At 42.4% G+C, this 72089-nt stretch overlaps 3 protein-coding genes across 3 annotated transcripts; 1 reads left to right on the forward strand and 2 right to left on the reverse strand.

Annotated features, from left to right (window-relative positions):
- Positions 1-5594: 5594 nt before the first annotated feature.
- TOPORS (TOP1 binding arginine/serine rich protein, E3 ubiquitin ligase) lies at positions 5595-14719 on the reverse strand. Its single transcript, XM_075279970.1, has 2 exons — positions 14579-14719; positions 5595-8917 (listed from the first exon to the last, which is right to left on the reverse strand). The coding sequence occupies exons 1-2, from the start codon at positions 14636-14638 to the stop codon at positions 5945-5947; spliced, it is 3033 nt and encodes a 1010-aa protein (XP_075136071.1). The 5' UTR covers positions 14639-14719; the 3' UTR covers positions 5595-5944.
- Positions 14720-14875: 156 nt separating this feature from the next.
- SMIM27 (small integral membrane protein 27) lies at positions 14876-17872 on the forward strand. Its single transcript, XM_075263820.1, has 2 exons — positions 14876-14982; positions 17424-17872. The coding sequence occupies exons 1-2, from the start codon at positions 14938-14940 to the stop codon at positions 17529-17531; spliced, it is 153 nt and encodes a 50-aa protein (XP_075119921.1). The 5' UTR covers positions 14876-14937; the 3' UTR covers positions 17532-17872.
- Positions 17873-25752: 7880 nt separating this feature from the next.
- NDUFB6 (NADH:ubiquinone oxidoreductase subunit B6) lies at positions 25753-30750 on the reverse strand. Its single transcript, XM_075263833.1, has 4 exons — positions 30474-30750; positions 30151-30243; positions 27919-27963; positions 25753-25911 (listed from the first exon to the last, which is right to left on the reverse strand). The coding sequence occupies exons 1-4, from the start codon at positions 30651-30653 to the stop codon at positions 25843-25845; spliced, it is 387 nt and encodes a 128-aa protein (XP_075119934.1). The 5' UTR covers positions 30654-30750; the 3' UTR covers positions 25753-25842.
- Positions 30751-72089: the final 41339 nt, after the last annotated feature.

Here is a 72089-nt window from a genome sequence, read left to right on the forward strand (position 1 = left end):
AAGAAAAAAAAATTATTTTACATACATTCCCCAGGAACCAACAGAGGATAAAACAGCGGCTTCTATAGACAGGGCAAGAATTTTTGGATGTGGATCAGATGGCAGCTAAGGGCTCGTTCACATCTGCGCCCGGTGTCTGTTTTGCAGGTTTCTGTTTCCTGCATAAAACAGAGCAGGAGACGGAAACCTGCAGGACTCTTTCTCACCCATTCATTTGAATGGGTGAGAAAGATGTCCGGCCGTGAGCGGCGGTGAGCGTTTTATGCTCTCCGCCGTGAAACCAGGTTTTTAAATCCGGACACAGAGTCGGACATGCAGTACTCTGTATCCGGATAAAAAAATCTGGTTTCACGGCGGAGAGCATAAAACGCTCACGGCCGGACCCGATCTGTGTTTTCCATCTTCTGGCATGCAGAAGACGGAAAGCACAGAACGGAAAGTAGAACGCAGGTGTGAACCTAGCGTCAGATTCTGAAGGAGAACACTAGCAACAATTTCCATTTGAGTAATCTATACTTCATACCTGATTGATATGGGAAGATAAAAAAGGTAATCCTCCTTCTATCCGATGCCATAACCTTGATTTTAACACCACCTGCCCGAGCAGAGCTGTTATTCGTCTTTGAAGAAAGAAAAGGAAGAGAACAACAGCCCGTCTGTGCTCAAATTCCAACAGCACACCATAGTAATCAAAGCCGAGCATTGAATATGCGTTTGACAAACAGGACTGCATTGGGAGACCCCGGAGCACCGGGGACACAAGAGTATGGAGAGCATTATACAGCAGCCATTCACAACAGTGGCCATATATGTAGGACAGGAATGGCTTAATATAGGCAGAGCTCTCCATTTTTGTCTCAGTCAAGGATCTCACCTGGGATCTACTTTCTAAGATATAATGTAGCTTATGTAGACCAAAGACAATTTGTTGATCATAGAAATTTATTTCTTAAGTCTCATAATGGAAGAAGAAAAAAAATAAAACAGAAAGATCATCTTTCAATGTTGTTTTACTGAACAATAGCTGAAAGACAAAGATGCTGTCAGTTGTGATAATATACATCTCAGGTAATGTAATCACAGTAGAAAAGTTACAGAAAAAACACAATTAAAAAGAAAAGTCATATGTAACATATATATACACTGAATGGTGGAATTGAAATATTTACATCTTGCAAGAATACTGAAAGTCAGATAGCTTTTTCAATTGAAAAAAAAAAACAAAAAAAGAACTACCATGAAAACTAGGGCCAAAGTGAGCAGCTGTTTGAAGTGACCTCTTCACTGTTTATGTTGCATTCCATTGGTTTTATAAAGACCATGCTTTATTACAGCCTTGTCTTATTCACCTCTATAAGACGAAGCTGGAATTCTATTGCACGGCCACTATGAAACAAACAGCGAGCAAAGTAAATAGTTAAGGGGTCACAGCGCTTGTAGGAGTGCCTGATCCCCTTCATACAGCTGGGTGCTCACTAATATCTTATTGATAACCTTTTCCTGAGGGTTGATAAAAATTAGTTGAACAACCCCTTTCAGAGAAGTCTACTTCAAATTGTAAACTGTAATTTAGCATTACTTTAAAAAAAATCTGTAAATTTTGTTACGTAGATTATACATAAACTGCAAAATGGTGCAGGACAGGTGAAAATCACTTAATGTTCACAAAGTTAAACATATTTCTTTATATATTTGTGGTTACCCAATCTAATTCTACGCATTGTATTTTCATGGTGGTGCTTTTTCTGCTTTGAAAGCCCTGAGTATCAAAATAGACATTCAACAAAAAAATTACACTATAGTAATAGTGGTACTAAAAAAAACATTCCATAAGCAAGTTTTTGAACTATTCTCAGTTACGATTTATGTGAGCATTCTATACTCACGCTTAGGTGCAACTACAGTCTGGGATTAAAGTGACATAAAACTACAATGCATCTTTTATTGGACATATCCTATAAAAGAGCAAGGAAGAGAGCAGCCATATATCTGCTCCAATAAACTATTTTCTATGGTTGTGCTCAATTTTCTTATCAGTACAGAGACATTCTTAAGACATCCAATAAGATGCTCCGGGATGACTCCCCTCCCTCCTTTTTCCCCCCCTTGTGTTGTTTATAAAAAATTTTGGAAAAATCTTCAATAAACTTTAATGATAAAAAAAAAAAAAGTTGCTCCGGGATACCCATCAATCAAGAGAACGGGTCTTCCCCTACTTGAATGGGGGAGTATGTGCACTGTCACTCTAGTCACTTCTATGGGGCCATCAAAGAGAAGCTAAGTAGATAACCTGTTGATCGAGGCATTATTTGCTGTCCCCACCTACCAACTGCTTGAGTTTCTACCTTATGATGATAATTGTAAGATCACAGAACATACAGAAGGATAACTTCCTAAGTGAGAGCCCAATTTTCCCTTCAAAATGAGTTCCATATTTGGGAGTAACCTAATGTTCGTCTATACAGGCTTCTTAAGAACTGGGTGGAAATAGAACTTTCCATGGAGAGCATATTCCCCCCAAAAGGATTCAATAAAATGTGCAGTGTGCGTGTAAAAAAATAAAAAATTGGCCCATGTCACATATAAAGAAACATCCCTTATCCTGCTAAGCCATTACACCCCCCATCCTTGTTGGACAACACGTACTAAAAAGAGTCTAAAGTCATGCTAGAATTCTGAACTTTCTCAGTAGCCCTGTTACATACAGGTTTGAACAATTTCAGGAGCCAATACAGAGAATTTATCAGCTGAGCAGATTGTTATATAGTTATGTGGCAGAATTCAGCAGAAACCTATTTATTTTTCTGTTCCTTTTATGTTTAGAAGTAATGGAGTCCAATGTGCAGTCCAGACAGTGATTATCAGCTACCTCTGTGTGCATAGTCAGAAGGGAGGTGGTCATTCACTGTTAGGACCACCCACTGGACTCAATTACTCCTCCTTAACATACAATAAACCTCTCCAAAAGAACACAACTTTTACAAGATCACCTCCTTACTCAGACCACATTTTCTGTGATGAATTTGACAAGACCACACCCCACTTTCTAATGCAATGAGTGGTTGTCTCCAAGAGATTTCAGTTAATGGATAAAAGACAAAGCAATACTGAGTATTCTTCCAGAAAACAATATATCACTCTACTCACCACCTCTATAAGATGATGGCTGCAGGCTGCACTGCAATTTCATGGTGATAAATCCCCTTTAAGCATTGAATTTGAAAACCAACCATTTATAATAAAAACAAGTAAAACGGATGACAACTTTGTATCAAAATAACTCGGCAACAAATTATGTTCCATCCATGTGAATGGGGTCATTTCTGCAGCATGTGCATGTCTACCACAGACGTCCATACAATAAAGCTGACTATACCCAAAGATATCGCTAGCTGAAAATCTGCCAAAGGCCTACAGATAAATATCTTGGATCATATGGCAAGCCTGAGACCGCACAGGTTCTTTAGAATAAACTGCACTGCAAAAATAACTAGTGGCTGCAGGAAAGATTACACGCAAGCCAATAATACCTTTCATAGACCTCCCAATGTACGTGAGAATCTAGTGGTGCTTTCTATACAAACAGTGGGGGAGATTACAAAGCTCTGTGCAGGATCCTGACATACAGAAGTAAATAGGGATTCACAATAGTTTCCTAGTTTACACAACTCACTCCACTTTTGAATACCGAGAATGTGGATATTTGTTGGCTTGTCTGGCTGTCCGTATTCCAGATTTATCACACATGAATTTTTTTTAAAGTAAAAAAAGTTGCACTCTCACTCCAAGAAGTGGATCATCATCTTAAGACAGAAATTGTGGAATTATTGTGTGACATTTGTTAAACTTGGAGCAAATCAGACTTCAGCAAGCCTGGCTTTAAAGAATCCACTCATGATAAAGGGCAAGGGCAACATGTGGGGCCATAGCCTAAAGAGGATTTCTCATCTCAAGAGTTTTACCCAATTATTACATTGTCTATTTTGCTCCATTTGCTAGAAACAGCTGGTTGTCTCAGGTTAGGCTGATAACTCAGGCCCTGTTCTCTGCCATCTGTATTCTCTCATCTCCTCTTTCTCTGCATGCTGCTTTCAGTTGCAGAGACATGATAGTCTAGTTTCTTGATCAGTTCTTCTGTTATCTCGGGATATACATGAGTCCCCCTGCGAACTTCCGGTTGGCACATGCGCAATGGAAGGGCGGCAAGAAGACTTCCTGTTCCTTAGTGAATTAACCAGGGCTGGGTATGTACTTCAGGGTATGGTCCTCGGGTTACGACGAGCCTGCTGCAGAACCTCATTTTCTGAATGCTATACAGTGTATAGCATTCGGCAAATGAAGGCTGATTGTGTAGCAGGCTCGTCCTTGCTACAAGCAGGTAAGTATGCTGTTACCAGTTGACTTTTTCTCATTGAAATGAATAGACCAGCGTTGATTGGCCAGTTGCCAGTGATTTGGCCAATCAACGCTGGTTCTGCCAGAGGCTCGTCTGAGGAGGCGGAGTCTAACATCGGACTATTCATTCCAATGAGAAAAACTCTTGCCTGCCCGTGGCAAGGACGTGCCTGCTGCAGAATCAGTGTTCATTTGCCGAATGCTATACATATATATAGCATTCGGCAAATAAATATATATACTGTATAGCATTTAGCAAATGAGGTTCTGCAGCAGGCTCGTCGTAACCACGAAACAGTATGCCTATACCCCTGCTAGACATGGCAAACTCTCAAAACCGGAAAGAGATCTTCGACCGGAAATAGGAAGGGCGGGACTTAATCCTTTGTTATTGTTGTCAAAGGGGGACTCATGTATAAATCCAAAGATGACTGCAACTTAGAAACAAGCAGGGAGTAGAGGGGAGAGGAGACAGGAGGGCAGGTTAAAGCCTGAAATGAGAAACCCTATTGAAGAGTGACTCTAACTTCTATCATATCAGCTAATGTAGAGTTATAATCCTCTGAGAATTAATTTCACAATATATCTTCAATAAGGGTTGATGATTTTCTGATAACTATATAGGGGATATGGCCCCATTTACTTTTTCTTAGTTAATAAAATTTCAGTTGTCCCGTCTAGGGAGTGTTCTTTATTATAGAATTATGTTTACCATTAAAGGGACTGTCCAGTGGACAATTAAGAACAAGAAAAAAAAAAAAAATACTCACTAAACCCGTACCCATACTGCTCTTGACACACAAGAAATGCCACACAGCCAGCCAATGTCTGAGGCGGGTCACTGCCGAGTTTAGTGATTGACTGACTGGTCATTTTCTGTGTGTTGAGAAGGACCAAGAAACCAAAGACTCTTAGGACCCATTCACATCTGCGTTCAGGCCATTCCGTTCCTCTCGCTGTATGAAAAAAAGCAGAGATAAAAGTCCTGCAAGTAGCACTTTTATCTCTGCATTTTTCGTGCGGAAACCGAGTGGAAGCCACACAGTCCCCATTATAGTTTATGGAGCCCATGTGTTTCCTTAGGTAACCACTTTTTTTAAAAAAATTTGCATTAGGTTTCCGTTTGGGGGAAAGGGGGGTGTCCCCCAAGCGGACTCACCTAACGGAAACCCATGTGCAGATGTGAACCAGTCCTTAAGCATACAGGCAGCGATGGAATGAGAGCAACAGGGTTAATGTATGTCTCTGTACCAGAAAAAACAGAGCTGCAATCCCTTAAAACATCCAATATTAAAATAATTAAAATGACTTCTGGACCTAAAGTAAAATGAAGGTGATAACTGAAGGTACATCTTAAGGGCAAAATTAGGCATAACATATAAAATAACCTCACCCACCAAGCAGTACTCTATGACTAAGGTGCACCTAAATATGAACTTCATGCTATGGTCAAACCAGTAGCCAAGTATCCTTACTAAAAAGTTAGGTATCCGCAAAACTGTTCTGAGGTGAACGTGTTTAATTGAAAAAGACAAGAGCCAATACAAGTTCATAAAACTGTTGGTGCAGCCATACTTTCCAGTAAATCACTGATGGTGTCAGCAAATAATTCTTGAGAGTTGTCAATAAGATTTTCTTGGGAGTCCATTAAAAAAGTAGGTGCGGGAGACATTGCATCCTGTTCTGGCTTGGAGTCTGGCAGATGCAATTCAGCCATGGCCACTTCCTCACAATGTGCTGGCTCGATTTTAGCTGGGCTACTGGTAGTTGGAAGAGTTGGCTCATTGGAGCTATCATCAAAATGTAAACCATCCAGTATGCCCGTGGCAGCATCCAAATGTCCATTGCTTGAAAATAAATCATAGTCTTTGGATGATGGGCCTGCAGGTTCTTCGCTTACTGGCTCAGTGATGTTTGCTGTGGTGGAGGTAGATGGGGACTGGCTGGGTGCTGACTGCACAGAGTCTTGATCATGATGTTTCTCAGACAAAGCAGTATTTGTGCCATTGGAAGAGGTTTCTGCTACAGCTGGCAGATCACTGTCACTATCAATTGTAATTATAATGGGAGAAGTGGCTGAAGAGTTGGCAGACTGTTCACGTCGGTGCTTCTTCTTGTGCTTCTTCTTCTTTTTCTTCTTGTGGCACCTTGAGCCTTCTAAGGCTTTCCCTTCATATACTATTTCAACACTAGGGCTTCGCGTTTTCTTCCTCCGCTTTGGTTCATTTGAAGATGTTTCAGTCAGATCATCCTTGTAGTGACCAGCATTTCCTTGCATAGCTTCCATTTCCCGGTTGCGGTCTTTTTCCTCTTGCCTCTCCAAATGGCGAGTTTTGTACTTCCTCTTCCCACTAGGTTTATCAGGTTGAAGACTTGCCCCAGATGTATTTGTTCGACTACACGAACGACTTCTTGAGCGATATCGATCACGGTGATGTGGTTTTGCAGAAGTGCTACCTTTTTTTCTTTTCAAATCTCTTCTTGTAGAGTAGGACTGTATGCGGTACTCTGGACTAGGAGAAGGTCTAGCATAATGACCCTTACCTCGCGCATGTTTTCTAAAGGATTGCTCATAGCCATCTCGGTCTCTGTTCCTGCTGTAGTAAGTGTATTCCCATTGATAAGTACTCCGATAGTTGTCTGCAATATAGTCATTGTCACTATCACGGCTCCTTGAACGTCCTCTGCTGAGGTTTCTACTTGTAGAGCGAGAACCGCCTCTTTCTCTTGAGCTTTCACTAGTCAATGATACAGTTTGACTTCGCCATGATGAGCTCCGGTCTCTAGACCTGGATCTCCGTTTTTCTCTCCAACTTCTGTGGCGTCTCTTGTCTGGAGATTTTTTATTCCTAGGGCTGTTTTTGCGGTGCTTTCGATTGTGACTCTCATAAGACCTATTTTGAGATGACCGGGAATAACAATCTGAGCTTTGCGACCGTGCCCTACGTCTTGAAGAGTCACTATTGCATGAACGCCCTTTATCTTTTCTAGAGCTATGGACATTTCTAGAAGAGGCTTCCTTTGGCTTGTGTTCTTTCTTTTTTTTTGAGTGAGATTTTTCTTTAGCTATATTAGGCTTACGGCTAAATTTCCAGGTATCTTTATTACTTGAGTGTGAAGACAAAGGAGATGATGACCTACTTGATCCACTACTGTCAATTAAAGTAAATGGCTTAATTTGAGGCTTTTTAGCTTCCTCAATCTTTACTTCACAAAGTGACCCTTCTGAATCAGAAGACAGTTCAACAAGTTCTGGGGTTCTTTCTGCCAGAGGTTTAACAAAGCCTACTATGACACAGTCATCTGAACACACAGTCTTGTCCGGTACATCTTCAGTAGCACTTTTGGCATCACTGGCAGTCTGTCTACTACTTGATGGCTGTTCATCTGAGAGGTTTGCAGTCCAAGATGCTGTCCTATCCACAGCGGTGTAAGAAGGTCCTGGCGTTTCATCATCCCAAGGAGCTTGTCCAACATCTAGAGAAGATGAAGGTACATCTGGCTCTCTAGTATTTACTTCATCAGGTGATATTGTAATTACAGAAGACTCCGATCGGCTCCCTTCCTCATATGAAGGAGCAGGACAATCATAGTTAGCATGATGATCATAAGCTTCAATATTGTAAGGACAACGTGCAAAATTGATGAATTCATGAATGAAATGATCAGTACGGTGAAGAAGGAAAGGTTGCAAATCCTCTGCAAACGCCTGGCTCTCCATGTCATACAATGTCACATTCCTCATGATGATGTGTTGTACAATGTTCACAAGAGAGCCATGGGAGCCAAACAATACAGTCAACTCCCGCTTCAACCAGGGCACTAACCGGTGAAGGCAGGCAGGATTTCTGCGGAAAAATTCAGCAGATATATCACGGTAGCGACCTCCATCTTGGATGTTTCGGACACGTAATCCAGCACGATAAAGTGCTCTCCTGAAGTTTATGAGTTCTTGCTCTTGAATCTGTCTCATAGTCCGTCCCTCAGCACTAGCTTGCCGTCTAGAGGCCAGCCTTCGCATCATCTGATTAATGTCACTACCCCTCTGGTGCGATGAAACATTTGAAATCCCCTCAAAAAGAACACCATTGTCTGGAGGTGAAAATGTCCTTCGAGAAGATGACCTTAATGATCGTAAGGATAAGTAATTGTCTCGTGTCATAGTGGTGCGATATCGAAACCTATGTCCATCAGGGCTGCCAAAAGAGCCATTTAATGTGGGCCTCAAGACATACTCTTTAAAATCATCTTCTGCCCGAACACTATGAAAAATAGAATTGAAAGGTTGTTTGCATAGCGGACATTCTGCTTTGTTCTTTGCCCATTCTTGGATGCAGCGAAAGCAAAATCTGTGCAGACATCGGTCCAGGTGGGAAACGTTATCAAACCGGTCCAAACATATTGGGCACTTTGAGTCAGGAGAGGCATCAGCTGGAGCTCCTTGGCTTTGCAATTTACTTGTACCCGCCTTTGGTGAAATGCCGCTGTCCACTGCAAAGTCCTCCGCTGATGTTGAAAGCATCTGTAAAAAAATATATATAAGTATAAAGTTTCTAATGAAGGTCTAACATAACTTTGCAATAGTGTTAGCTGTTTAATTAGGGGTACAATTTATTAAAAAATGTATTTAATATTCAAGATAGAGCGTTTGAAAATAAATCTATATCTTCTTCGCATCTGTTTAAACATTGTACTAAAACAGGTTCCACAAATTACAAAATGATCATGTGAAAAAGTATGCATATATCTATATATACCCATATTACATCAATCTATCTTACCACTAGGTGGCAGCAGCGTCCAAACACCTACAGCCAATGACTCATGCCCTTCAAGCCAAAACTGTCAACGTTTTCCTGATGACGTGAATGTAGTATCCGATTAAGGAATTCATTTATTCTACACTTCTAGGACAATATAAAGTTCTTAACTTACAACACTGAGTGAAATATTGCATTGTCATCATGACAAGTGCTGTAAAAGAGGGATGGTCATGCAAGCTTTAAAAGGGTGATGAACATATTGGTAATATACATAATTAATCTAACCTAATTTTAATAGGAAGCAGGCAGTAAAATTCTCCCTAGTAACCCTGTAAGGGGAAATCCGTACACATTTGTATTGCTACTGCGTACAGTTGTAGTATTTGCCAAAGGGGATTTTACACAATCTAGAAAAATGGTTTCACATTCTGAGCTTTCATATGCAGCCAAGATTGCCGTACTACATAGACAGTGAAATATCCGGAGATATCACTAGTAAAAAAAAAAGGTTTGGGAATTTGAGCCGGATATGCAACAGGTCTTGCTGGATATAAAACTAATTCCTGACTTTGTTTTTAACTAGGGATCTCTCAGTTTTAATTTTAGTTAGTAGGTCAATGGGACAGTGCTGCAGTACTAACACTCACAGCTAAAGTGTATGGTGAGTGAGAAGAGTGGCTCGCAGTACGGAAATAATGCCAGGAACTGCGCTCTCTAGGTACAGGTACATAACCAAACATCAACCAGCAGAACCAATGTGATTTTGTTCAATTACAATATCTGTGATGTCCTACCTGCCGCTTTGTTCTGATGAAACATGTCCAAATCAAAGCTATTATTATACCCTGGGGTCTCCTCATTTACACAAGAAAAAACACAGTCCACAGCTCACCATAAATCTTAAAGAGAATCAGCTAGACCAAGAGTGCACGAAAAAATACACCCCCGGCTGGGGTGGAACAATGCAAGAACCCAGTAGAAAAATATTCCTTCAGCACAAGAGGTCTATAGTAAAACTTGACTTATTGGAAAAATATAAAAAATAGGTACCAGACATAGGAAAAAAGATGTAGAAAAACTTACATGGAAGTTTTTCTACATCTTTTTTCCTATGTCTGGTACCTATTTTTTATATTTTTCCAATAAAAGTCAAGTTTTACTATAGACCTCTTGTGCTGAAGGAATATTTTTCTACTGGGTTCTCCTCATTTAGGTTATAACTAGCCAGATTGTATATGTCTCTAGAAAAAGCCCAATAAAATCCCCCTTTCCCTGCCCCTGGATACATCATGTAGTACATCTTCATACAGGTTATGTATACTCAGTTTCCCGTTTTCTTCACCAAAGCCATTTATTATATCTGTCCTACATAAACATGCCCGTGCCATGTAGTGCATGAATCATTTCCTTTAGGCTGCAGTCACACCAGCACTGGGTGAACATTTAGGTACGGACCCCATTATAGTCTATGATGTCTGCAGTTAACCACTTTTTAAGTGGATGAGGTCTCTGTTTTTTTCGGGTCTCCAAGCAGACGCAAAGCATGGAAACCCGAAAGCTAGTGTGAACCAAGTGTTAGGAGGAATGGCCAGGAAACACAGTTAAGTAAATGTAGTTGTCACTAGTGAAGCAGTCACATGCTCCTTAGTATGAACTACCCACTCTGGTAAAACTGCTTTCACTACAACCCTAAAATAATTATTAGAGTACTGAAAAGGGGTCCCACATCAAAGACCCTCCTGCCAGACCACCCTGTGAAGTTTCTCTATTTTAATTTCAAAATGTAAGTATGCTTTAAAAGTTAGCAGGTGGGGGACCCAGTGGGTATGCCAGTATGAACAGAGCCTAAGCTACACACCTATAAGAGCAGAAAGCATTTCTCATACTAAATGTGAGAAGATGGCATAAACAGGGGTCTTAGTGCTTTATAGGGTTATTCCCATCTCAGTAAATAGCTGCAGAGATGTCAACAACTGCTCCTTATCCAGATCTATATGGCCGGAACAAACAGCTGAGCCATGCAACTCTTTACTGTTCCTAGAGAGAAGAATAGGAGCTACACTGTTTCTGTAGCGTCACAGTTCCAGAAACAGTATAGCTAGATATGCTACGATACTTCTGTAGCTCCCATTCTCCTGTATGAAAGTTATGCCAATAGCCTAGAGAAGTGTTTTGTCCTTCCACTAGCAACTTGACCACTCATATAATACACTGTTAATTATTATTTATTATTATTATTTATTTATATAGCACCATTAATTCCATGGTGCTTTACATTTGGGGGTTACATACGATACACAGAATATACAGGTAGATATAATGCTAACAATGACCGACTGGCACAGTGGGGTAGAGGGGCCTGCCCACGAGGGCTTACAATCTATGAGGGAAGGGGGTAGAGACAGAAGGAGAGGGGGAGACTGTACAGATGGCAGTGCAATGATAGTGTTATTGGAGGTTGTAGGCCTTCCTGAATAGGTGAGTCTTCAGGGCCTTCTTGAAGCCTGTGATTGATCAGTCTTATGTGTCTTGGTAAGGAGTTCCAGAGTATGGGGGATGCACGGGAGAAATCTTGGAGACGGTTGTGTGAGGAGCGGATGAGGGCAGAGCGGAGTAGGAGGTCATTGGAGGATCTGAGGTCACGTGTGGGCAGGTAGCGGGAGATGAGGTCAGAGATATATGGAGGGGACAGGTTGTGGATGGCTTTGTATGTTAGCGTTAGTAGCTTGAACTCAATTCGCTGTGCTATAGGTAGCCAGTGGAGGGACTGGCAGAGGGGAGCAGCCGATGAAGATCGGGGTGTGAGGTGGATTAAGCGAGCAGCACAGTTTAAGGTGGACTGGAGGGGGGCGAGGGTGTTTGCTGGGAGTCCATGCAGAAGGGTGTTGCAGTAGTCTAGGCGGGAGATTATGAGGGCCTGGACAAGCATCTTGGTAGTTTCCTGGGTGAGGAAGGGGCGAATTCGGTGGATGTTCTTGAGCTGGAGGCGGCAGGAGGTGTTGAGGGCTTGAATATGTGGCTTGAAGGATAAGTCAGAGTCCAGGGTTACCCCAAGGCATCGGGCCTGTGGGACAGGGGTAAGAGGGGTTCCATTAACTTTGATAGATGGGTCAGGTGGAGGGGCCATACAGGAAGGGCTGAAGATGATAAACTCTGTTTTCTCCATGTTGAGTTTGAGAAAGCGGGAGGAGAGAAAGGAGGCTACGGCCGCTAAACAATCTGGAACTCTGGCCAGCAGGGAGGTAATGTCTGGTCCAGAGATGTAGATTTGGGTGTCATCGGCATAGCAGTGGTACTGAAAGCCATGAGATTCTATGAGTTGGCCCCGGCCAAGGGTGTAGATGGAGAACAGGAGGGGTCCTAGGACGGAGCCCTGGGGGACACCTGTTAATTTGTTCACATTAGCACTCTGTCTATTGATCTGCTCCAATATAAAAGCAGAACAACAGAGAAAAAAAAATACTTTTAATATGATGGATAACAAGGGGACCCAAAAGATCCTACTTATTATAATAGAATCCGCTGAGCTTCTACTCCAGTGTCGATCAATTTGCTATCTACAATTTTTTAACAAACCTACAATGGAGCCTCCAACGCAGATTTGAGCTGAGCCCAGAGGCATAGCTATAGTGGTCACCGTAGTTGCATTTGTGACCTAGGCCCTAAGCCAGGGGGCCACACATCATGCTATCAAGCCCACTGAATTGCATACATACCTCCTCTTCCTACACAGCAGTGATATAGTACCTGGCTGCTGTCTCCGCCACTATCCTCCTGGCTCCCCATCTCCTCTTTTTCAGCCTAGAGGATGTTGTGACTTTGTCTCCTACTCACAAAAGCACTTCTTAATGTTTTTGCGAATAGGAGTTGTAGTTAGGTGGCAAAGCGACTCCATTCACTTATACTAGTGAAGAAGTTTCAGAGCGACACGGTGACCCTTGGTCATATGATGAGAGTTATTACTAAAGTCACAGTGTAGCCTCAGACTAACTTCTGGTTGCATCACTGGGTCTCTTAAGAGACACATTGATGCAGCAACACAGTAGTGCCCCCGCGTGCACTCCACAAGCAACCAGGCCCCCCCACAAGTAATAAGAATCCCTCAACCATAGGTAAATAGTCCTATGACACCCCTCTACAGATAGTAGTTCCCCTATAGGTAATAGTGCACTGATAGTACTAACCCCCAGATGGATATTGGTGTCCCCATCAGGAAACAGGACCTCAATTGTAAAGGCTAAGGGCTAGTTCACACGGGGACATGGACGCTGATTTTGACAGCAGATTTCGCGGCCAAATCAGCGTCCATACAATGTATCCCTATGTGAACTGCTCGCTTTTTTTTTCTGCTAGCTCGCTAGCAGAAAAAGAAGCGACATGACCTATCTTTCGGGCGGAAGCCGCTCGCGCTGAGCCGCGGCTTCCGCCCAGCCGCAGCGCCCTCCATGTCGGCTCATTCATTTGAGCCGACAGCGGAGGTGAAAGTCACGACCGCGATGGTCGCGGCGGGAGCAGTTCACATAGTGTGGACATTGTATGGACGCTGATTTGGCCGCAAAATCTGCTGTCAAAATCAGCGTCCATGTCCCCGTGTGAACTAGCCCTTAGTTCACACGTGAAAAAAGCCTAGCTGATTTTGTCACTGATTTTTCAGTGTCGCTTTTTTTGGACACTGTTTTTTGCATTGGACGCTGTTTTTGACGCTTTTTCAGTCGCTGTTTTTTTGAAGCTTTTTTTTTTTTTTTTGCACTACAAAAAAGTACATGATAAAAAAAACGCTAGCGGTTTCAGTCGCTGTTTTTGCCGAAACAGCTACAAAAATAAGCGACCAAAAACCGCTAGCGCTAGTTTTTTCAGCGCCCCATAGACTCCAATTCATTTTTTCAGGCGTTAAACACCTGAAGAAAGGTCATGTCGCTTCTTTTTCTGCTAGCAATAAAAAAAGCTAGCAATTCACATAGGGCTACATTTTATGGAGGCTGATTTGGCCGCGAAATCAGCTGTCAAAATCAGCGTCCATGTCCCCGTGTGAACTAGCCCTTAACTCCCCCATAGATATGCTATATATACCTTTCATGGTGAAGCCCTGTCTACCACTATTTACTGAGAGCCTCAGCGGGTCTAGACAGGATTCCAGAGGTTTCCACTCACTGCCAGCAAGCAGAGAGGAAGTAGAAGACAAAGTATAGTATAAAGCTGTAGGGAAGCAATCTCAGAAGCAGCATGAACGGCGTCATGAGTCCGGGGACAACTAGTAGCTACTATATAGGGAATCGGCTGCTCAGGGAGCCAGTAGTACACACCATGCCCTCCATAGAGAGCTCAGCAGCTAGCACAGGATGTCACCTCCAGGAGAGATCTCTCTGTATCTATATGTAACAGCAGTGTATAGATAGTATATATGTGTATGATGGACCTACCGTGCTAGACGCCTCCTCTCTCCTCCCCGCTCTCCGCCGCTTGCTCCTCTTCTCCCTCATGATGAAGCTCTGTAGATATCCCTGCCACTCGGTCACATATCCACAGCTCTTCTATTGCATAAACCAGTCTCCACTCTCCACCCTCCAGGAAACAAACCGGGAGCACTGAGGATGCCGGGAGTCACAAGGAACTGCTCATTGCACTCAACGCCCTCTGCAGGCGGGAGGACTTCACCGCGTCTGGCAGGAATGAGTGCATGAGTTCCGTTTTGCTACGTCATGGCGCCGTGTGTCTGTGTTGCTATAGCATAAGAACGTCAACACTGAGCAGCCACAGCACGGAGAAACCAGCCGGGCACATGATTGTCGTCAGCCGCAGAGCTCTGGACTGGCTCCACTCACTGGTGAGCTGTATGGCCGGGAACGAGGATCTCATTGGTTATGGTTATCTTTGTGCACTAGTTTTATTAAAGGGGTTGCCGAAGGGACTATGCGGGGAGAAGAGATGCTGCACAGTCTTGGCTGTCCATATAGATGAGAGTCCCCACTGTCCAGTTCATTAGATTTGCACAGTAAGTCTCATTCCTCAGCCTCTGCTGCTAATGCTCTGATTCTTGGATGTGACTGACCCCACTCTACTCTATGGAGTATAGACCGGAGTCCCAGAGAGTCGGAGCAGGGAAGGCAATGCACATAGACTGTGTGGTCTGCAAATCTAAGGCCTGCTTCACATCTGCGTTTGGTATTCTGTTTGGGGAGTCCACTTGGGGACCTCAGAACGGAATGCCAAACGCTATAAAAAGTGATGAGCACTGAAAGCACATGGACCCCATAGACTATAATGGGTTCTGTCTGTTCCACGCGGTGTCCGCACGAATCATGCGAAGAGAAAAGTACTTCAACAACTACTTTCCTTTCTGCACGATTCGTGTGGACACCGCGCAGACCCCCCAAACGGAATACCGAACGCAGATATGAACCAGGCCTCATAAATTACAGTGTCAGGGGAGCTTTCTCTGTGTGAGCACACTAGTGTTTGTGGACTCTCCCATTCCGATTTCTGGTGGAAACTGGGCAGAAAACCGGTGGACCCCATTATAATCTATAGCGTCCATTAGTAGCCACTTTTTAGGCAGGTAAGGTTCCCATTTCTTGGGTCCTGAGCGGGCCTGAAGAATGGAAACCTAATCGCTAGTGTGAACCGAGGGTAAAGATGTTTATCCAGTGGAAGGAATACACTGTAAAAAACAAAAAAATGACACCTCACATAATCCCTTTAAGGCTGAGGCCCCACGTTGCGGAAACGTAGCTTTTTTTTGTTGCAGATTTTGCTGCGTTTTTTTTGAGGCAAAGCCAGGAGTGGATTGAGGATAAGGTAAAAGTATAAGAACTTCTTATATTTCCCATTCCTTTTGTAGCCATTCTAGACTTTGGCTCCAAAAACCGCAACAAAATAAGCTGCGTTTCCGCAACAGAAAGGGATGACTGAGAAGTGCAGAGTATATTAGGTGCACCAAATTCCAGACTATTTTCTCACTAGCTCCTATAATTGGTGGTGGGGGGCATTTCCCTTGTAAACTATACACCTGGGGTGTACCCTTAGTACAGGTGTGAATGCACCCTTAGGATAAGTTCACACTGAGTAAACGCCAGCTTATTTTGTAGAGTAAAATTACACTTGTAAATTTTGCTATCCCATTGACTTCAATGATATTTTTTACACGTGTAAAAATATGCTTGTAAAATGTCATTGAAGTCAATGGGAGTCTTATTTTTACACGTGTATTTTGCAAAAATACATGTGCATTTACACATTTATACATTCCTCTTCCTGATGTCTTAAAGGATGTGGCGATTTTGGGATTTTTCCTTGTATTCTGCAAACAATATTTATTTTTTTTTCTGTTCATGAAGTGTTAAGATTTGTTTTTGTTTTTTTTTTTGTGGCACAATTTTTGGTGTTAATTTAAAAAAAAATTCCAGCATTGTTTTTTTTTTTTTTTTTTTTTTTTTGTTACTATCTATGGATCTGGTTGAAGACTTGCTTTTTAAAAAAAAAATGCCATTCATCTGATAGCAGGTCGAGTGTTATACACCGCAGTACTTCAATATTAGAGTGTATAACTGCTGTCAGAAGCAGGATTGAGGCCAGGAGAAAAGAAGGTAGGGGGTCACTGATCAGTCCCCAGGCTGCCATAGGAACACCGCAGGCACCCCCCAGTAGTGGAAGTTGAATAGGTAGTAATAACTTATGGATATCCCTGTAAATTCAGCCATGAGAATTCCACTATGTACTTTACAGCTGACACCCACTTCCTATTGCATCCGCTAAATTTCATAGTTTAAAGAATACTAGTACAGCAAGGTGCATTAGTTAGCAACATCCTTTACTGTACTGTTACGGCATTGTGTGCAAGGGGTTAAAGGAGTGTTTTTGAGATTTTTTTAAAAACTGACCAATGAGTCCCTCTTTCAGCGACTCGGCTCTCCCACAACTCTAGGAGGGGCACCGAGGGGGTCTGCCAGCTATAAATGCATGTTAGGCCCAGCTAAAGACAGATATGTATAATATTAGCCGTACACTGTCATAGAGCTGAAAGAAGTTCAAGATATGCATCAGAAACAGAAAAATGTAATGTTTCACGTGATAAATTTACAAAACCTGTATTGGAACTACATCCACTCCATTTTATCAAATAAATAGCACTGTTTTTTAGGGGGAATGTGACAGAATCTTCTATGGGTTCTTTGATGGAAGCCTCAAAGACAGATGTGAACATAACCTAACATGAAATTTTAATGTAAACAATGGGGTCATTATGTGACAATTTTCTTTTCTTTCTAGATACTTCTCTGTATTGTGGTCATTTCATGGGGCTACGTCCTGTATGCCGCTAGACTGGCAGCACTATGGCAGTTGCAGCAAAAATATCCAAATCAAATTTTAACCTGACTCCACTTTTCGCTGGTTTCACTATCACTCTGTACTCAATCCAGGACAATTGTCCATCACATAGACTGGACAAGAAGACTGATAAGAAGAGAATTTTGTAGTAACAGCTATAAAATGAATGCCAGTTCTTACCATGATGGCCACAGAATGAAGATGTTCGTCCGAGACTGCTGAAATGGAAACTGCATCATTTTTCTCTAGAACTATATGTATTTGGTTTTTTTTTTCCTATTTTTAGTCCAAACTATTTCCTTAACCCATGATGGGTTTTTTAAGATTTATATTTTACACTCTAGCGGTGGCTGCACACATCAAGAATATTGATTAAACAGTCACTAAATTTTCAGACATCTTTGTCTTCTTTAATAAAGCTTATGGTTCTGTACCAAAATGTAATTAACTTATTTCAAAATGTTGCTGTTTTCTGTCTGAAAAAACAGTCCTGCCACTGGGTGTCTCCTCCTTTCTAATTTGCTGTTCACTCCCTAGGGCAAATTTGTCTGTTGAAACCAACAAGCTCAGAGCCTCTGCATGTCTCCACATAGAGGACTTTGCAGCTTCTGACCGCTAAGGCTAGATTCACATATGTGTTTTATACTGAAACTGGCAAAGAGAAAAATCCTCCATACAGGTGTGTTATTTTCACTCACCTTCCGTGGGCCTTGACTTATTATATTCTAGGGCAGGGGTGCTCACACTTCTTCAGCATGTGAGCTACTTCCTAAACTGACCAAGGCAAAAGATCTACTACCCACTTCTTGCGGGGGTGGGGCGGCGCCAGGCATGTGGGCGGGGCCGAGCGTGAGCGCAGGAGACAGCGGCGTTTTATGGCCGCCCAGGGATCCCCGGAGTGCTGCTTGTTCACAGCGCAGGCTGAGAGTTATCTCTGGACACTGGCAGGCTGGGGCAATCCCGCCTGCCAGTGTCCGGAGATGACTCTTAGCCTGCGCTGTGAACAAGCAGCACTCCGGCTCCCTCCATCCCTAAGAGCGGGGAGCGCGTCATCCCCCGGAGCTGCTGCTGCCCGGCCTGCAAGTGTCTGGAGTGCTTGTTCACAGCGCAGACTGAGAGTTGACTCTCAGCCTGCACTGTGAACAGGCAGACACCGGGGATCCCTGGCTGCATCCCGCGATCGACCCATACGTCCTTTGTGATCGACCGGTAGATCGCGATCGACGTATTGGGCACCCCTGTTCTAGGGTCTTAAGAATTCCCAGAATATAATAGTGTTTCAGGTGTAAAAGGAAAACTATTGCAAACAGATGGGCAATCCATTTGCAGGTGTTATACACACCAGAATAGTTATGGATCTGTTTAAAAAAAAACAAAAAAAAAAAAACCGGAAAAGCATGAAAAGTTACACTTCTCTGCCTGTCAAAAAAGCAGATGCGGTTGGATAGTTGATTGAGTTAAAAGCTGCAGATTATTTTTTAAAACACAATAGAATCTGTGTCAATTGAAAGATACATTTTTAGAAAATCAAAACCGCTATAAAAAAAAAAAAAAAACGTATCTGTCAGACGGGATGCATAAACATGATGTGAATGCTCCCTATTTCTTAGTACTGCTTGGATTATTGCTGATGGGATGTTAGCCACAGACAGCAAGAAACTTTCCTGTCTGTACTCAGATTTCTCTTTTTATTTGTGTTGGGGAATTTTTTCTTAGCTGCAACATAACCTCATTTTCTTATTTTCATATTATGTTCATGTGGGCTTTTCTCAGCTATCCTATATACTCACGTATAACCCGGCCCGAATATAAGCAGAGGCCCCTAATTTTACCACAAAAAAACTGGCAAAAACTTATTGACTTGAGTATAAGCCTGGGGGCTTAATAAAATGACATTAACTGAGTGGGTTACTGATATGTGATGGGAATATTTGATGTGCTTAACCCCATGGCGTTTGGCCGCTTATACGGAAACCTATGGCGGGGAGGTATGATTGAATACTACTCACTCATCTCTAGCTGTCACAGACTGTTTCTGTGTCCATTCCCATTGACACTAATGTAAACAACATGACAGCCGCTAGCTTCGCGTCATGTTTGATTACTTTTGTAACGGAAGATATAGTTGTACATGCAGGACTTTATCTTCTGTTTACAAAAGTAAACAAACACGACGGAATATAGCTTCCTTCTACCTTCTCTCCTTCTGACTACTAAGCCACAAGCATTCCCTTAAAAGAGAACCTTTCATGTCCTCAGGCACATGCAGTTTTATATACCGCTAGAAAGCCAACAATGCACTGAATTCAGCGCACTGTCGGCTTTCTCGTTATGTGCCCTGGGGCAAGAAATATTGGTGCTGTTACCGTTGTCTGCCCACTGTCAGAAGGGCGTCCCTGACAGTGGGCAAAACAGTAATGGCACTGATATTGCCTGGAGCATATAACAGGAAAGCTACACTGTAAGCTTTCTAGCAGTATATGTGGCTGTTTACGTGAAAAGGGCCCAGATCGTCGATACTAATTATAGAGAAAATAGTCCAAAACATATTTGGGTAAAAAAATCACAATTTTGTTTTATGCAAAAATTTTATTTAAAAATATGTCAATTGTGCTTTCAATAAAAAATTTTTTTGCTGTTTCGGACAATGTTACACCATAACCGTTACAATGATACCAAGAACTCCATATCGACAATGTGGGCCCTTTTCACATAAACAGCCACATATAAATGCCCGAGGACATGAAAGTCCTCTTTAGGCAAATGGGGTATAAGATATCAAACATCTGTAGCATACTTTTGCTACTTTGCATACTTTTGCATACCTTTTGCTACTGTCTGCAGATACCTGAGGTTCACTGAGCCAAGCCTGCTGAGAGACTCTGGCGCATGCACACTGTATAATAAAGCAGAGGTCAGTACATCTCACTTCACTGTGCATGCACTGCACACAGAGTGCATGTGCAGGGAAACAGGGCGAGATTGCTTCTCTGCATCCAATGTGCATGTACCAGAGTCCCTCAGCAGATTTAAGCCCAGGCCTGTAAAGACTTTGATTTCTTCAGATAGTGGCAGCAGTATGTTATGGAGGCTTAGGACCCTAAACCCCAGCTGCTTAATGGCATGCTGAAATTTTAGTGGTCCCAGCTCAGCCGAAAGATTCCCTTTACCATGACACGTTAGTGATGTGACTTTGGGCTCGCTACACAGTACATATGTACTTACTAGAGATGAGCAGTTTCGAATAGCACGCACCCATAGGAATGAATGGACGCAGCCGGCAGGGGGTTAAGCGGCAGGATGCCCCGTCTGCGTGCCGGCCGGCTCTATTCATTGCTACGGGTGCGTGCTATTGGAAACTGCCATTTCGACTAGTACTCGCCCTTAGATAGGAAGTCTTTCAATAGAAGCTTCTTACCTCATGTTTTCATTGTCCAAAACCAGTGTCTTTTGAAATTTTTCATTACCTGAGGTTGACTTTGGGCTGCAGACACTTCTGAGGCATGTTTAAAAGTTAGTAACCGTTTATACTAAATAGACAGAGCCATTTCAACAAACTTTGCATAAAGGAGTAGTCCATAGGGTATTATCTGATTAAAGAGGACCTTTCACCACTTTTGGGCACAGGCAGTTCTATATACTGCCAGAAAGCTGACAGTGCGCTGAATTCAGCGCACTGTCGGCTTTCCCGATCTGTGCCCGGTGTGAAGAGCTTACGTACCGTAGCTCTTCTTTGGTCAGAAGGGCGTTTCTGACCATTAGCCAGGAACGTCCCTCTGCCTCGCGGCGCCTATCGCGCTGTGCTGTGGAGCGGGGATGAACGCCCCCTCCCTCTGCTCACACAGCTTGTCCGTAGACGAGCATTATCAGGGAGGGAGGGGGCGTTCCTCCCCGCTCCACAGCACAGCGCGATAGGCGCCGCGAGGCAGAAGGACGTCTCTGGCTAATGGTCAGAAACACCCTTCTGACTGTAAAGCGCTACGGTACCGGGACCGATAGCGCTTTACACCGGACACGGATCGGGAAAGCCGACAGTGCGCTGAATTCAGCGCACTGTCAGCTTTCTGGCAGTATATAACACTGCCTGTGCCCAGATATGGTGAAAGGTCCTCTTTAACAGTTTTGGCAGGAACCAAATAGTATACCATAGTATATGTTGTTAAGTAAAACAAAGCAAATATATTAGAATCATGTTTGCTCCAGAATGTACAGGATCATTATATGCATGTCAGATTCTGACACTATCGTGAACCTATTTATCTTTGCTGCCGGGTTAACCCCTTCCCGCCGATGGCATTTTTTGATTTTCGTTTTTGACTCCCCTCCTTCTAAACCCCATAACTTTTTTATTTCTCCGCTCCCAGAGCCATATGAGGTCTTAATTTTTGCGGGACAATTTTTTCTTCATGATGCCACCATTAATTATTCTATATAATGTACTGGGAAGCAGGAAAAAAATTCAGAATGGGGTGGATTTGAAGAAAAAATGCATTTCTGCGACTTTCTTACGGGCTTTGGTTTTACGGCGTTCACTGTGCAGCCAAAATGACATGTCCCCTATATTCTGTGTTTCGGTACGGTTCCAGGGATACCAAATTTATATGGTTTTATTTACATTTTGACCCCTAAAAAAAATTCCAAAACGGTGTTAAAAATTTTTTTTTCTAAAAGTCGCCATATTCCGACGGCCGTAACTTTTTTTATACATAGGTGTACGGGGATGCATAGGGCGTCTTTTTTTGCGGGGCCGGGTGTACTTTTTATTTCTACCATTTTTGGGAAATGTTATTGCTTTGATCACTTTTTATTCAAATTTTTATCAGAATTAAAACAGTGAAAAAACGGCTGTTTGGCACTTTTGACTATTTTTCCTGCTACGGCGTTTACCGAACAGGAAAAATATTTGTATAGATTTGTAGAGCGGGCGATTTCGGACGTGGGGATACCTAACATGTATATGTTTCACAGTTTTTAACTACTTTTATATTTGTTCTAGGGAAAGGGGGGTGATTTGAACTTTTAATACTTTTTATATTTTTTTTTACTTTTTTTATTTTTTTTTTGCATTTATTAGACCCCCTAGGGGTGTTGAACCCCAGGGGGTCTGATCACTAATGCAATGCATTACAATGCTAATGCATTGCAATGCATTGCAAAAAAATCATCATCTCTTTTGCAGGCTGTATACACCAGCCTGCAAAAGAGAGAATTTGCAGACCGGCTGGGAGCCTTTAACAAGGCTCCCGGCTGTCATGGCAACGTGACGTCGGCCCTGGAGCATGCTCCAGGAGCCGGCGATCCCTGCCAAAATGGCGGCGCCCATGCGCCGCCGGGAAAATGGCGCCTCCGGCGCCTTTGACAGCAGCGCCGGAGGGGGTTAATGCCTCCGATCAGTCCGGGGACCGATCGGAGGCATGAGAGCCGGTTGTCTACTGCTTAAAGCAGTAGACACCCGGCGGCTATGACGGCCGCCCGGCTCCGGGCGGTCGCCATAGTTACAGACCTGACACGCGCCGTACTATTACGGCGCATGTCGGGAAGGGGTTAATTGAGATTACAGGTAAATATCCAAATAGAAACTTTCACGTAAAAATGATGATATACCACATGTCAAAAATAGAACACATAACTGGCTCAGACAATATCATTGTGCACTTTAACCACTTTTTCTCATGTCATCTTGACCTCTGACATAACTCCCTTAATTTTTCCCTTTAGGCTTGCGCCCTACATGGCGTAAATGCCGCAACGTTTTAAAGGTCCTACAAAGTGGATGGGATTTTAGTGAATCCCATCTACACATTGCAGAATAATAGTCGCAGTGGAATTGCTGTGATTTCCAAAATCGCTGCTTTTTTGAAAATCATAGCATGTCAATTACACCTACAAAAATGCTGGCGGTTTCTCCATAAGAATAACGGAAGTAGAAATTCTGTGGACTTTGACATTCTGGGAACATACGGACAGAACATACGGACAGAAAAGTACTTCACGATCTACTCTCATGTCCGCATGACTCGTGTGGAAAGCACAGGGACCCCATTATAGTCTATGGGGTCTGTGTGCTTTCACTGCTCACCAATGCGTTTGGTATTCTGTTCGGGGGTCCCCATGCTGATTTCCCAAACGGATTACCGCATGCAGATGTGAACCAGGCCTTAGTCTGCTTATATGTTGTGCCTCATGTTCTGTTAAGCTGGAGTTCATGTATCTGCCAGTCGGGGTGGTGGAGTTAGATAAAACACCGACTCCAACTTGAACCTCTCAAATGATTGTGATGGGAATACATAAGTGTAACAAATCATAAAGAGAAAGAGGTTTCGATACCCTGAGGCAGAACTGCCTTGATTCCTGGCATTGTGAACATGACAGTGTGTAATTTGCGGTCCAGAAAATACAGCTCAATGTTCAGTTTTTGCAGTCAGGGCTCGTTCACATCTGCACCCGCTCTCCGTTCTGCAGGTTTCCGTTTCCTGCACAAAACAGAGGCAGGAGACAGAAACCTGCAGGACTCTCTCACCCATTCATTTGAATGGGTTTGAAAGATGTCCGGCCGTGAGTGGTGGTGAGCGTTTTATGCTATTCACCGCGAAACCGGGTTTTTTAATCCAGACACAGAGTCAGACATGCAGTACTCTGTGTCCGTTTTTAAAAAAAAAAAAACTGTTTCGCGACGGAGAGCATAAAACGCTCACGGCCGGACCTGGTCTGTGGTTTCCGTCTTCTTGCATGCAGAAGACAGACACCACAGAACGGAGACCTGAACGCAGGTGTGAACCTAGCGTCAGTGTGTCTTCAGCAATAGTGCCGTATGTCCACAAAAAAGGTCAGTATTACAATAGTGTGTCCTCCATATTTGCAGATCCGCAAAAAACAAAACAAAAAAACTTGTGGGTGGCTAGGTTATTGTTACGGAAATTCAGATATCACACAGATTACATCTGTGTGGTGTCCATTATTTTCTTTGTCCTATAGGCTTCTATGGACTATCCTGTGCCGCAAACACTGAGCAGAGTACACCTCGTGTCCCGCACATGGGCCTATGTACACTACAGTGTTTTCCATGGGTCCACTGAAATGTGTCGGTCAGTGTGCTCTCCAGGATAATAACAGGATAGCACACGGTCATGTGCATAAAGCCTAACACCAGACAAAATCAGGACCAGAAGAGAGAAGCTTCTTATGAGAATCTTTTACAACTGGCCAAGAAAAGGAAAAAAGCTCTGGAAGAAATGGTTTGATGATGATTGATAAAACATTCACAGTACTGTGCAAAAGTTTTAAACTAGCTAAAATGCTCTCAAAAATAGAAGTATTAATAAATTTGATTAAAAAAAAAGCCTAAGTGAATGAACAAATGAGAAATCTAAATGACATAAATATTTGGTGTGGCTAGCCTTTAGAGGAGGAGTCCTAGATGTGATGAGATGGCCTCCATAGAGCCCTGACCTCATCATCATCAAGTCTGTCTGGGATTACATAAAGACACAGAAGGATTTGAGTATGCTTACGTCCACAGAAGATTTGTGGTTAGTTCTCCATGATGTATGAAACAACCTCCCTGCCAAGTTCCTTCAAAAACTGATGCTGAAGGCAAAGGCTGATCACACCAAATATTAATGATTTACATTTCTCTTTTGTTCATTCACTGTTCCACTTTTTTTGTTTTACGCCCTAGCACGGTTTAAAATAACAGGCACTATATAATCCCTTGTCCGTTCAAGTGGGGATTGTTTTGGTTCTCAGTCTTCCTGACTTTTGGCCGACACAGGAGCACATCAATCAATAAAAGCTCTGATCAAACAGAGCATCAGCCAAATTGATTTAGTAACACAGTGGACCACTAGAATTGTACACCAGCGTTTGGTGCAGTATCCACACAGAACATGTCATGCATGATATTCATCTACTAGGCTCACACTAGTGGTGGATGTCATTGTTCTGATCCATCAGAGGGCCAGAACAACAAACCACTAAATCTATGTACATGAGCTGAGCCCATAGACTATAATAGGGTCTATCAGGAGTCCATTCTTTTTCATTGAAAGCATCAGACAAAACTGAAATCGTCCATCGATTTTTGCCAGACACTGCTAAGAGAGACTCCAGAGGAGATGTGAAAATAGCCATTTGTTGTATGACCCATTACACAAGCCAAATTATAAAATGATTTACCAGATAAGCTATAAAAATGGTAATATTATACCGTATATTTAAATATAAACTATACAGTTGTGTCCTATAAAAAGAGTGAAATAAACCTCTCGAATACAACTGGAATCTTTTATTTTATGATAATATTAAAGATCTGTTTACAAGTGTCTTTGAATAAGACTATTACAAGTGTTATAGCGCCCATTTAGTGGTGATGACCACCAGCTTCCTTAAGGGGTGGGACAACCTGCCCAGTTTCTTGGATGACGTCACCCTGAAACAGATAGAAGTCACACAGATGAAATGAAAAGTCATTTATAAGTAGATTTTCCTCTCATACATTAAACTCACAAAGCAAAAGAAGAACCAGAACATGCGATAGAGTACACAACTTCAGATGAAAGTTATTTGTCATGTTAGATTAGACATCAGTTAATGTTTCTTCGTATGGATCAAAATTTATAACCTTTTGGCCCTAAAGCTCTTGGAAGCTGTATGAACTGTCTATATTAGTGACATATTTAGATTAGGGTCCGAGACAGAGAGTTGAAGCAGATGAGCAGTTTCTGCACGCACAAGCTAAGTCCACCAGACGTGGAGTCAAGTTTATGCTCTGGGTAACCAACAAGGAAGTCCAGAAAAAGGAATCCCCTCTATCATATACTGTAAATATGCCCTGATTCTGGGATTTACTACACCTGGCACAATATGTGCTGAGAGCTTTTCACCCTCAACGGTAATGACAGACAAGATAGCAAACCGTTACAAAAGAAAAATTCTTACACTGTAAATGCTCAGCTTTGGAGTATATTCTCTGTAGTGAGTAAATATTCTATCACATCAACAAATCCTTTCATTTTCTTTACGTTGTTTTCATGTATTAATTTCGTAGCTACAGATCTTATTAGGGCTAGTTCACACGGGGCGGATTTTGACAGCGGAATCCACGTCATAATCCTCCTCCATACAATGATAGTGTATGTAGAGGGGTTGCTTTTTTTTTTTTTCGCTAGCGTTTTTTTACGTTAGGCGAAAAAAGAAGCAACGTGACCTTTCTTCAGCGTTTTCCATCTGAAGAAAGCAATAGAAGTGAAGGGGAAGAATATCACTTTACAGAGGACTTGTCATTACTTGTAATGCATTCCCAATTTAATAAACAGTCTGGAGTATATTATCTCATGATTCTAAGTGCCACTTCTCTGTTATTCCTCACGGATATTTCTAAAGAAATTGCCAACTTCATGCCATAATTTCCCTTGTCAATGGGGTGTGTCCCTACACAGCTTGACCCTGTCAACTGATAACACTGAGTTGTCAGTTTATATATACATTTCTAGGAGGAATAACAGAGGAACAGCACAATGCAGAATAATTTTATGGGAAATGCAAGGTATTTATAAAACTGGAATATCAGATTTTCTTACAGATTCTCTTTAAATTATTCACAACCTAAAAGTCAAAACCAATATATGAACTGAATACTTGTGCTGAGTACTTATATGGGCTCGTTCACATCTGCGCCCAGTCTCCGTTCTGCAGGTTTCCGTTTCCTGCACAAAAAAGAGGCAGGAGACGGAAACCTGCCAACATGTTTCAAGCCAATTCATTTGAATGGGTTTGAAAGATGTCCGGCCGTGAGCGGCGGTGAGCGTTTTATGCTCTCTGCCACAAAACCATTTTTTTTAAATCGGACACAGTGTTGGACAAGCAGTACTCTGTGTCCAATTTAAAAAAAAAAAGTTTTTGCGGCGGAGAGCATAAAATGCTCACGGCCGGACCCAGTCTGACAGGTTTCCATCTTCTGCATGCAGAAGACGGAAACCACAGAACGGACTGCCGAACGCTGGTGTGAACCTAGCGTATGGCAAACACATCATAGCGTCAATAAGCTGATTTTCATCTACACAATGCAGGTAAAGTAGTACTGAATAATACCATCTATCTATGCAAACAAGCACACAATGTACAGATTAAAGGAGGGATTCACTTTTATTCCATGATCTTTATTGCGGCAGGGACACTCACGGGGTATCAAATTTTTACTGCCCCTCCCACCTTCCCTTCCGTCGGGAGCAATGCGGCCGAGGTATTCGATCGAGCATATTTGCTCATCTCTAGTAAGCACCTAAATAATGAATGTGTATTACAAAATGTTTGCTTTGATCACAATAAAGCTCATGGAATAAAAGTGAACCCCTTCTTTAATTTGCACATTGTGTGCTTGTTTGCATAGATACACGTGTTAGAATAAGAGACAGATCTGATGGAATAGAATACTCACAGGGTACAACCGAGGCTTCTGATAAACAACACCATATGGAGTGGTCTGAAACAAACCAGCATGAAACCAGTTAAAATGATAGGTTTTATATAGCTAAACATATATTATATAGACACACAAACATACATAATTTATATACTCTATGAAAGTAAAAGCCTATACTTTATTTTCTTAAAAAAAAAAAAGCTTCTTCACAAATATGATGATTTCATCCGTAGATATTTTTGCACATGTATAATATAAGACTGCTGCAGTCACATTGTGTTTACTTGCTTTATGACAATAGAGTTCAGGTTATTTCATTCTCCTTCCCATTACTTAAACTGTGCCTGTTATTTCAGGCGACTCCTCAGAATAAGCTGTACACATGATGAATAACACGATTTCTCGCCATTATATGACTTGCATTTTGCATTTTTAGCAGTTTTGCACTCAGCCTCTAATTTTGTGTTCTCTTTATTTAAGGCAAAGGCCCCACGTATCGTCCCGCAGGGGGAAAAAAAAAAACGCTGCAGGAAAAATGGCCGCAGCAGTGCATTGTGGTTTTTCCTGCAGAGCTTTTAAAAGGAAGTTTGCACAGGTTTCCTGAGTTTTTGCCTTGTGGGGCCCTGGCCTAAACCTGTATCATAAAAAGATGAAGCAGTATATTAAAACATTACAGTCTTCTCGCGGCTCATTTAAAGTGGACTGGGGAAATATGAAAAACTATTCTGTTGGCAGATGAATCAAAATATGAAATTCTTCATGGAAACCATGGATACTGTGTCTTGCAAACTCAAAAGGAGTTCAAAAGCCTGCCACTATGACGGTATGGAGCTGCATTACTGCTTATGGTATGGCCAGCTTACACATCTCAACGGACTATCAATGCTGAACAGTTTATAGAGGTTTTAGAACAGCATGTTCCCGTCTGACATATGAAAGGGAAGGCTCTGCATATTTCAGTAAGACAACGCTAAGGCACATGCTGCACCCATCACAGCAGTCACAGTAGCCAAACATGCCCATCTACAGTCCAGACCTTTTACCAACAGGAAACCTCTAGTACGTTATGAACAAAAAATTTGGTAAAGAGGACTCAGGACTGTTGAGCAGCTAGAATCCTACATCAGGCAAGACAACATGGAACAACGTTCCAGTTCCAAACTTCAGCAACTGGTCTCTCTTCTCAGATATTTAGAAACTGACGTAAAAAGAAGAGGCGATGCTACACAACGGTAGACATGTCTCAACTTTTTTGAGATGTGTTGCTGTCATCAATTTTTAAATGAGTTTATTTTTTCAAATTAAATAGAAAAATGTCTCAGCTTCTGATATGTGTTCTATGTGTTACATAAAATAAAATATATGGTTAAATGTGTTCTATATAAAATATGGTTACGAGAGTTCAAAATCATTGCATTCTTATTTCCATTACATTTTACAATGTGTCCCAGTTTTTGGAATTGGGGTTGTAAATAAACTCACATATGGACAGCAAGTGGTTTTATTTCACCATTTAGTGTAATTTCCACATTACTTATTCCTATTGTCTCCAATGGAGCACGTTTAGGGCTGGACAATCTCTGCCTAAATATAAAATACCACTGTTATTCAACATTATGGGCAAAACTCTACTGTCATATTTCAGCTCAAAAGACTTAAAAAAGTTCAGTTGGCTAACATAGGATGCAGGAGCCAGATCCATGCAGCTTTCCTTGTCCACTACCCAATTGGTGACTACAGTGAAGAAACTGGTGTTCATATTTGTAGTTGGAGGAGATAGGCCGGGTTCACATCTGCGTTCAGGGATTCCTTTCCTCTTTATGCATGAAAAATTCATTTTTTGCTTGGAAACTGAATGGAATCCACACGGACCCCATTATAATCTATGTGGGTTCACCGGTTTCCTAAGATAACCGCTTTTTTAATGTGAATTAGGTTTCCGTTCGGTGGGCAGATTCCCAAGTGGACTCCCCAAACGCAGATATTAACCTAGCCATAGCCTGTGCGGATATACGAGACTCCGGGGCAGGAGTCTGATATCTTGGAATTAATTTGACTAATCACACAGCTCTAAGCATTCTGCATATAGAAAATACTACATGCAAAGAGAGATACAGCTATAAGAGAGTATAAACAATTCCACTACTTCACACTGGCTCTGTACTATTTTATATACAAAGAATACTGCTCTTGAATATTCCTGTGTGAACGAGGTCCTATCTTACACAGTGCTGAAAAGCACATTACCTCCATGTGGTACTTCACAAAGTAGTGAACAATCCAGGCTGGTATCAGAAGTTTTGTGACTGCCTGTACACCAAGGTTATATGTCCGGAAAGTCTGGGAACAGAAAAAAGACACAATTACATGGGGTATTACAGGGTGCCCAATACCATGATGGTGTGCCATGAAGGCATTGCCACAAATGACTACTTTACAATTACTATGGTGGGCATCTAATAAGATGATGCCAGAGAACTTCCCACCCCCTAGCACCTGCAGAGCTTGGCAGTGCTCAGTCATCCCTCAGCCTGCAGCTCTCTGCCCCCTCTGCTCCCAATCTCACGTACGTATTTCCTCCACAGGGAGTTCTTCTGTAGAAAGTTAGCCCAGAAGCGGTCCACGGCATTGAGCTTCTTCTCGGGCAGAACTGGCTCCCGTGGGCTCAGTTCCTGATCCTTCAGCCATTTCCTACGCAGAGCTCTCAGCTGCTGCTGCCGGAGCTGCTGGTCTGCTGGACTGACCGACATGTCTATTACCCACCCTGACACCCCAAATCCAGTGCCCTCTCGTGCTATGACACTTCTCTGTCTTCCAGAGGGCACTCAGCGATTCGGCGCACAACAATGACGTCGCGGACATACAAACTGTGCGACGGCTCCCTCTGCTGTTGGTTAGTAGGTATTACTGTGCTGTAATGGTGATACCGTGGTACAGTGGGATTCAGCAAAGCTGGAAAAAAGATTTCTGCCAGCAATGTCAAAGAAAATGTTATTTTAAAGTAAATTGAAGATTGAAAAATTGTTTCAATCAACCCTTGGTCAAAGATTCCTTAGCAAAGTAGGGTTCAATCCAATTCAATCTAGGTATAATTCACATGCTGCGATTTCCAGAACCGCAACTGTGTTGGAAATCGCAGTGTCTCCGCTGTGCATATTTTACTGCAAAATGTGGATGGGAGCCCACATGGTGAAAAAAAAACACGGCGTTCTTTAACATCCCATCTACACATTGCAGAAAAATACGTGCAGCAGATGCAATGCAGTTTCCAAAACCGTTGCAGTTTTGGAAATTGCAGCATGTCACTTATACCTGTGGAAATGCTTGTGGTTTATATATAGGTGTATTGAAAACAGAAAGTCCACAGAGTCAGTAGGCCCGGCCCGGGGCAGCCACCCTCCCCCTTTTTAAAGCTAAGGCCCCACATTAAGGGAGCAGCTTTTTTGTTGTTGCAGATTTTGCTTCATTTTTTGAGTCAAAGCCAGGAGTGGATTGAGTAGAAGGTAGAAATATAAGTACTGCCTATATTTTCCCCATTCCCTTTGTAGCCATTCTTGGCTATGGCTCAAAAATCCGCAACAAAAAATTTGTGTTTCTACAACACGGGGCCTGAAATTCAGGCTAAGGCTGAGGCTCCACATTGTGGAAAAGCTGTGTTTTTTGTCACAGATTTTGCTGTTTTTTTGTGTTTTTTTTAAGCTACATCTACACTCACCGGCCACTTTATTAGGTACACCTGTCCAACTGCTCGTTAACACTTAATTTCTAATCAGCCAATCACATGGCGGCAACTCAGTGCATTTTAGGCATGTAGACATGGTCAAGACAATCTCCTGCAGTTCAAACCGAGCATCAGTATGGGGAAGAAAGGTGATTTGAGTGCCTTTGAACGTGGCATGGTTGTTGGTGCCAGAAGGGCTGGTCTGAGTATTTCAGAAACTGCTGATCTACTGGGATTTTCACGCACAACCATCTCTAGGGTTTACAGAGAATGGTCCGAAAAAGAAAAAACATCCAGTGAGCAGCAGTTCTGTGGGCGGAAATGCGTTGTTGATGCCAGAGGTCAGAGGAGAATGGCCAGACTGGTTCGAGCTGATAGAAAGGCAACAGTGACTCAAATAGCCACCCGTTACAACCAAGGTAGCCAGAAGAGCATCTCTGAACGCCGCACAGTACGTCGAACTTTGAGGCAGATGGGCTACAGCAGCAGAAGACCACACCGGGTGCCACTCCTTTCAGCTAAGAACAGGAAACTGAGGCTACAATTTGCACAAGCTCATCGAAATTGGACAATTGAAGATTGGAAAAACGTTGCCTGGTCTGATGAGTCTCGATTTCTGCTGCGACATTCGGATGGTAGGGTCAGAATTTGGCGTCAACAACATGAAAGCATGGATCCATCCTGCCTTGTATCAACGGTTCAGGCTGGTGGTGGTGGTGTCATGGAGTGGGGAATATTTTCTTGGCACTCTTTGGGCCCCTTGGTACCAATTGAGCATCGTTGCAACGCCAAAGCCTACCTGAGTATTGTTGCTGACCATGTCCATCCCTTTATGACCACAATGTACCCAACATCTGATGGCTACTTTCAGCAGGATAATGCGCCATGTCATAAAGCTGGAATCATCTCAGACTGGTTTCTTGAACATGACAATGAGTTCACTGTACTCCAATGGCCTCCACAGTCACCAGATCTCAATCCAATAGAGCATTTTTGGGATGTGGTGGAACGGGAGATTCGCATCATGGATGTGCAGCCGACAAATCTGCGGCAACTGTGTGATGCCATCATGTCAATATGGACCAAAATCTCTGAGGAATGCTTCCAGCACCTTGTTGAATCTATGCCACGAAGAATTGAGGCAGTTCTGAAGGCAAAAGGGGGTCCAACCCATTACTAGCATGGTGTACCTAATAAAATGGCCGGTGAGTGTATGTTTGGCTATATAAAAAAAAAATGGCAAAACTCCAACAAAATGTCTGCAAGATAAGACTTTAGCCTAACGCCTCACATTGCGGAAACGCAGTGGAAAAAACACTACATTATATAGTACCAGCAAAGTGAATAAGATTTAAAGAGGACCTTTCACCACTTTTGGGCACATGCAGTGTTATATACTGCTGGAAAGCTGACAGTGCGCTGAATTCAGCGCACTGTCGGCTTTTCCGATCCGTGCCCTGTGTAAAGAGCTTACGGTGCCGGTACCGTAGTGCTCTATGGTCAGAAGGGCGTTTCTGACCATTAGCCAGGAACGTCCTTCTGCCTCGCGGCACCAATCGCGCTGTACTGTGGAGCGGGGAGGAACGCCCCCTCCCCTCCTGATAATACTCGTCTATGGACGAGCGGTGTGAGCAGAGGGAGGGGGCGTTCCTTCTGGCTCCACAGCACAGCGCGATAGGCGCCGCGAGGCAGAAGGACGTTCCTGGCTAATGGTCAGAAACGCCCTTCTGACCATAGAGCACTACGGTACCGGCACCATAAGCTCTTTACACAGGGCACGGATCGGGAAAGCCGACAGTGCGCTGAACTCAGCGCACTGTCAGCTTCCCGGCAGTATATAACACTGCATGTGCCCAAAAGTGGTGAAAGGTCCTCTTTAAGTTCATCTTATGCTAGGTTCACACCTGCGTTCAGCTGTCCGTTCTGTGGTTTCCGTCTTCTGCATGCCAGAAGACGGAAACCACAGACCGGGTCCGGCCGTGAGTGGTGGTGAGCGTTTTATGCTCTCCGCCGCGAAACCGTTTTTTAAAATACAGACACAGAGTACTGCATGTCCGACTCTGTGTCCGGATTATAAAACCCGGTTTTGCGGTGGAGAGCATAAAACGCTCACCGCCGCTCACGGCCGGACAGCTTCCTCACCCATTCAAATGAATGGGTGAGAAAGAGTCCTGCAGGTTTCCGTCTCCTGCTCTGGTTTATGCAGGAAACGGACACCTGAAGTACGGAGTGCCGGGCGCAGATGTGAACGAGCCCTTAATTGTTAATTTTACCTGTGGAATCTCATGTTTTTTCCCCATAGATTTAATAGGGGAAGAAAAAAAAGAGAGAAAAACACAGCAAAATCCCAATGAAAATTGCTGCAGAGAAAATCTCATTGTCTTTTTGCTGCATTTATTTCCACAGCTTTTTTTAGCTGCATTTCTCTAGTTTGAACCTTCAATCTTCAAGTGTCCCAGATTTATATCACAGAGGTTGATGCATCTGAAGCAACTTTAGGGAGCCTTCACACGGAGTAAACGAGTGTGTATTTTTGCAAAATACACGTCTAAAAATACACGTGTAAAAATAAGACTCCCAATGACATTTTACACGTGTATTTTGATGTGTATTTTGACGTGTATTTTGACATGTTTTTTTACATGTGTAAAAAAATGTCATTGAAGTCAATGGGAGTCTTATTTTTATATGTGTATTTTTACACGTGTATTTTGCCAAAATACACACACGTTTACTCCGTGTGAACAGGCCCTAAGGAGGAAATGTATCAAGCCTGAATTCTGGCATCATAAAGGTGCTTGTGACTTTTTGGGTTTATTTTAGGAAATACGGCCACTACACAGTGTATGGAGCCTTCCACTTCTGGTTTTGTACACTGTATAGTTTCGACACCAAAGGCTGCTGAGACTGGTGCTTGATGGTGGTGGTAGTTCCTGCATGGTGCTTTAAGTTGGGAGGGTCCTCTCCTTTCTTGAGGCTCGGTTCACATCTGCATTTGGGTTTCCATTCGGGGAGTCTGCTTGGGGACCCACCAAATGGAAACCTATACGCATAAAAAAGCAGTGGGCTAAGAAAACCCACGAATCCCATAGAGTATAATGCAACCCGTATGGTTTCCACTCGATTTCCGCACAAAACATGGGGAGAGAAAAGTGCTGCTTGCAGGACTTTTCTCTCCAGATGTTTTATGCGGAAACTGAGCAGAAACCATGTGGACCCCATTACAGTGTATGGGGCCAGTGGGTTTCCCAGGTTCCTCTTTTTTATGCATGCAGGTTTCCGTTCAGGAGGTCCTCAAGACATAGCGTTAGGAAATTTAGATTGTGAGGCTATATGAGACAGTTTTGACAATATCTGTAAAGTACTGCGGAATATGATGGTGCTACAGTATATAAGTAAGCAAGCAATTAATAGGAACCTATGGCAGAAATTTATGCCACTGTCCCACCTGAATGAAGCTTGATGAAATACATGTACAACACTATTTAGAGTATATCACTGAAATCTCTGCAACAATGTGTGTGAATAATCCAGTGCAGCCATTTTTCCTTTAATGCTCATGCTGTACTTACTTCATGGAATCTATATACAACATAATAATACATAATATTACTAAGCGTCACAAAGAAGACTGTCCACACCTAAATGGTTGTCCACTACTGATAACTCCTTTTTATTTACCATCTTAGATCCTAACTAATAGGATAGCAACCATAGAGCCCAGTGACTAAGGGGGCCGATTTCCATTCTGATATATAGCCTTACAGATTCTATAAACTATGATTGAAGGAAAACCAGAAAAAAATATGTCTGAATTGAGGTTTGTAAATTAATAATAGCAAAATATATAGTTGTCTTAAAGTGGAAATATTCACTAAAACCTGATGATTATGGATGCGGGGTGAGTACTTCAAGAGATCAAATGCATTAATCCTGGGCATGGTATAATTTGAGTGCTGTTATATCACTCTACACATTATCCCAGTAACTTCACTGTTTCCATTATACATCCCTGTGCACATTGTCCTACAATAGTGACATCACGGTGTACATTATTTCTATATTCACCATCACTATATGCATTATCATTGTGCATTAGGGAGAACAAGATAATGATAAGCTTTCATGCTCTGAACTTCCTGCAGAAAGTAGTCATGCTCTCCAAAGTTTACTATGTGATCCCGTGATTACTTGTTACACTCCTGCCTACTATGTGCCCTCTGGTAACCTGAGCAGAGAACGTATGCCAAGGGCTAGCAGAATGTCAATTAACTTTGGTTTTGATTTACTCTGAGCTATTATCATCATCATCATCATAATAATAATAATAAAAAATAATGAAAAAATAATTGCAACATTCACAATGCAACATCTGCCTTAGGCCTGGTTCACATCTGCGTTCGGTATTACATTCGGGGAGTCCGCATGGAGAACCCATGAACAGATTACTGAATGCATTGACAAGCGGTGAGCTTATGAAAGCACACAGACCCTATAGACTATAATAGGGTCCGTGTATTTTCCATGCATTGTTTGCACAAGACATGCGGAGAGGAAAGTAGTTCATTAAGTACTTTTCTCTCCACACAACTTAGGCGGACACTGCACAGAAAACACGCGGACCCCATTATAGTCTATGGGGTCTGTGTGCTTTCAAATCTCACCGCTTCTCAATGCATTCAGTAATCTGTTCATGGGTTCTCCATGCGGACTCCCCAAATGGAATACTGAACGTAGATGTGGACTGGGCCTTACATGTGATATGTAATCAAAGCAGTGGTTAAGAAGACATCCCACTTCACTGATACCAGTTTTTAGTCAAGGGAAAGCAGCCACTTTCATTTTCTTATAGATGTTTTGTATGTCTTTCTATTATTGAGCTACATCTAATAAATTAGCTTATTATGCCACTATACCACTAGAGGGCAGTAGCTCCTCAACATTAATCACAATGAGAACAGTGAAATTTCTGTAAAGTAATAGAACAACAGACATATAAAAATAGGTCAATGTATTTATAATCTAAGAGATTTCAAGGGATGTTGGTATTGGGGATAGAACCTCAATATCAGGTCAGTGAGGACATTGGCGGATATAGGGGCTACTTGTTATTCCATATCTTGTCATTGAGCACTACTCTTATGTCTCTCTAACAATTTATTACTAACTGTTAACGATGAAATTCAATAGCTCTGGCATTTATGTGCAAGAGACAGTATATGGCAGCTCTAGGGTGACAGTGACCCCCCCCACACACACCTCCTCGGTTCCTGTGCAGCTTTCTATTGAAGAATTTGCTTCAAAGAAAGGCAGCGTCCATATAATATAATGGGAGGGTGGGGGGTTTCTCAAAGAGGGAATCTTCTGAGGTTTCAATGTATAGTATTTGCTTATGTACTCTTCATAAATATTATTTATCTATTTTCCATCAGTAATGTGGATGTATCAGAATTTTTATATTTATTTTGTACCAGTAAACCTCAAGTTTATGGTTTTCTATTGACCATATTTCTTTTTCACTAGCAGTCTAGCACTATGTATTTCTTCATGGATATAGCCTTTGTATCCTTTGTTCCCCAGCATTTGTTTAATCTGCAGCTGTGTGCCAGCTTTGTATATTTATATACAGCTAATGATATGAATGATGTGCGTTTATTGTTCTGCTTTGTGTAGTTACACATATCATTTGCATCCTTAATTACAGTCCAGTAAAACAGCAGCACCCTCAATATAAAATACAAGGAGATTGTAGAAACATGAAAGTTATGAAGAGCAAAAGCAAGAAGAGGGCACATGGTGCCGTTGGAAGCCATTAAACCTGCATCAAAGTGGCATCTGAAAAAAACTGCATGCAGCTTTAGACTAAGGCGTCACTGGGCGGAAACGCAGGGTTTTTGGGGCATTGTGGAAACGCAGCGGAAAAAAACGCTGCGTTTTACAGTACCAGCATAGTGAATGCAATTTTGTCTAATCCTAGCCCCAAACTGCGGAAAAAAAACGCGGCGGAAAAGCTGCGTTTTTCAAAAACGTTTGGTTTTTAAAAATGCAGCATGTCAGTGAGGCTAAGGCCCCACTGGTCGGAAACGCAGCGCTAAAGCGCTGCGGGAAGAACCGCGGTGTGAACACATGTGGTTCTTCCCGCAGCGCTTTCAACAAAAAGTTCACAGATTTTTCCTCCACTGACTTTCTGTTGCAATTATATCTATAGGAAAGCCACCAGCGTTTCCGTAGATATAATTGATGTGCTGCGATTTTCAAAACCGCAGCAGTTTTGGAAATCGCAGCGTGTTGCAATGCGATTTTTTCCGCAAAGTGGGCATGGGATTCGCATGAATGCCATCCACTTTGCAAGTACTGTAAGACGCCACAATTTTTACCGCGGCATTTCCGCTGCGGCCAAATCGCGTTTCTGGCTAGTGGGGCCCTGGCCTTAAGGTGTTTTTTTGTTGTAGGTTTTTTTTATTTTACAGATATGTTAATTTGGAATCTGATCTGTATTAATTTTAGTGTTTGTTTACTAATGTGTAAAAAAAAGGGATTTTCTGTGACTGAATTATTGATGTGTTATCCTTAGGATAGTTCATCAATATCTGGTCAGTGGGGGTCCAATACCTAGAGAGGGAACTGTTTACCTGTGCAGGAGAGTTTACATTTATGAATCACATGGTACAGTTGCAGCTTAGTCCCATTCAATTGAATGGGGCTGAGCTGCAATACCAAACATAGCCCCAATGCAATGTACAGCACTGTGCTTGGTATTCTGTGAAGAGGTCACAATGCTTATCTGAAGACTAAAGTCCCTTAAATCTGGAGATCATTGGATTTATCATAGGCCCCTTAAGGACAAAAAAACCTTGATGTGTATCTACAGTTCTAAACAACTTTTGATAAATAAATAGTGTAGGTGTCACATAGGCTGGGGCCTACGTTCTTATGCGTTGCGATGCAAGCCCCTGTTCACGTGACATCCAGTACATCATCGAAGATGGCCGACATCTGCGGGGAGTGCGCTGGAGCCAGAGAGAGGTAAGTAACAGTGTTTTTTATGTTTGTATCCTCCACTGGGTGTTCAATCATTATACTCAGCCGATCCGAACAGCACGCTCGCATAGAAATGAATGGACGTAGCCGGCACGCGGGGGGTTAAGCGGTCGGCCACCGTCAAAGCGGAAGTACCAGGTGCATCCATTCATTTCTATGGAGCGTGCTGTTCGGATCGGCTGATCCAAACAGTACTCGCTCATCTCTAGTGGGGACGAATTATTAGCAATTGTACAGTTATTGTACATGAGCAAGTGAACAGATTAATGCTCCTAAATAACATATAACAGTAAATCATATATATATATAAGATGCTTATAAATGGAATCTGCATTTTAAAAGGATTATCAGTTTCATACAAACTTTTATTCAATGCCCTAGCTTTGTTTTAAGCAGATGGAGGAGGAATGTATTAAATTCATATATTTGTGCCTTATATTGTACGGGCTGTTGGTTGCATTTTCTAACTTTAGGTTGTCTTTAGTAAGGCATCTTAGGTGGGCTGAGAAAATGAGACATGAAATGTGAAATTAATCATCTGAAGAGCTATAAGAATATAGAATATGATGCAAAACAAATTCAATTCATGGACTATTAAGAGCTGCTTGTGATGAAGGGATGTACACAAGGGGTTGGTTTCATGGTTAAAAGTGCCATCTATCTGACCTAGCCAGTCACTGCTCTCTTGATAATTTTGATAATGATCACCCCCTCTACTGCTGCACATCCCTGTCTTAAAGGGGTTGTCCCATCACAAGAATCCTATCTATACTGCTTGTTAATGTGAATGTAAGACTTTTCCTAAATACATTGCTTCAGCAAAACTGCTTTGTTTGTCCTTATCTGGTCATAAGTCAAGTGATGTATCTGCTTCTCTGAGGGGGGAGGGAGGAGGGGCTAAGTGCACGGGAGCGAGCCTGGAGGGGGGGGGGGGGTAGTTTACCCTTTGGGGGGAAGGGGCCCCCAATACAGACCCAGCATCCGCTGTAATAGAGAGGCGGATGCCGGGGAGGGTTAGACGCCGGCACAGGTGCCTGCAGCATCGCTATGCTCCTGCCCTGTATGAAGCCAGCAGCGGCAGGAGTGATGCTGCTATTCCAGGGAAGGAGGCGGGGGCGGAGGAGCGGAATAACAGCATCGCTCCTGCCGCTGCTGGCTTCATGCAGGGCAGGAGCATAGCGATGTTGCAGGCACCTGTGCCAGTGTCTAACCCTCCGCGGCATCCGCCTCTCTATTATAGCGGATGCCGGGTCTGTATTCGCATTGTGAAGGCTAGACTGGTCTCACCATCTATGAGCGTGCACGAAGGGCCAGCGGCATCTCGCCACTGGCTTTGCATATGTAACCCCGCCCCCCAATGATGCAACAAAGCAGGAAGACAGAAGATTTTACAGCAACGAAGACTGGTGAGTATGCGACGTGGGAATACCCCTTTAATCTCTGCCCCTACTCTTCCGAAGTCCTGGTGCAGTAGAATGGGGTGCTACTCTCCCGCTTTAGGATGTCTGGAGAACAGTGGCAGAAATCATGAAGGGGAGGGGTAAATTCAGGAGCTCTAAGGTACAGTGACAGACATTGTGAAGGGGAGAGGAGAATGCAGCAGCAGTTGAAGGGAAAGAGAGGGATTTGTTATGAGGAAGTTTCTGCAGCAAGCTGGGAAGGGACCACTCATAAACCCCCCTCTCGGAAATTCTGTGTACACCTCTCTTGTGATTTTCGGTCAAGATGGTAATACTCCTTTAAGTACAGTTTTGACTTCTTATACCGTAAGTGTCCTCCTTTGTAAATTGTGCTTTCAGACAAACCTTCCATCTCTATAGGATAGTGATATCAGGAAGGAAAACTGCTTAATCTGTATTTTTAAACCCCTTTGTATGGTAGAGGAACCCTTTTATGTCCTGTCTTAAATCCTGATTGATTGACTACTAGGATACATTATCATAACCTTTACTGGTATCTTAATGCAACAACATCACCAAAAACAACAATGCTGCAGTTCTGTTTGACATTGACAATGTAATAGAAAGAAACCTTTTATCACTTCACTATAGTTACATTCTACTTTGTGCTAATGAAGATCTCATTCATCAAGCATAGAGAAAAGTTTGGATATATTTATGATACAGGCTGAAATATTCATTAGCTAGGAATGCAAGAAGTCCAAAATATAGGGCTCTGTCCATTAGAGACATAACATGAAGCTTCTCAGTCCCATTGCAAAGTCTATGTGAAACCCACCATCAACTGATATAGATACACCATATACCAATATTAATTGCCAATTATTTCTACAATAAAACATATTTATACAAATATTTTATGACAGTATATAAAAAAGGCTAAGACAATTTTATCTACATGATCCGGTACTTAAATGCTCACAGACATTAAAATTTGTAGGATCATAGTCATAGAAATTGCATTATAATTGCAACACTCATTCAGCCCTTTAGGGTTTAATAAGTTCAATAAATAAGTTTAATATATCTGCATCTGAAAAGGTTTCTTATGTATCTGCTCAGCAACAGTCTCCTCAAGGATCAACCATTTCAATTCTGATACTCCATGGCCTGCATTTTTACAATAACAGATCACAGTGGTCTCACCATAGTTCTCATTCCTCTTATTTTCAATCTTTCTCTCACAAGTTTATCCTCTGGCTTTGAGCTTGTCTCCTCTCTACTGTTTGTTCCATCTTTCTGTCATAGTTGCTGACCTCTGACCTATGCTTACCCAAATGTATCTTAATCAGTCTGGATGTTTGACAGACATAAACCTTGCCACATGGATATTTCAACAGATATACAACATTCTTTGTATTACAAATATACCCGCCATTGTCCTGATACCCTTAGGGAGTTGGACATCTTTATTTTATAATTTTTGTTGCACCAGTTATGTGTGTTGTCCCAGTTGTGAGTACATACATGCTCCTTCTGTGATGTGATTAATGGGCTTCTTTATCCCCTAGGTGGAGCCTTATTGATGTTTGACCGTCTTGTAGCATGCTTGGTATTCTTAGCTGTGATTAGTCCATGATATATGGATCCAAGGGAAGAGGAGAACCTGTATCCATACTTACCACTTTTATATTTATATGTTGCAAGTGGCTGGCTATACCTTCATCTTTGTCACGTAAAATTGGGAAGGATGTTAATAATGTACTGCATACATAGTTCTTATGAAGTCCTTTGATCAATTTTTATATCTTAAGGAATTGAGTGATTATATTCTATCCACGTGTGTCCACTGATAGCTAATGGTGAAGAAGTTATTACCTGTTTAAGTGATGGAATTGGACTTGTGCAATGGAAGAAATGGGACACTGACAGCATGGGAGGGTCTGATGTTATGTACACTGTAAATATAATTTATATTATGTGAGACACTATTCACTTCTATACAGATTTACATATACATGTTTCAATGTGGTAATGCATGGAACACTTACCCAAAATGAATAGTGCCAATGTATATGCTGGTTGATTTCAATTATATTGGAGCATGTGAGGTTTCTGCCAGAGTTCTGTAAAGGGTGCTGTAGACTACCCACTTCATACTATCAAAAACATAAGAATCCTGATAGGCAGAACCCAGTGGAACAGAGCCTAAAATGTAATTTCTGACTGGCAGTCTGCAATGTGGGAGGATTGTGGAAACCAGGTACATAGCATCTATCTAGTATCTTTAATTTACTCTTCTTCTCTGTGGTGCATATAACTACAATTTCCATTCTAGACACATTCAGAGATTTAGAGGTATGGAGTCTGGCATAGTTGGTCTGTTCTGAAATCAACAGCACCTTTTTTTTATCAACCAAATGTTTTCCATAAGGAACTATCTCCCTATATTATAAAAATGAATTTGTCTGTCTGTCTGTGCTCTAATGCGAACCAAACGACTGGACCGATCTTCACCAAATTTGGCACAGAGATACTTCAGGTATCCGGGAAGGTTTAAGATGAGACTCTAACTCGCTCGGACGTACCGTTGCTGAGATACAGCATTCCAAACACAATACCCCCCCCCCCCTTAGCCAATACAAACCTGCAAGTCTTTCACTCATATTCCAACTGCAATACACATGGTCACTCTACATACACAACCCAACACTGATATCCAAACTGAGATACATGCATCAGAGGATTAGATACACAGATCAGCACACAGTATCACACGCCAGAGGATTAGATACACGCATCTGCACACAGTCCCACAAGCCAGAGGATTAAATACGCGCTTCTGCACACAGTTCCACATGCTGAAGGATTAGATACACGCGTCTGCACAAAGTACCACACGCCGGGGGATTGGATACATGCGTCTGCACACAGTACCACATGCCAAAGGATTGGATACACGCATCTGCACACAGTTCCACACACCAGAGCATAAGATATGCACATCTGCACACAGTACCACATGCCGTAGGATTAGATACGAGCATCTACACACAGTTCCACATGCCGTAGGATTAGATACGTGCCTCTTCACACAATACCACACAGGGGAGGATTAGATACGTGTGTCTGCACACAGTACCACACTTTGGAGGATTAGATACATGCCTCTGCACACAGTACCACAAGCCAGAGAATTACATACACGTCTCAGCACACAGTACCACACAGGGAGGATTAGATACACGTGTCTACACACAGTACCACATGCCGTAGGATTAGATACGCGCATCTACGCACAGTTCCACATGCCGTAGGATTAGATACGCGCCTCTTCACACAATACCACACAGGGGAGGATTAGATATGTGCGTCTGAACACAGTACCACACTTTGGAGGATTAGATACATGCCTCTGCACACAGTACCACATGCCAGATAATTATGTGGTACGCGTCTCAGCACACAGTACCACACAGGGGAGGATTAGATACGCGCATCTGCACACAGTACCACATGCCAGAGGATTAGATACGCGCATCTGCACACAGTACCACACGCCAGCGGATTAGATACATGCGTCTGCACACAGTACCACATGCCGTAGGATTAGATATATGCCTCTTCACACAATACCACACAGGGGAGGATTAGATACATGTGTTTGCATACCGTACCACACTTTGGAGGATTAGATACATGCCTCTGCACACAGTACCACAAGCCAGAGAATTATATACGTGTCTCAGCACTCAGTACCACACAGAGAGGATTAGATACACGCGTCTGCACACAGTACCACATGCTGTAGGATTAGATATGCGCATCTACACACAGTTCCACATGCCGTAGGATTAGATACGCGCCTCTTCACACAATACCACACAGGGGAGGATTAGATATGTGCGTCTGAACACAGTACCACACTTTGGAGGATTAGATACATGCCTCTGCACACAGTACCACATGCCAGATAATTATGTGGTACGCGGCTCAGCACACAGTACCTCACGGGGGAGGATTAGATACGTGCATCTGCACACAGTACCTCACACCAGAGGATTAGATACACCTGTCTGCACACAGTACCACACGCCAGAGGATTAGATACGCACGTCTGCACATAGTACCACATGCCGTAAGATTAGATATGCACGTCTGCACACAGTTTCACTTACCGGAGGATTAGATACATGCCTCTTCACACAATGCCACACGGGGGAGAATTAGATACACACATCTGCACACAGTACCACACGCTTGAGGATTAGATATGTGCATCTGCACACAGTACCACACCAACAAGGATTAGATACTTGCGTCTAAACACAGTACTACACGGGGAAGGATTAGATACAGCTTTACTCCAGGTATCCATAACAACTGATCACAGGTTTTTCACTGATATCCAAAATGAGATACACATAATCACATGACGCTTATGGACATACACAGAAACCACATACAAAATACACCAGTGCAAAATTGGACATTTCTTATGGGGCCACTACACAAACATAAAATGTAATATACCCATGCGAAGCCGGGTCCTCCCTCTAGTATCATATATAACTTTGTACTTATCTGTATCTATGATGTCTTCAGTCATAGTCAATCACCAATTCAAGATGTTTCTACACATCCACACATGGCCTCATGCTTCATCATGACTGATGGTTGTAGACATGCTTGCATTTGTTGCTTTGACTTTGTATAGTCTACCGTTTGCTGCTTTTATAAATGTCAAACTTAGAAATAGAACATTTTATAAACTATTAAGATTAATTTTATGTTTACTAGCACATGATGTTAGTTTTTTTTTTTAGTTTGTTCTTTATACTAATGTGGAATAACCATCTAGGAGACCATAAATGTCTGAGATACTCAAACAACCTGCCTGACAGTATATACTATAGGGCTAGCCTATCTTTGACTGTTCTTTTTCTGTGAATCCTCGCTATGTCATGGCAAATGGCAAATCACAGCTGGTGTGTGGTGGTACAGAAAAGATGAGGGACGGATGGGAAGTCGGACTGGCCCTCTGGATTTCCGGGTTGGGCTTACCCCTTCTGTTCATGTTAATTACATTGAAGTTATAGTTATATGTTTGACATCAGAAATAAAATGCTGTGGCTGACCTACCGGCCATATAAAAGGTTATTCTGTGTTCGGGTCTTATTTCATTCAGTAGGGGGAAAGCAAAAATTTTATATCTATCCAGGCAGTCTACTATGCAGTGTTCCACTGTGAGAATGGTATATCCCTCCCTTTGGGAGTGCTTGCTCCACCCCAACTAATGGGAGACAGGAGAGAACCTTTTGCCATTAACATAGACAGAGATTCTTTGCTATAAGAACAGTGAGACTATGGAATTCACTGTCAGGATGTGGATTTATTGTGCAAGTGCAAAAAGGTCCCGGATGCCTTCCATGAATGGAAAAATATTACAGGTTATGGGTTTTAGATTTTGGTAAGCACAAGTTGATCTAGAGTTTTATTCTGATTGCAGATTTCGAGTCAGGAAATACATTTTTCCCCTGGAATGGAATATTATTACTGTATTTTCCGGCGTATAAGACAACTTTTTAACCCCTAAAACTTTTCTGAAAAGTTGGGGGTCGTCTTATACGCCAGGTATACGGTGAGGCAGGGGGTGGAGGTGGCGGGATCGCAAACTTCCTGCTGCCGCTGACTTCTTGCAGTGGCAGGAGTGGAGCGATGCTGCGGCTCCGGCCTCCACGCCATCCACCGGGTATAGGGCCCCTTCATACGGAGGATACGCTGGCTGATTCTGAACGTGTAAACGTTCTGAATCAGCGGCATTTGAAACAGATCCCATTCATTTCTATGGGGAGCGCACGTGTGCCGGCTCCCATAGAAAGCAATGGGATCTGTTTTAAATGCCACTGATTCGGAACGTTTAAATGCCACTGATTGAGGAACGTTTACACGTTCAGAATCAGCCAGCATATCCTCCATGTGAAGGAGCCCTAATGAGCTAATGGTGACCGCTCTGCTGCAGAGCGGTCGCCATAGCAACTGGGTCTCCACTTAACCCCCCCACCCCAAAAGTGCAAAAACACCCCCCGGGGCCGGTCCCCATCGGCCCAATACCTTTAAAATTGCAGGCTGGCTCCTGCACGACGAGGTCGCAGGAGCCGACCTGTTCCAATGACAGACGGGAGCCTACTGAAGGCTCCCAGGCCTGTCATAACAATATTACTATCGCAGCTAGTCTATGACCAGCTGGGATAGTAATGTACAGAATCTCCCATAGACGGCAATACACTTGTATTGCCGTCTATGGGGACTTGCAATCAAATGACTGCATGTTCAAGCCCCCTTGGTGGGGGCTAATAAAAATAGTTAAAAAAAAAAAGTTCTAAATCACTTCCTTTCCCTAGAATACATATAAAAGCAGAAAACTACTGTGATACATATACATATTCAGGGTCGCCATCAGGAATTTTGGGGCCCCATACAGTCTAAGTGTCTGCCCCCCCCCCCCCCACACACACACACCATTTTAAAACTACTTTATTTTGCGACATTGCCCCCTGTACCTATAAATGATGTCCCCTGGCGCCTGCAGCAGTCATTGTGCCCAGTGAGCAGCGCCGAGCTCCAGCTCCTCGCATGGGTGCCGTACTACCCGCTCGCCGGCTTCAATACGGGTAGTACTGCGCCTGTGCGAGGAGCTGGAGCTCGGCGCTGCTCACTGGGCAGAATGACTGCTGCGGGTGTCCGGGGGCCAGCACACGGTGGCGGGCCAAAACCGGGCCCCAGGGCCGGTTTTAGACAAAGTGGGGCCCTGGGAAAAACTAAAAGAGGGGCCCCCATATCTTGACATACCAACACCATCATATTCAGTCATTTCAGTAGTCAGGGCTGCACTTCCAGCGGCATTGATATACTCTCAAAAGATCAGGAATACAAAAAAAATTGTAAAGATATATATAGTTGTGAAACTGCTATATATGTACCGCTATACTGGGGAGAATTATTACCACTATACAGACAATTACCAAACAATACACATCATGTATAGACCAACAACACCTCTATACAGGGACCAGATAGTACACGACCTCCACACTGTGACAACCTCCACTACATTGCATAGTGAATCAAAGACAATAGCCAAGCACTACACAGACTTCTAACCTAATAAACATCACATCAACTAAAGGGTTTTCTTGCCCCAAATTGATTCTTTTATACTGATAACCTATCTACAGGACAACTCATCGGCATGTCAGTATATAATCTATCTACAGAACGGCTCATCAGAATGTCAGTATATAATCTGACAGGGTTCGACACCCGAACCCCACACAGATCAGCTGTACTAGCAGCTTCCTGGTGCCAGATGCTGCTTGTGGACAGGATGCCTCAACGCTACTATTCAAGTAATAGGAGCGGCGCTGAAAAACCCAGAAACACCACTTTACAGAGGATGGCGCTGCTGTGCCACTCCTATTACTTGAATAGTAGCAATGCTGCATTCTGTCCACTATAAGCTGTCAGCACATGGAGGCCGCTAGAACAGACAGACCCGACAGATCACATACTGAGGTCCTGTCCTGTGGATAGATCATCAGTATCAAAAATCAGTTTGCGGCTAGAAAACTCCTTTTAAAATAGTAAATTAATAAAACCCATTTTGCCCATATGCAATAGAAATCACCACCTTTAGTATCACCTTATGAGTTATTATAGCTCCCCCTTATAAATAATAGTCCCCGCTTATGAATAATAGTTCCCCCTTAGAAATAATAGTTTGTCTTTATAAATAATACCCCCTCCTCTATCAGGAATAGCTTCCCATTATAAGTAATAGATCCTTCTTACAAATAGCCCCCCTTATAAATAATAATTTCATCAGCTTCATTAATAATAATAATCCCTCCATATGAACTATAATTCCCCAGCTGACCTTATTATTAATAGTTCCTCCTTATAAATAGCCCCTCATATATATATATATATATATATATATATATATATATATATATATAATAGTTCCCATAACCTTATTAAGGGGGCATTCACATGGAGTAACACGGCACTGAATCTGGCACGATGACTCGCGTTAGAATCAGCGCTGCAAAACAGAATCCCATTGAGTTCAATGGATTCTATTTAACGCACGTAACACATTGAAGGCAATGGGTTAAAAGGCCTCCCATTAATCTCAATGTGTTACGCGCGTTAAAACGGAACCCATTGGACTCAAAGGGATTCTGTTTTGCAGCGCTGATTCTTACACGAGTTATCGTGCCAGATTCAGTGCTGCGTAACTCCGTGTGAATGCCCCCTAATAATAGTCCCTTCTTTTATATATAGCTCCCTTATTAATATTCTCCACCCGCCTTATTATTATTAGTTCCCTGTAATAAATAATAGTTCCACCAGACTTCCTTATTAATAATAATATTAATAAGGCTGGGGGAACTATTAGTAATGAGGGAGGCTAATAGTTCCCCCAGCTAGTAAGTAATATATCCTCCTAATTATTAATAATAGTTCCTCTGTCTTTATATATATATATATATATATATATATATATATATATATACTCCCTCCCACTCCCAGATTTATTATGAATAGTTTCTTTTTATACAAACTCCCCCCTAGACTTATTAATAGTAGTTTTTCCATATATATACACACATATATATATATATATGAGCTAGTCTATGGGGACTATTATTATATAAGGGGGTATGTATATCCTATCTCCCCATCATTATATAATAGCTCCCCTAGGGATATTAACAATAAACCCTCCTTATAAATAGCCCTCCCTCCCCTTATGTTACCCTGAAATTATTAAAACTAATCCCTGTTAGTAAATATCTGACCCCCTTATCAGTAATACAGTCATTTCATTTCTAAAAAAAAAAAATGATGAAAGTTTCCCTCACCTTCCCAGGCTCCTGCTGTGTCCTGGGGCTGAAGTCTCTCTTCCTCGGCAAAGGACCTGTGATGACGTCACTAACCACGCCCCCTCACAGGTCTTATGCCGTTTTCTATACAGTGACACCTATGTAGAGCAGGGACTACAACGTCCTGTTCTATCACAGACGTCAATGGCCACGCTTGAAACTAGGGCTCCCCAGGTCCGGACTCACTGGGCACAATGACTGCTGTGGGTGCCAGGGCCCGGCACACGATGACGGGCCAAAACCGGGCCCCCCTCATTTTTCAATTTGGCCGGGCCCCTGACGCCAGTAGCAGTAATACTGCCCTATCGGCGGCCCTGTACATATTAGTTACCCCTATGTCCGAAAATGCCCGGACTACTTATAAAATATTTTTCCTGTACGGTGAATGTCAAAATCAAAAGTGCCAAACCCCCTTTTTCTTTCATTGTTTCGCCTCTAATTTAAATAAAAGGTGATCTAAGCATTAGACGTTCCCCAAAATGGTATATCTACGGTAAATCTGGCCAGATTGTCTGTGCAAAAAAAAAACGGTTATCCAGGCAGAGAGGCTGCACACGGACACCGGCGGTTTGCTATACAACCCATTCAAATGAATCGGTTGTAAAGCAGACCGCTGGCAAGCCGCCTGTCCAGTTTCTCCAGGGTTTAGGATGGAAATCCCAGGGTGGACAGCGGCGGTAGTGTGAACCCTCCTTTACATAAAAGATGGTTCGGGACTAGAGATGAGCGAATAGTATTCGAAACTATAGTTTCAAATACCTCGCTCCATAGGAATGAATGGAAGCGACCGAACACCAAGGGGTTAAGTGCCGGCGTCTGCTGCTTCCATTCAATCCTATGGAGCGAGGTGTTTGAAATAAAAAAAAAGCATTAAAGAGTATTCCAAGGGGTAAGTATGCATTAAAAAGAGGTACCCTGCAGAAGAGGGGTAGTCTTATAGGGTGAGTATATCCCAAACTCTATATTTTAACTGGAAAAGTTGGGGGTCTTATACGCCCAGTCGTCTTATACGCCGGAAAATACGGTATATTATTATTATTATTATTTATGATTAAGAAGCTAAAGCTTTGAAACGCGTAGGTGTTTCCCTTTGTGTGTCTCGTCTCGTGCTGTTCACTACCATCATCTCTCTGTAAGTCTTTTCATCCATATATTTTGTATTTTGGTATCTGGTGCCACCCTCATGGATTTTTACCAATGTTATTAAAAGCTAAGTTTTAATTTTCACCTGGACCATCTGTTGCTGGACTTTTGTCTTTTATCATGTGTTACAACTTGCCTATAATGGGAGGTGTTTTGTTCATACAGCAAGAGGCCCAGGACTACGGTATTTCATATCCCTTGCACTTTAAATATATTGGGCTGTGGACTATGTTTTTTCTTGCTTTATAATGGAATATTATTGTCGATATTCTAATATATATGTATATATACTGTATATATATATATATATATATATATATATATATATATATATATATATATATATATACACTCACCGGCCACTTTATTAGGTACACCATGCTAGTAACGGGTTGGACCCCCTTTTGCCTTCATAAATGCCTCAATTCTTCGTGGCATAGATTCAACAAGGTGCTGGAAGCATTCCTCAGAGATTTTGGTCCATATTGACATGATGGCATCACACAGTTGCCGCAGATTTGTCGGCTGCACATCCATGATGCGAATCTCCCGTTCCACCACATCCCAAAGATGCTCTATTGGATTGAGATCTGGTGACTGTGGAGGCCATTGGAGTACAGTGAACTCATTGTCATGTTCAAGAAACCAGTCTGAGATGATTCCAGCTTTATGACATGGCGCATTATCCTGCTGAAAGTAGCCATCAGATGTTGGGTACATTGTGGTCATAAAGGGATGGACATGGTCAGCAACAATACTCAGGTAGGCTTTGGCATTGCAACGATGCTCAATTGGTACCAAGGGGCCCAAAGAGTGCCAAGAAAATATTCCCCACACCATGACACCACCACCACCTGCCTGAACCGTTGATACAAGGCAGGATGGATCCATGCTTTCATGTTGTTGACGCCAAATTCTGACCCTACCATCCAAATGTCGCAGCAGAAATCGAGACTCATCAGACCAGGCAACGTTTTTCCAATCTTCAATTGTCCAATTTCGATGAGCTTGTGCAAATTGTAGCCTCAGTTTCCTATTATTAGCTGAAAGGAGTGGCGCCCGGTGTGGTCTTCTGCTGCTGTAGCCCATCTGCCTCAAAGTTCGACGTACTGTGCGTTCAGAGATGCTCTTCTGGCTACCTTGGTTGTAACGGGTGGCTATTTGAGTCACTGTTGCCTTTCTATCAGCTCAAACCAGTCTGGCCATTCTCCTCTGACCTCTGGCATCAACAACGCATTTCCGCCCACAGAACTGCCGCTCACTGGATGTTTTTTCTTTTTCGGACCATTCTCTGTAAACCCTAGAGATGGTTGTGCGTGAAAATCCCAGTAGATCAGCAGTTTCTGAAATACTCAGACCAGCCCTTCTGGCACCAACAACCATGCCACGTTCAAAGGCACTCAAATCACCTTTCTTCCCCATACTGATGCTCGGTTTGAACTGCAGGAGATTGTCTTGACCATGTCTACATGCCTAAATGCACTGAGTTGCCGCCATGTGATTGGCTGATTAGAAATTAAGTGTTAACGAGCAGTTGGACAGGTGTACCTAATAAAGTGGCCGGTGAGTGTATATATATAATTACAGTGAAAATTCTTTATAAATATGTTCAATATAAAATTTGATTTAAAAATTAGGTGATTTAGGTACTGCTTAAAGGGGTTGTCCCATCACAAGGATCCTATCTATACTGCTTGTTAATGTGGATGTAAGCCTTTTCCTAAATACACTGCTTCAGCAAAACTGCTTTGTTTGTCCACTATCTTACTTTATTCCATTCATTGTTGACACAGCCCTTGACTTATCTGCTCAAAAGTCAAGTGATGTATCTGCCTGCTCTCAGGGGGGAGGGAGGAAGGGCTAAGTGCAGGGAGCCAGCCTGTGTTTCTAGCTATTCCTGTGTCTACACCTGTGACTTTCCTGCTCTCAGATAGGGGAGAGGAGCTGCTTTCATTTCTGAACTCGTCTTCTGTTCTCCCAGTTATCAGGCTAGCTAATTCAATTGTGTTCATTATGGCAGAGACAGGCAGTCTCTGTATGTAACACAGAATGGAGTTGCTCCTGCCTGTACTTCATAGTCCAATATTGTGCATATAGTGTTGTTTGAGGACCTTTGATGACATCACAGGCCCTTCAGCCGTCCCATAGGATCACGCTATGTAGTGGGCGGAGCTACACTTAATTTGGGGGCGGAGTTAAACGGCAGGTTGCATATGAAACCGGGCCCACCAAATGACGCAAGAAACCAGGAAGAAAGAAGATTTTACAGCAGTGAATGTAATGTCCCGGTACTGCTCGTCCCATTCCCTTTAATAGTCCTTGCAGACCGAGATGGTATGGACATTTGCATATAAGGTAAAGAGTTTCCTCCCCCTTCATTCCTTCTATATATTTACCAGTGTTTCTATTTTACCAGAGCCAGCACACAGGGGATCTATTAATGCACCATCTTGTGGATGTTTTTGTGAACTACACCTGCCTATACTTGCCATTGTAATTTGAGTTGCCAATGTGAAGGTGTGTCTATTATGATCAGGTGACCTTCAGGACTAATCAAGCTCCCTTGACTGGCCTGGAGGAGGAGGAGTTACAGCCCCCTCTAGGGGGGTTGGGGACCTTTTGTCTGGGTCCTTTGTGTGAAGACATCTGGACAAGACATGTGGAGCTAGCAGCACATGGAAAGCTAAAAATGGCAGCCAAGTCTCAGAGCACTCCAAACAGAGATGGCTTTTCCTCTGTACTCAAGATTCTCCTCAGAGAGCGTTTTCCTCTGAAACTCCAAGCCTACAAGCACTAAAGTTTACGGACCTGTTTTACCCATACATCTGGGACTTCTACACGTATCTCTCTATTCAAGTAAGTCTTTGGGACAAATCTATATTTAAGAAGCCCATAGCTAGTCTGGCAGAATTCGAGGGTCTCCCGCTGCTGGCACTTCTAGTTGCTCTCCTACATACGTGTACCCAGTTTGTTGAGGACTAACCCCCTGGATACAGGCCATCTTTACAAGTATATACAAGTTTAACTACCCAAGCAACTATTAATTAAACTATCCAAAGCATTCCTGCTCCAAGCTCTATCACCTGCTCAATTGGACACTACCTACAAAGATTGCTGTATTGTATGTGAAGAATTACTCCATATGTACATTTGTATTACCTTGTCCTGCTAGTAAAAGAGCAACGGCTACCCCGAGACCTGGTTGTCTGTTGTCATTGTCAGATATCACGTGGGGAGATTTTGTGCACATTTGGGAACCAGGGACCCCCTAAAAGCCAGCCACATCTGATATATTACCCGTGATACCAGCCCTGGCCCTCCTGAGTGTTACATGAAGACTGGTGAGTATGCAACGTGGGAATACCCCTTTAAGGCTAAGGCCCCATGATTCGGGCTGTAGCTAAAAAGCCGCGGTGGCTACACATCATGGTTTTTTCTACAGCACAGGTATAATTGACATGCTGTGATTTCCCAAACAGCTGTGTGTATTTTTGTGCAAGGTGCGGAAGGGATTCACTAGAATTCCATCCACCTTGCAGGGATGCCGCAGTGTTTTCTGCAGGGTTTCCGCTGCAGCCAAACAACGGCATTTATACCATGTGGGGCACCTGCCTAAAAGAATGAAAACTTGAACCATCTAGGCAACTAAAGTCTACTTAGTTCTTTATTTATAGTGAGCCCATTCTAATTAAAATACTGATATTTGGCCAAACCATGTTTATACTGATCTAGACTTCTAGTAAAGCTCCCTAAGAAACATTCTCCTGTCATCTTACGTGTAAATATATGTTGTGGGTATGAAGACATAAATCTAGATACATCATATAAACACCTGGTGTGAGTTTAATAACCTTTCATATTTTAATGACTGCCATTACATCTACATATCTATGGCAACATGTCTGCGATCAAGGGTTTCCAGCTATCTTCATGAGGGCATTCAAAGGCGGCAGCTGTGTGTTCTTGTTTATACACTGAATTAATCATATCATTAGATAAAACCTTCTGTAATATGCTAATGACATGTAAAATGAAATCTCTTTGCAGAAAGATAAAAGCCAAAATTGTCTATTTGTTGCTAAAGCAAAGGAGGCAAGTGCTATTGTTTGTGCTTCTAGTTTTCACAATGTATGACTTCAGCGATCTGTAAATAAATATATGCATATACATTATATAATGCTTTTTAAGATATAGAAGAATCATTGCGTAAATGCAATTAACAGACCAGTCATGGGTTGCACATTATAGTGGCAGCCATGCCATGTGGATATATGTTAGTAGCTTGTTCAAACTCTTACTATGGGCAGTTTCCAATAGCTATTGCAGGTAGATTTTTGCACTACATTGCAAACCATCATTAGACTGAGGCTCCAAGTTACCAAAACACAGCTTTTTCTGTTGCAGATTTTGCTGGGTTTTTTTTGTTTGTTTTTTTGAGTCAAAGCCAGGAGTGAATTAAGCAGAAGAAGAACGTCCTCTATATTTCTCATTCCTTTTCAAGCCACTCCTGGCTTTGGCACAAAAAACACAGCAAAATCTGCAAAAAAACAAAACAAAAAAAAAAGGTGAGTTTTCACAACGTTGGGCCTCAGTCTTTGAGGAAAGTCAATGCAATAATATACAGTCCTATGAAAAAGTTTGGGCACCCCTATTAATATTAATCACTTTTAGTTCTAAATATTTTGGTGTTTGCAACAGCCATTTCAGTTTGATATATCTAATAACTGATGGACACAGTAATATTTCAGGATTGAAATGAGGTTTATTGTACTAACAGAAAATGTGCAATATGCATTAAACCAAAATTTGACCGGTGCAAAAATGTTGGTACCCTTATCATTTTTATTGATTTTAATACTCCTAACTACTTTTTACTGACTTACTGAAGCACAAAATTGGATTTGTAACCTCACTGAGCTTTGAACTTCATAGCCAGGTGTATCTAATCATGAGAAAATGTATTTAAGGTGGCCAATTGCAAGTTGTTCTCCTATTTGAATCTCCTCTGAAGAGTGGCATCATGGGCTACTCAAGACAACTCTCAAATAATCTGAAAACAAAGATTGTTCAACATAGTTGTTCAGGGGAAGGATACAAAAAGTTGTCTCAGAGATTTAACCTGTCAGTTTCCACTGTGAGGAACATAGTAAGGAAATGGAAGACCACAGGGACAGTTCTTGTTAAGCCCAGAAGTGGCAGGCCAAGAAAAATATCAGAAAGGCAGAGAAGAAGAATGGTGAGAAGAGTGAAGGACAATCCACAGACCACCTCCAAAGAGTGTAGCATCATCTTGCTGCAGATGGTCTCACTGTGCATCGGTCAACAATACAGCGCACTTTGCACAAGGAGAAGCTGTATGGGAGAGTGATGAGAAAGAAGCCGTTTCTGCAAGCACGCCACAAACAGTCACCTGAGGTATGCAAAAGCACATTTGGACAAGCCAGCTTCGTTTTGGAAGAAGGTCCTGTGGACTGGTGAAATAAAGATTGAGTTGTCTGGTCATACAAAAAGGCGTTATGCATGGCGTCCAAAAAAAACAGCATTCCAAGAAAAACACTTGCTACCCACTGTAAAATTTGGTGGAGGTTCCATCATGCTTTGGGGCTGTGTGGCCAATGCCGGAACCGGGAATCTTGTTAAAGTTGAGGGTCGCATGGATTCCACTCAGTATCAGCAGATTCTTGAGAATAATGTTCAAGAATCAGTGACAAAGTTGAAGTTACGTCGGTGATGGATATTTCAGCAAGACAATGATCCAAAACACCGCTCCAAATCGACTCAGGCATTCATGCAGAGGAACAATTACAATGTTCTGGAATGGCCATCCCAGTCCCCAGACCTGAATTTCATTGAACATCTGTCGGATGATTTGGAGCGGGCTGTCCATGCTCGGCGACCATCAAACTTAACTGAACTTGAATTGTTTTGTAAAGAGGAATGGTCCAAAATACCTTCATCCAGGAACTGATTAAAAGCTACAGGAAGCGACTAGAGGCTATCTTTGCAAAAGGAGGATCTACTAAATATTAATGTCACTTTTCTGTTGAGGTGCCCATACTTTTGCATCGGTCAAATTTTCGTTTAATGCATATTGCACATTTTCTGTTAGTACAATAAACCTCATTTCAATCCAGAAATATTACTGTGTCCATCAGTTATTAGATATATCAAAATGAAATGGCTGCTGCAAATACCAAAATATTTAGAACTAAAAGTGATTAAGATTAATAGGGGTGCCCAATCTTTTTCATAGGACTGTATGTATGTGTATACGGCTAAGGCCCCACGTTGTGGAAATGCAGCTTTTTTGTTGCAGATTTTGTTGCGGTTTTTGAGCCAAAACCAAGAAAGGCTATTAAAGGTATAAGAAATATATAGGAAGTTCTTATAATTGTACCTTTTGCTCAACCCACTCCTGGCTTTAGCTCAAAAAACCGCAACAAAATCTGCTTCCAAAAAAATCAGCATTTCCGCAATGTGGGCCTTTAGCCTTGGCCCACATTTACATAGAAATACAGTTATACATAGATAGATAGTATATATTTACATCTATGCATACAACTTTTATATACACACAGTATATGAATATATATCTATATAAATGTGCATGTCTAACTGTATACATATTTAGTACCTATATCTATGTATGTATATATTACTTATATATGTATATTAGAATATGCATGTATATCTGTAGATATATATTGATTGAGAATCAGTACAGTCAGTGAAAAAATTAAGCAAGAAAAAGATTTGATACTCAGCCCAAATGTTGTCGAATCTCGGTTTCCATGTGTAAAGTTCCTTTTCACCGATATATCCTCGGTAAGGCTATGCCCGGAAAGTTAGACTCCCTCGACTCGGAGTAGTAGGTACAAATTTCAAGAGTAAAAAAGATCCAGCAAAAGCCAAGGTAGATGGTTCAATATAGAAAAATTTCTTCTTTATTGTAAATCGCACATGCTCAATAAAAACCGCAACGGTACAAACATTACTAGCAAAAAATAGCGTCAGACTGACGCGTTTCGGATCCTATGTCCTTCCTCAAAGTCTGGTTCTATATTGAACCATCTACCTTGGCTTTTGCTGGATCTTTTTTACTCTTGAAAATTGATTGAGAATGTTTTTTCTTAATATACTCCAATACTTTACTGGTGATCAGAACGCCAGGGTTGAAAGTGGTCTAAAAATAGAACATCAGAAAAAGTACCACTTACTCTGGAAAAAAGGAGGCACACTTGTACTTTGTACACAAAAATATATATAAAACAAAGTTCAGATATAGTGATGAAATTTTTTTAATTTTCTTAAAGTTTTGGTACATAAATTTGGTATCACTGTAACCATACGGATCTGCAGAATCTACCGTATTTTTCGGACTATAAGACGCACCTAGGTTTTAGAGGAGGAAAATAGGGAAAAAAAATTTTGAAGCAAAAACTGGTAAAATATTTAATATATGGGAGTTGTAGTTTTGCAACAGCTGCAAGGCCACATTGACAGATGACCCTGCAGCTGTACGGGGATGCATAGAGCGTTTTTTTGCGGGGCCAGCTGTACTTTTTAGTTATACCATTTTGGGGGATATCTATTGCTTAGATCACCTTGTATTGAAAAAAAAACAGGAGGTGATTTAGAACTTTTATTTATTTCATATTTTTAAAGTTTTTTTTTTTTTTACTATTTTATTCCCCCCCGGGGGCTTGAACCTGCGGTCACTTGATCGCAAGTCCCATAGACGGCAATACAACTGTATTGCCGTCTATGGGACATTCTGTCTATTAGTATTACGGCTGGTCATAGAGACCAGCCGCAATACTAATATATAGCAGTGACAGGCCGGGGAGCCTCATTAGGCTCCCGGCTGTCACCCGAACAGGTCGGCTCCTGCGATATCGCCGGCCTGCAACTTTACAGGTACGGGGCCGGTCCGGGGGAGAAGAGGCCGCTGATACTGACCCGGCATCCGCTGTACTAGAGAGGCGGATGCCGGGGAGGGATAGACGCCGGGGCCTGAGACATCGCTGCCCTGCCCTGCATGAAGCCAGCGGCGGGGGCACGGAGGAGCCCCTGCCGCTGCTGGCTTCATGCGGGGCAGAGGAGCGCAGCGATGTCTCAGGCCCCGGCACCTGTAATGGCGTCTATCCCTTGCCGGCTTCCGCCTCTCTATTACAGCGGATGCCAGGCGCCACCTTCAGACTATAAGACGCACCCTTCTTTTCCTCCAAAATTTTGGGGAAAAAAAGTGCGTCTTATAGTCCGAAAAATACGGTAAGTTGCTTGTCATTTTGGCTACACAGTGAGTGCTCTAAAAATAAAATGTATGGCACAAATTCAGTTATTTTCTGATTCCACCCTTTTCTTTATTTTTTCAGTACATCAGCACATCATATGGAATATCAAATGGTACCAAAATGAAATCAACAAAAATAATCCCTTATAGAGCTTTGTGAATGGAAAATGGAAGTTTGGGCAAATAGAGCTACTGTAATTCCCCTTCACTGGGCACATTGAATATTTACGCACAATATATGTATTAACTAAAGTGAAGTGGTAATGAAGATGCCAGTTGGTGTTTCATTCTGTTTGTTTACAGAAATGAGGTTTATACAGTTAATTATTAGAGATGAGCGAACAGTGTTCTATCGAACACATGTTCGATCGGATATCAGGGTGTTCGCCATGTTCGAATCGAATCGAACACCGCGTGGTAAAGTGCGCCAAAATTCGATTCCCCTCCCACCTTCCCTGGCGCCTTTTTTGCACCAATAACAGCGCAGGGGAGGTGGGACAGGAACTACGACACTGGGGGCATTGAAAAAAATTGGAAAAAGTCATTGGCTGCCGAAATCAGGTGACCTCCATTTTAGACGAATAGTGGATTTCAAATCCGGGTCATATGAGAATGTGAACTTTGTGACTATGAGACAGGGATAGCTGTACAGGCAGGGATAGCTAGGGATAACCTTTATTTAGGGGGGAATGTTATTAAAAATAACTTTTTGGGGCTCTATCGGGTGTGTAATTGTGATTTTTGTGAGATAAACTTTTTCCCATAGGGATGCATTGGCCAGCGCTGATTGGCCGAATTCCGTACTCTGGCCAATCAGTGCTGGCCAATGCATTCTATTAGCTTGATGAAGCAGAGTGTGCACAAGGGTTCAAGCGCACCCTCGGCTCTGATGTAGCAGAGCTGAGGCTGCACAAGGGTTCAAGCGCACCCTCGGCTCTGATGTAGGAGAGCCGAGGGTGCACTTGAACCCTTGTGCACCCTCGGCTCTGCTACATCAGAGCCGAGGGTGCGCTTGAACCCTTGTGCACACTCTGCTTCATCAAGCTAATAGAATGCATTGGCCAGCGCTGATTGGCCAATGCATTCTATTAGCCCGATGAAGTAGAGCTGAATGTGTGTGCTAAGCACACACATTCAGCACTGCTTCATCACGCCAATACAATGCATTAGCCAGTGCTGATTGGCCAGAGTACGGAATTCGGCCAATCAGCGCTGGCTCTGCTGGAGGAGGCGGAGTCTAAGATCGCTCCACACCAGTCTCCATTCAGGTCCGACCTTAGACTCCGCCTCCTCCAGCAGAGCCAGCGCTGATTGGCCGAATTCCGTACTCTGGCCAATCAGCACTGGCTAATGCATTGTATTGGCGTGATGAAGCAGTGCTGAATGTGTGTGCTTAGCACACACATTCAGCTCTACTTCATCGGGCTAATAGAATGCATTGGCCAGCGCTGATTGGCCAGAGTACGGAATTCGGCCAATCAGCGCTGGCTCTGCTGGAGGAGGCGGAGTCTAAGATCGCTCCACACCAGTCTCCATTCAGGTCCGACCTTAGACTCCGCCTCCTCCAGCAGAGCCAGCGCTGATTGGCCGAATTCCGTACTCTGGCCAATCAGCACTGGCTAATGCATTGTATTGGCGTGATGAAGCAGTGCTGAATGTGTGTGCTTAGCACACACATTCAGCTCTACTTCATCGGGCTAATAGAATGCATTGGCCAGCGCTGATTGGCCAGAGTACGGAATTCGGCCAATCAGCGCTGGCTCTGCTGGAGGAGGCGGAGTCTAAGATCGCTCCACACCAGTCTCCATTCAGGTCCGACTTTAGACTCCGCCTCCTCCAGCAGAGCCAGCGCTGATTGGCCGAATTCCGTACTCTGGCCAATCAGCACTGGCTAATGCATTGTATTGGCGTGATGAAGCAGTGCTGAATGTGTGTGCTTAGCACACACATTCAGCTCTACTTCATCGGGCTAATAGAATGCATTGGCCAGCGCTGATTGGCCAGAGTACGGAATTCGGCCAATCAGCGCTGGCTCTGCTGGAGGAGGCGGAGTCTAAGATCGCTCCACACCAGTCTCCATTCAGGTCCGACCTTAGACTCCGCCTCCTCCAGCAGAGCCAGCGCTGATTGGCCGAATTCCGTACTCTGGCCAATCAGCACTGGCTAATGCATTGTATTGGCGTGATGAAGCAGTGCTGAATGTGTGTGCTTAACACACACATTCAGCTCTACTTCATCGGGCTAATAGAATGCATTGGCCAATCAGCGCTGGCCAATGCATTCTATTAGCGTGAACTGAGTTTGCACAGGGGTTCTAGTGCACCCTCGGCTCTGCTACATCAGATTGCTACATCTGATGTAGCAGTGCCGAGTGTGCATCAGATGTGTAGTTGAGCAAAACTGACTCAGCACTGCTAAGTCTCTGCATTCGCATAGGAATGCATTGGCCAGCCTTCGGCCAATCAGCGCTGGCTCTGCCGGAGGAGGCGGAGTCTAAGGTCGGACCTGAATGGAGACTGGTGTGGAGCGATCTTAGACTCCGCCTCCTCCAGCAGAGCCAGCGCTGATTGGTCGAGTTCCGTACTCTGGCCAATCAGCACTGGCCAATGCATTTCTATGGGGAAAAGTTAGCTTGCGAAAATCGCAAACTGACAGGGATTTCCATGAAATAAAGTGACTTTTATGCCCCCAGACATGCTTCCCCTGCTGTCCCAGTGTCATTCCAGGGTGTTGGTATCATTTCCTGGGGTGTCATAGTGGACTTGGTGACCCTCCAGACACGAATTTGGGTTTCCCCCTTAACGAGTTTATGTTCCCCATAGACTATAATGGGGTTCGAAACCCATTCGAACACTCGAACAGTGAGCGGCTGTTCGAATCGAATTTCGAACCTCGAACATTTTAGTGTTCGCTCATCTCTATTAATTATTAGTAAGCATAAGCATTTTAGTTTCAGAAAATGGATGCATGGAAACATCTGTTGTGCCTTTGAATTTTACCGCTTCACAAAATTCCATTCTATAAGCATCCATAGTATTTCATTTTTTATCTTTCTTTGAAAAAAAGTAATGGATTCAGTATTTAACCTTCTTTTCTGCAGACTGAACATGCAGAGTATATTAATTAAAACTGACTAATGGAATTTCAGGAGGAAATAAAGGAAATTATTAATGACTTCTGGGCTCATATATTATCATGATGCAGCAAACTTCAGCTTCAAGTGCTTGACACATCTTACATGGGAGTTAAAACCAAGGAAAGTTCTATCCAATGGCAATCCTTAATGATAGAAATGTGGATTATATGTGAATAACTTCTCAATAATGGAGAATGAATCATTTTAAGCAACTAACAAGCAGAAAACAAAGTCCACAAGACCCCAAAGACCTCTCTCTTAAATTAAAGGGAGGACCAGGTTTTATTTATTTATTTTTTACAGCATCTTCTGACATACCATGGAGGTTCCAGGAGGAAGGGTAGGTGACCAAATGTATTGTTAGGTAGATGAGGAGATGTATTAGGGTTTATCCTGGTGTGTAGAGGATTTGGAAAAAAGAGCATTGTACCTGTAAAACTCTCTTTATGGCTAAGGATACATGGTGACTAAATGTTGCACTTTCACTATACTGTATCACAGATTAATGAAAATGAATGTGTTTCTGCATGGCAACCTGCAAGATACAATGGGACCTCATTCACTTTCATTATACTATTATAGTGTATCATAGTGAAAGTGTGATATTTGGTCTTAAGATGACACAATGAAAACAAAAATTAATAGAAAAGTAAAAAAATAATAATTCAAAACATAAATAAAATATTACAACAATAACATGCCCTTATTACAGGTTCTAGCCCCATTCCAGCGACATCATACAAAATAAAAATTACTGATAGGAAAAGCTATTTTAGGGTGCATTCACACTGAGCATACGCTCAGCTCATTTTGAACGTAAAACACGTTCAGAATGAGCGCGTACAAAGCAGATCCCATTAATTTCTATGGGAGCCGGCATATGTGCGCTCCCCATTGAAATGAATGGGAGGCTTTTTTCCCCTATTGCTTTCAATGTGATACGCACTCATTCTGAACGTGTTTTACGTTCAGAATGAGCTGAGCGTATGCTCAGTGTGAATGCACCCTTAGGGTGCATTCACACGAAGTAACGTGCCGCGTGATCTGGCATGTATACGGCGTGTGAGAGTTTGCACGCCGTAAACGCTCCCATTGATTTCAATGGGAGTTAGGATCGTATACGCCGTGTTATTTTGCGGCCGTGATATCTCACACGCCGTATACGTGCCAGATCACGCGGCACGTTACATCGTGTGAATGCACCCTTATAAAGTTTTTTAGTAGCACTTTGTGCTATTAAATAAACTTTAAAAAAAAGTGAAAAACAGACACTTTTTCCCTCCTCTTTTCTTTATATTTTTTTCCGGAAAAAAAAAAAAAAAAGAAAACAGATGCAAAAATAAAATTATCATAAAGAGGAATAAAGCCATATGTGTTACCAAAAAAAGACGCAGAGATTAGTTGAATAACCCAAATGATAAAAATGTTATAGCCCTTAAATTCACAAATACAAAAAAATGGAAAATGTGTCTTGTCCTGAACCACAAATTGGCCTAGTACAGAAGGGGTTAAGTTCTGTTCTGAATGCTGTTGATGGATTAGGACATTGAAGAAACCTACAAAATAGACCATCTGGTTTTCCACAGATTCAGACATTGTGCGATCTGCAGATAACTCAGGTTCTTGTGATCAGTGTAGATCAAAACAGGATGGACGGCTCCATCAAGGATATATCTTCTCTCCTCTAGTGCCAGTTTCATGGACAGACACAGCCAATCCACTATGGTGTGTTTCTTCCCTGCTGAAGAATATGACTGAGAAACAGCCAGAGGTCTGGTACTTGCCTTTAAGCTTATTTTGTGTGTATAAAAAACTCAGCACCTGACAGATTGACTTTCACCAATATACAGGGATCTGGACTTCTCTAGACTTCACTGTGGAGGTGCTACTACAGATGCAATAGGAGTGTCAAAAGAGCAGGCCTTCACTGGGCCCATATTCACCATAGGCAACTTACCTTGACTATTGCTACACATGTGATGAATCTTGCAAAGATCACACAGCAGTTTTGCTTTGACTGAACACGTTTGAAACTGAACTGCTATTATTATGTTCTGGGGTCTTTTCAGAGCCAGGACTATAATAAGCAGGCACCTAGGGGAGGTGATTTATATTGTTTTTTATGTTTTCTCACTTTCTCTGGGCCTCTGATTATTATACTCCAGAGTATAATCATGGTTTGTGGGTGGCAAACCCCCAAAATTTGGGGTTTAAACAAACCCAACATTTTTGGAAAACGTATATATAAAACTGTAGAAGCCGCTATGGGACATTATGCTATGAGGAGGGCTGCTATGGGACATTATGCTGTATGGAGGCTACTATGCGGCATACTATGTGAAGGAGCCTCTGTGGGATAATATATACTGTGTGAAGGAGCCACTGCTGGACATTGTAGTGTGTGAAGGGCCCACTATGGGACATGATACTGTATGGAGAACACTATGAGACATTATACTGCATGAAGGGGTCACTGTGGACATTATACTGTGTGAAAGGGCCAATGTGGGATATTCTACTGTGTGCACTATGGGACATTATTCTTAAAGGGTTATCCAGGAATTGGATAGACTTTGGAAGGCCCTGGGGCAGGTGTAACATTAAAAAACAAACAAAAAAAAAAACCCAAAACATACTCACCTGTCCCTAATACTCTGTTGTCCGCCACTGCAGCCCATTTGGTCATGATCCATACCTTGATTTCCAGAAGCCCTTAACAACATGTGACTGCTGATGTCACTCACATATGTCACCAGTTCCTTCTCCAGCAACTGCTGACTGGCCTCATTGGTCACATCAGGCACAGGGCTTCTGGCAACTGAGGAATGGCACGCAGTTGATCAGGCGGCAGTGGTGGACACTGGAGTGCTGGGGACTGGTGAGTATGTTTTTTGGGGGGGTTTTATGTTACACTTGCCCTTTGAAGATTACCTTTGGATCATATTAGTAATGTTACCAGTCTCTGGCCAATTGGCCTCTCCAGCTGCTTTGAACCTTTCCCTCTTCTTTATTCAACATCCAACAGCTTATTAATGAAAAACAACATCCCAGGGAAGGCATGCAGAAGAAGACAAGAAGTGCTCAGCATACAAGGGGCTGTGTGTAAGAAAGAGAGATCTAGCACTGAAAAGAAAATAAGAGACAAAAGGGTGAGGCATCTGTTGGGTAAGTGACCTTATAATTGGTATACAAAGTGTTGTCAGATATCAGGGCCCACATCACAGGTACTCCCTTATTGCTGTGTAAGGGTGAAAGAGAAATTGCAATAAGTTTTAAAAGCTGAGTTCAGTGTCACCCGAGCTATCTTGTTTAGAGACTTTTCATATGTCTGTATTTGAAATTGCATTTTTGAAAACCTTTGGTTCATTGTGGAAGAGAAAAATTGCAGAAAAATGAAAAAAGAGTCAGCCATAAGTGTCAATGCTGAGAGTCATCATCAAGCTATATTACAGAAACAAAGATTTCAAGATATAACCTAAAGATTCTAGAACAATAATTTAAAATCTATAATATTTTCCAAATCAATAATTTACAATGGACAATAATTCAGTAAACCGTACTAATAATAAGCAAGTGACAATAAAGCCTTGTCATCAAACATTATAAAAATACTTGCCGGACAATAACTATGATACATGGTCTTCACTGATGCAAGTGGCACACCAAGAGCCTTCAGGCTCCGAATGAGGTAATATATTCAGAGTAGCACAAGTTTATGACAAGATGCTATGTCCTAAATCTAGCAAAGATGGGGATTCAGAATGATGAGCACTTCTTCCATATGTCTTCCTGCAGCATCATCTGAAGTATGCTGCCACAATGCATCATGACAAGAAATACAAACTTAAGGGGTAACTCTACCCTTGACAATTTCATGGTTGCAGATGAAAAAAGGGACATGTGAAATTGCATTGTTTTTTAATAAACAGAATTCAGACATTTTTGTTTTAGAAAGCATCTAAAGGACAGACAATTCCATTAGATCAGAGAAGCTTACAGTTGTGTGAGGAGTATGGCGGGCTCATTTGCATGTCTGCAGGAGCGTGAATGCTGTTGACAGCTTGCATTGAAAAACCTACACACAGCAATTTGTTACTAAATTTCACCATCCAATATAGGACAAATCCACTGAGTCGTAACACAATATGTACATGAATAACTTACAATATTAAAACATAGATGGAACTTCTGGTTCCAAATATATATACCGTATTTTTCGGACTATAAGACGCACTTTTTTTCCCCAAAATTTTTGGGGAAAAGAAGGGTGCGTCTTATAGTCTGAATGTGCCTGGCCTGGCACCCGCCGTAATAGAGAGGCGAATGCCGGCAAGTGATAGACGCCGGGGCCTGAGACATCGCTGCGATCCTCTGCCCTGAATGAAGCCAGCAGCGGGAGGAGTGATGCTGCTATTCCGCTCCTCCGTCCCCCCGCCGCTGGCTTCAGGCAGGGCAGAGGAGCGATGTCTCAGGCCCCGGCGTCTATCCCTCCCCGGCATCCGCCTCTCTAGTACAGCGGATGCCGGGTCTGCAGTCTGTCAGCGGCCTCTTCTCCCCCGGGGCCGGTCCCCACCGACCCGTACCTGTAGAGTTGCAGGCCGGCTCCTGCGCGGCGATATCGCAGGAGCCGACCTGTTCGGGTGACAGCCGGGAGCCTAATGAGGCTCCCCGGCCTGTCACTGCTGTATTAGTATTGCGGCTGGTCTCTATGACCAGCCGCCGTAATACTAATAGACAGAATGTCCCATAGACGGCAATACACTTGTATTGCCGTCTATGGGACTTGCGATCAAGTGACCGCAGGTTCAAGCCCCCGGGGGGGAATAAAATAGTAAAAAAAAAAAAAAAAAAAAAAACCTTTAAAAATATGAAAAATAAAAGTTCTAAATCACCTCCTGTCCCTAGAATATATATATAAAAGTAGAAAATCATATGTCATAAACCACCGGGTTTTTTTTTTCAATACAAGGTGATCTAAGCAATAGATATTCCCCAAAATGGTATAACTAAAAAGTACTTCTGGCCCCGCAAAAAAACCCACTCTATACATCCCCGTACAGCTGCAGGGTCACCTGTCAATGTGGCCTTGCAGCTGTTGCAAAACTACAACTCCCATATATTAAATATTTTACCATTTTTTGCTTCAAATTTTTTTTCCCCTATTTTCCTCCTCTAAAACCTAGGTGCGTCTTATAGTCCGAAAAATACGGTATATATATATATATATATATATATATCTTAAATTTGACCCTCCATTTCACAAAATCATAGTGGACATGCATAAGAAGGATTAATTATGTATAGATTGATTTTCAATGAGTATAGGTTACATGCAATTTTAAGATTTCAAGATTTTGGTTAAATAATGATTTACTGTCTGCTTTATGTGGCTCCTGAATTAAAATGGTTAAACGTGGCAGATTTCCTAGACTGGCAGAAGCTAAGTATGCCTTTCTTTGGGATAGTAATTAGGCGTAATGAGCTTTAGCTATAAAAAACAATTACAGTTCTCAATAGACTATACACATTGCAGCTACTATACAAATCCAGGCAAAAGAAAGAGCAACTGGTAAGAAACTGCCATTTTTTTTAAAAAAAATATATATATATATATTTTTTTCTACTATGGAAAATTATGTAGACTAATTTAACAGTGATGACACAGGGAAATCAACTTAACACCTTAACTTTGAAGGACATATGAAAGGTCATATAAATAGAGTAGGCTGAGGTCCCTTGTTGTGGCAATACAGCTTTTTTTGTTCTGATTTTTTTTTTTAGCCAAGGCCAGAAGTGGATTGAGCAGAAGATAGAAGTATGAGTATTCCCTAAATATTTCTTTATGTTGACCTTCTTGGCTCAAAAAAACTGCAGCAAAATCTACAACAAAAAAAACCTGCCATTCTGCAAGACACAAAACACAAGAAGCAAAAAAAGGCTGCAGAAGAAAACTAATTTTTCATTGCATTTTCACAGTTTTCTTCTGTTGATTTTCTGCCCCTATTATACCTATATGGAAAATGCCAGAATTTCCACACGTATAATTGACATGCGGGCGTTTTTGAGAATGCAGCTTTTCCGATGCAGACTTTTTTCTGCAATGTGTTGAAGGGATTAGCCAGAATCCTAACCACTTTGCAAGTACTGTAAAATGAAGCATTTTCGAAACATGGGGCCCCAGCCTTAAAGAGGTTTTCCACTTTGGACAATCCCCTTTTGTTAGGTTCCTCTATTGATAGGTTGACCAGAAGTTGTCTTTCAGTTTCTGTTCAATTCCCCTGCAGTGCCACCAAAGGAGAAATCAATTTATAGCCTTTCCTTGATATGCATGGACATGCAGGATCCACAAGAGCACTCTGTATCACATACATGAGCCAGCAATGTCTATTATTGGAACTCAGAATTCACTAATATGCGGAAAATAAACATTGGCAGACAGCCCCCTTAGGAGCAGTTCACACGGAGAAAATTTACTAGCTGAAAATTCCGCTTCAGGAATTGTTCCTATCTGGAAAATTCAGCTGGAGGAATTGACCAAATTCCACTTCTAAATCTGTATTTTCTGTCTTCCATTCGAGAGTTCCCAGGCAGAATCTGCCTGAAGATTGAGCATGATGCTTATTTTTCTGTTAACTGAATGCATATGCTAGAGGAAAAATCGCATCGGACTCCCATTGAAATGATAGGAGGATGGTTTCAGGCAGAAGTTGGAGCTGGCTTTGGGAACATATTCTGAAGAGTATCAGTCACTAAAGTGATGTATTATATTATTTGTTTGGCCCAATTATATAGTAGTGTAGTAATGTTATTTTTTTAGTATAAGTCATCTTATTTAAAATGTCTGCTCATGAATATTCAGTCAGAGCCAAGGGATGTGAATAAATATAGCCATCTTACTAACCTCTCCTTGGCTCCAAGGCGGTGTCCAGTGGTCCCTTGGTATCTTCTTTGGGCCACTTCCCACCTCTGGAATGACATGTCATATGCAGGGTGGGTATTATAAGGGGAGAACTATTATAAATACGGGATTATAAGGTGGCAATTATACTGGGGAGGCTGTTATATATAAGGAGGGACTATTATATTTAAGGGGAGCTATTATAAGAGAGGATCTATTATATATTAATTAGAATAAGCAAGTGACTTCACACTCAAAAGTGCAGTGTTCCAGATTTTATTAATCACTAATCTGGTATATAAGGTAAGAGCCACAATAAGCAAACACTTTAAAGCAGTAGCACTCTGGGATGCTGCACTATGGTCAGTGTGATACAAGTCTGTCTGCCAGTGTTCGGGAGTATTTAAAATACAAGTAATTAAAATAGTATTTTAAATACTTGTCAGGTATTTGTATTTTGTAATTAAAATACTTTTTTATTCAGTATTTTGTATTTGTAATTAAAATACTTTTAGGGAGTATTTCACGTATTTTAATTACTGTCTAAATTCAAAACAAATGTTGGAATTTAAATAACCCGCCTCACCGCACATAAAAAAAAAAACAAAAACAACAGCGCGAGTCACATCATCACTCTCGTTTCTCATATCTCGTGCCAGGTGTGACGAGAGGAGGGAAAACTCCAGCGCATTCCAGCAACGCAAGTCCGCCTTGTAGTGAAGCGTGATTTATTTTTAGTTTTTAATCACGTAATCCATTACAGAAAATTACTTAAAAAATGGAGGCAAATCGTAATACCAGTAAAGGGGACGCAACTGACAATGATTCAGATCTCGAAGACCCACATCTCCTTGCAATTTTGGACGGAACTTTTGTCAAAATTAACAAGACTAAATCCAAAGCGGCAGGGGCAGGACAAAAAGTGTCTGCTTACTACAAGGCCTATCCAAACAAGTTACTCACGGGTCAAATAAACTCAACGTCCAACTTCCTTAAAGAGGACCTTTCATGGATTTGGGCACATGTGGTGTTATATACCGCTGCAAAGCTGACAGTGTGCTGAATTCAGCACACTATCGGCTTTCCCGATCTGTGCCCCAGGTGAAGAGCTATTGGTTCCGGTACCATAGCGCTTTACAGTCAGAAGGGCGTTTCCGACACTCTGTCAGGAACGTCCTTCTGCACAGCAGCGTCTATAGTGCTTTGCTGTGTGAGCGGGGAGGAACGCCCCCTCCCTCTGCTCACAGTACTCATCCATAGACGAGTATTATCAGGAGGGGAGGGGGCGTTCCCACCCGCTCACACTGTACAGCGCTATTGGCGCTACTATGCAGAAGAACGTTCTTGACAGAGTGTCAGAAACGCTCTTCTGACTGTAAAGCGCTATGGTATCGGGACTGATAGCGCTTTACCCAGGGCACAGATCGGGAAAGCCAACAGTGTGCTGAATTAAGCATTAAGCACTTAAGGATAAGTTATTTAATTACACCATGGTTTGGTTTTTATTTTGAAAGTCATAAAAGCCTTTTCCTTTTTTTTTGTTGGACGATTTTTATTTTACCACACTTAAAAATTAAAATAAAAAGCCAATTTCAAATTAAAAATTAAATATAAGTATGTAAAATATAAAAAACAAAATTAATATCCTGTTTTAAAACAAATAAAATACGTTCAAAGAATTTTCTCACGTGTCCCGAGATTCACAAGAATTGACGAGAATTTCGCCCACGCTGCATTAACTAAAAAACGAACAATTTCTAAATTTTTAACATGTTATTTACTTGTTTTTTTTTTAAAAAGTATCCAATCGGGAATATATTACTGTATGATTGTGTCATGAAATACAGTAAATTAACTTCTTTTAGCCTATGTTCAATTGTTCCATTTTTTGTTTTTATTAAATTTTTTGTTTACATTTTTCAAGTATTTTAGTATTTTTAAAATACTTTTGAAATAGTATTTAGTATTTCTATTTAAAATACTTCAGTCATAAGTATTTTATATTTAAAATACTTTCCCAAAGCATTTTCCCGAACACTGCTGTCTGCATATGTCGTCATGTCCCGAAAAGAAGGTAAAATGGTGGCTCGGCATGTGGCTGGGCTGCAATTAAAGTTCAGGGCTGGCTGTTCCCCAACTTCCAGGAGCCTAGGGACCATGCAAACAGATGCCAGGGGAGGCAGGAGAGGGTCTGGGAGAGGTGAGTAACAGGGATGGCTGGAGGGGATCCTTCCCCAAACCCCCCCCCCCCCCCAAAAAAAAAATATAGCGATGATCGAAGGAGCACTCAAGATGTGTGTCTGGAACACTCCAGCTTTAGGCCATGCCCCCTGGACAACTCCTTTAAAGGGGTTGTCGAGGAATTTCAGAAGTCTGGGAGGAGAGAGTATTGCGCCGCATGTGAATCCTGAGGCCAATCAGCATCCAAATAAAAGGAACCGCTGACGTATGTGAGCAGTTATATGTGGCATAGGACTTTCTTTGGCAAATGCCCACTGCATCTCTGGTGTAGCAGAGTTCAGCGCCCACAGCACTGCTACATCTCTGGTGTAGCAGAGCTTAGCGCACACTCAGCTCTGCTACATCTCGGGTGTATCAGAGCTCAGCGCACACTCAGCTCTGCTACATCTCTGGATGTAGTAGAGCTCAGCACACATTCAGCTCTGCTACATCTCTGATGTAGCAAGGCTAAGCGCACGGCCAGCTCTGCTACATCTCTGGTGTAACAGAGCTGTGCGCTCAACACTGCTACATCTGAGATCGGACTGTGGACCAATCTTAGACTCTGCCTCCTCCGGCACTCAGCTCTGCTACATTTCTGGATGTAGTAGAACTCCGCGCATACTCAGCTCTGCTACATCTCTGGATGTAATAGAGCTCAGCGCACACTCAGCTCTTCTACATCTCTGGTGTAGCAGAGCTGTGCGCTCAACACTGCTACATCTGAGATCGGACTGTGGACCGATCTTAGACTCCGCCTCCTCCGGCACTCAGCTCTGCTACATCTCTGGATGTAGTAGAGCTCAGCGCATACTCAGCTCTGCTACATCTCGAGTGTAGCAGAGCTCAGCGCACGGCCAGCTCTGCTACATCTCTGGATGTAGCAGAGCTCATTGCTCGGCCAGCTCTGCTACATCTCCGGTGTAGCAGAGCTGTGTGCTCAACACTGCTACATCTGAGATCGGACCAGAATGGAGACTGCTATGGACCAATCTTAGACTCCGCCTCCTCTGGCAGAACCAGCGTTGATTGGCTGAATGCTGTACTCTGTATGGCATTCGGCCAATCAACGCTGGTCTATGCATTCCTATGGGAAAAAGTCAGCTCACGCATATCGCAAGCTGACAGGGATTCCGACCAGATAGAGCCCCAAAGCGCTGTGTGAGTAACATTCCCACCTAAATAAAGGTAATCCCTAGCTAACCCTGCCTGTACATCTATCCCTGTCTCACAGTCACATAGTTCACAGTCTCATATGACCCGGATATTAAATCCACTATTGTGGAGGTCACCTGATTTAGCCAGCCAATTACTTTTCCGATTTTTTTTCGATGCCTCCGTTGTTGTAGTTCCTGTCCCACCTCCCCTGCGCAGTTATTGGTTCAA

This window comes from Leptodactylus fuscus, chromosome 1 (genome assembly GCF_031893055.1).
Source record: "Leptodactylus fuscus isolate aLepFus1 chromosome 1, aLepFus1.hap2, whole genome shotgun sequence".
NCBI classification, from domain to species: domain Eukaryota; kingdom Metazoa; phylum Chordata; class Amphibia; order Anura; family Leptodactylidae; genus Leptodactylus; species Leptodactylus fuscus.

What these genes read in the sequence shown, in the direction of transcription:
- NDUFB6 (XM_075263833.1), bottom strand. Translation starts at nt 30,653, where the DNA reads ATGTCGGTCAGTCCAGCAGACCAGCAGCTCCGGCAGCAGCAGCTGAGA. An exon ending in ACTCCCTGTGGAGGAAATAC is followed by an intron (nt 30,244 to 30,473) that starts GTACGTGAGATT and finishes TTCTGTTCCCAG; the next exon opens with ACTTTCCGGACATATAACCT. An exon ending in TTGTGAAGTACCACATGGAG is followed by an intron (nt 27,964 to 30,150) that starts GTAATGTGCTTT and finishes GGTTTGTTTCAG; the next exon opens with ACCACTCCATATGGTGTTGT.
- TOPORS (XM_075279970.1), bottom strand. Translation starts at nt 14,638, where the DNA reads ATGAGGGAGAAGAGGAGCAAGCGGCGGAGAGCGGGGAGGAGAGAGGAG. An exon ending in GAGAGGAGGCGTCTAGCACG is followed by an intron (nt 8,918 to 14,578) that starts GTAGGTCCATCA and finishes ATTTTTTTACAG; the next exon opens with ATGCTTTCAACATCAGCGGA.
- SMIM27 (XM_075263820.1), top strand. Translation starts at nt 14,938, where the DNA reads ATGATTGTCGTCAGCCGCAGAGCTCTGGACTGGCTCCACTCACTG. An exon ending in TGGACTGGCTCCACTCACTG is followed by an intron (nt 14,983 to 17,423) that starts GTGAGCTGTATG and finishes TTTTCTTTCTAG; the next exon opens with ATACTTCTCTGTATTGTGGT.